This window comes from Amphibalanus amphitrite, unplaced genomic scaffold (genome assembly GCF_019059575.1).
Source record: "Amphibalanus amphitrite isolate SeventyFive unplaced genomic scaffold, NRLGWU_Aamphi_draft 000657F_arrow, whole genome shotgun sequence".
Classification (NCBI taxonomy): Eukaryota; Metazoa; Arthropoda; class Thecostraca; order Balanomorpha; family Balanidae; genus Amphibalanus; species Amphibalanus amphitrite.
In genome coordinates, this window is record NW_024882151.1 from 15,618 (window position 1) to 79,948 (window position 64,331).

Genomic DNA, 64,331 nt, shown 5'->3' on the forward strand with positions numbered 1-64,331 from the left:
ATGCATTTAGGCTAGCTCGGGTCAGTTCAGGTCAGGTCAACCAGTAGGCGTCCTGCTGGCTATCCATAGTAGGTGTCAATAATCTGACGGCGTCGTAACATGTTACGAAGGCACTTAAACTACTAAGTAAATGATCAAACGGATGCTAGGAACATGTAAAACTAAAAAAAGTGAATCAAGGTCCTCAAATGTCAATGACCTTGACCTGACCCTTACGTGACCTTGGCACCCACCGTAGTGCATGGGACGAACATCATTTGACATGCTTGGACGTTTACAACACAAAAAAGACTGAAAACGCGCGGACAATATGATCTGACATACGCTGAATCGCGATTTCGGTCAAACATGGTCTCGAGAAAAAGGTCAGGGGTCAAAGGTCATTGGGGTCAAGGTCATGAAAGAAAAAGAGTTATGCGTAAAATCTATCAACTCTGGGGTACTGAAAGTTTCGTCGCGATCGTCCGCTTTTTGAGCGAAACTATTCGCGAAAAACCGAGGGGGCGGGTCCATCCAACTACCCCTACACATGCGTGACATGCGAGGGTTAACCCTCGCATGTGTGCGGCGTTTGCCAGCTTCTAATGTGTAGGGGGGGGGGTCGGTTGGACCCCCCCCTTGCCGTTTGGCCCCTGATCGAGCTAGAGCTTCGCGGAAAAAACGAGCGTGTTGCCCGTGACGAGAGGAAGCCGATGATACCCAATTTTAAGGTCCTAGGTCATTGGTTGACCTTCCAGGTCAGGTCAATGACCCAAAGTCGGGAAAATCGGGACCTGTTAGAAAGTCGTAAAATGTGGCTGCTAAGGGGTTTTTCGGGGTGCTGATCACGAATATCGTGTTAGTTTTGATCACAGATGATGTCTTGAAGCATTTTGACCAGGTCGGGTCAGGTCAGGTCAGGTCAACCAGTAGGCGTCGTGACGGGTATTCGTAATACGTGTCAACCGCCTCTGACAGCTTCGTAACATGTTACGAAGTCACCAAAACTACTTCGTAAATGTTCAAATGGTTGCTAAATTCGAATTCAGCTCCAAAAACTAGCCTAGAAACATGTAAAACTCGAAAAAGTGACCCGAGGTCACCCGAGGTCACCAAAGGTCAATGACCTGACCTGACCTTCAGGTGACCTTGACACACACGGGAGTAACATCAAATCACATGTTTGAACGTTTGAAACCACGAAAAGCTTGCAAACACGCGGCTAGTGCGAGCCGACATACGCGAAATCGCGATTCCGGCCAAACATGGTCTCGGAAAAGAGGTCACAGGTCAAAGGTCATTTGGGTCAGGGTCATGAAATTTTCAGGGTAGGTGTCAAATTGATCAATGCGAGGGTACTGAAAGTTTCGTCGCGATCGGCCGCTTTTTACGCGAGTTATTCGCGAAAAACCATGGGGGGGGGTCCATCCGACCCCCCCCCCCTACACATGCGAGGGTTAAAACACTAAAACAAAGTCATGATATGAAGTATGAACACATTTGCTGTAAAAGAGATTTTTGTAGACTTAGTCCATATATTATATAAGTCCACTCGCCAGAAAGCCCGTCGTGAAAACGGCTATTTTTCGGCAGACTGGCTTCCGCTTCGGGTAGGTACTAGGTATGACTTTGAGCCATTCAGTTAGCGATGTCGATTCTACTCCGGAGTAGGAGTTGGTAAGATTTTGGTGACTCTGGGTCCAACTCCGATTCTACTGTCCTGGCTCAGACCTATTCTAATCTTGCTCCACCCCATCATTCAGATCGCAAATTCTAAGATCGATGGAGATCCTTTATCGATAAAAACACGCATCGATCTAATGCGAAAAGGCTCCAGACCGGTCACACGTGGAAGAAATTATACCATGGAGCAGTATGTTTTCCCTTACGGCGTTTCAAGCTATCAGTCCGGTTACCTGTGTTCGCGCAAGTACCTATATCTAGGGGACGGATTGTTGACGACACGTGCGAAACGTCAGAAATTAGTGAAAAGCCTGTGTGAATACCACCGTTACTTATTTCCCTTCTCAGTAGCAGTAACCTTGGCAGTAACAGCGGGAGGTCTTGGAGAGGGTCAAAGCGTCCAACCCTTCCGACGCCCGTGTCTTCGCTATCGCTTCCAGGAACACGCGCGCGGCCGCTATTGTGCGCCCGTCAAACCCAGCCCGCCCTTTGACAGCGGGCGGGTCATCAGCGGTCCGCCCGCGTCCCTTCCTGTGACGTCACTACGGTCCTGGAATGCAAGCGAAGCGTAGCCCAGCGGTGCATTGTTGTCATTGTTGTGGGTACATAAGCATTAAAAACAATCAGTTCTGCTAGCATCATGTCTCTCTCGTCCAATGGTGTAGAATGGTGTGTAATTTGACCTCCAAAGATGAACATTTTTTAAGGTCGAGCTCATGACCTGACCGGTAAAACTCATGTTGCATCTCAATCGATTGCCTATTGTAAAACTGGACGCATTGCAGCTGTTTTTACTGCTCTTCCATGTCTCAATAATATGTCAATTGTCCAAAAGTGCTTTTTTCGACTGCTTCCCTCGCCAGCACAAGGGGGGGGGGTTGATGCAACCCCCCTAAGGTTTTTCGCGAATAACTCCCTTGCATTGATCAATTTTACACCTACCCTAAAAAAATTTATGACCCTGACCCAAATGACCTTTGACCTGTGACCTCTTTTCCGAGACCATGTTTGGCCGGAATCGAGATTCGGCGTATGTCGGCTCGCATTAGCCGCGCGTTTGCAAGCTTTTCGCATGGTTTCAAACGTTCAAACATGTGATTTGATGCTGCTCCCATACATTAGGGTGGGTGTCAAGGTCACCTGAAGGTCAGGACAGGTCATTGCTCTTCCTCTCTCACATGGAGTCCCTCAGGGCTCAGAGTTTTACATGTTTCTAGGCTAGTTTTTGGAGCTGAATTCGAATTTAGCAACCATTTGAACATTAACGAAGTAGTTTTGGTGCCTTCGTAACATGTTACGAAGCTGTCAGAGGCGGTTGACACGTATTACGAATACCCGTCACAACCCCTACCGGTTGACCTGACCTGACCTGACCCGACCTGGTCTAAATGCTTAAAGACATCATCTCTGATCAAAACTAACACGATCTTCGTGATCAGCACCCCAGAAAACCACATAGCAGCCACACTTAACGACTTTCTAACAGGTCCCGATTTTCCCGGTTTTAAAAAGTTACAGGCTGGACCGGGCCGTTATATGTAAATGCTGATATCTTTCCGTTATCTTAAAAATATTTCGCTTGGCTTGCGCGGTCCGTTCGCTCGTAATAATATTTTTCCTTCGTTTTAACCCTTGCCCGCATTCGTGTTTGCCAGCGTCTAACGTATAGGGAAGGGGGGGGGGGTCCGCTGGACCCTCCTTAGGTACCGTTTGGCCTCTGATGGAGCTAGAGCTTCGCAGAGAAAAAAAAAACGAGCGTGTTGCCCGCGACGAGAGTAAGCCGATGATACCCATTTTTATGACCTTCCAGGTCAGGTCAATGACCCGAAAATCGGGAAAATCGGGACTTGGTGAAAGTTCGTAAAGTTAGGTTGAAAAAGGAATTTTGCAGGGTGCTGAACACGTAGTTCATGTTAGTTTTGATCACATACCTATGATGTCTTAATGTATTTAGGCCAGGTCGGGTCAGGTCAGGTCAACCAGTAAGTGACCTGCCAGCCATCCATAGCAGGTGTTGACCACCATTGACAGCTGACAGCATGTTACGAGGGCACCAAAACTATAGTCTGTTCCATATCAAGCTTGCAGTTGGAGTTTCTTCGGCAGATCGCTCCTCCGCTTAAGGATTTGCGCTTAAAATGTAAGAGCTGTATATACAGAAATCACGCACTGCTTTCAGCAGGGCACTTCGGCTGCAAACTTGAAACGGAACAGAGTATAGGTACTTCATAAATCTCCCAATGGGAATTCGAAATCAGCTCCAGAAACTACCCTAGAAATATGTAAAACTCGAAAAAGTGAAGCAAGGTCATCAAAGGTCAATGACCTTGACCTGACCTTCACGTGACCTTGAAACCCACACCACAAAAAGGTTGGAAATTGCGCGGATAATGTCAGCCGACACACACCAATTCGCGATTCCGGTCGAACACGGTCTCGAGAATCAGACCACAGGTCAAAGGTCATTGGGGTCAGGGTCATCAAATTTTAAGAGTATGTGTATAATTGATTAACTCGAGGGTACTAAAAGCTTTGTCGCGATCGGCCGCTTTTTGCGCGAACTATTTGCGAAAAACCGGGAGGGCGTCCGTTCGACCCCGCTGTATGTGCGAATGTGAAGTCACTAAAAATCTGTCTTTAAAGTAAAAAAGGTTATTCCTCGGCCTGAGAGGGCAAAGTTGTACAGTTGGAGTACTTTAACACATCATGTAGGTATGTACGTACATGCATACATTCTCGAATTAACCATCAATAATACCTACTATAGGTAGGCATATTGCTCTTTGGAACGTCGCATTCGGTATGGGGATATTATGGGCCTGAGCCAGCTGACACGGGTGACACCCCCTCAGTGGGGTGTCAGTGGGGACTTCTGGCATGGTCTGCGTTGGATCATCCACCACCACAATGGGCGGTTCCTCAAAACCAGCGTAATTGACCGGTGTGAGGCGGCGACGTGAGGCACGCGAGTGCGGGACCGTCCCCACGCCGTGGCGGTCCGGGTCAGGGGAGCAGCCCCCTCCCCGCGCGGCGGGCGGTCGCCCATTCATCCGCGACCTCAGCCCCATGACTGAGGGGTTGACAGAGGGCAAACATCACGTATTTAAACTGGGCAAACAGACGGTGTTCTACGCTAGGGACATCTCGCGGCTGTGATTCACGATACTGCTTCGCCAAACTGCCTTTAGATGGTGGGTCAGTCGGTGTCCGTCTGCTGCTGTGCGCCGAGAATTAGCCCTATAAATTACGATGAATTACACCTTCTAGTGTGACGATACCGTCACATTATCATATAGGTCGCGTTTAGATGCAAATGAAGAAACGACTGCGTTGAAAAAATATGTCATTTCATCGAACGCTGAAATGCTCGAAGTGCTCGCTAAAAAATAAACTCGCTAACTGAGCCCTAAAGGTCGGCTGCCGTGTTGCATTGCATTTAAGCCAAAAACGCGGGCTGGGTGTAAGTTGTCGAGAAACAATTTTTGGCCTGAAGTGTTCTCTAAAGTATTATCTACATAGATCCAGGGAACATATTTGCTATCTATGATGGTTTAGGAGATATTGAATCTTAAGTCCTCCGGTGTACCCTGTTTTGCGGCGGCCCACGTGTTAAAAGCTGCTGAACATTTTTACTTTGACCAAAAAACGCGGGCACAGTTTTGTCTGTGCGAAAATGACTCTTGTCCTATCGCATTCCACGTGGGCTGAAAATTCAGAAACCAGGGAACATATTTGCTACGACCAATACTTTTCACGATTCAGACCGAAACGTGAAAAAATAGTCCCAAAACCCTATGGCGGGCACCTCTCCGCGGCGCCCGGCCGCGGGTCGCTAGTTCCCGAAACGACACACCATGCTATTAAACTACTATTTCAGTTTAAAAGCTGATTTCAAAGGTGGACTATTTCCTTTAATGTTTACAGCCCCTGAGCAATAACCATTGCAAAGGTCACCGGGGTCCATTGAAACGGCCTGTGGCCCTGTTTCAACTGACCCTCAGAGAAGCGTTTCAATTGACCCCATCCGCTCCCGCCATCTTGCACGCGCCGTAAAGCACATGTCAAACAAGCTGGAGGGACGGCATCATGCTGAATGAAAGGCCAAATAAGGTGTTATTCAGGAGCCAGGAGCTCTTCTTTCAGCAAACAAAGGTATATGAGATAATACAAAATATTCATAAAAACGATTTCTCCCAAACGCCCCTCAAAAACACAAAAACAAGTGTCAAATCAAAATTACCGTCCGTTTGCCGCCCAAACGCCGTTGACAAAGGAAGTGGTCGAGCGCGGATGCGCAGTGGTGTCGGCAACGCCATATGTTGCATACTGTTGAAAATAAAGCCATGTTTCATCTGACCCCGTGTTTCAACTGGCCCCGCTCTCCCCTACCCTTCGCTCGTGTCAACACAGTGGGAAACAGCCCATTCTATCGTATACCGGAACTGTGCAACACCTTCTTGGATAGCAACCGCGAGGTAGACGTGTGGACGAATGTCTCTAAGATTCGTGTGATCACTTACGTATACGTAAGTAGTCTCTGAAGTCTGAGAGGTCTTTGGTCTGCGTATTTATGTACCTATGTATGTGTCCTACCATGTATGTATTTTTCACTATGCGACTTCGACTGTAATTGGGCTGCCCCTGCCCGTTGATGATGTACTCAATAAACTAAACTAAACTAAACTAGACGGCAGGAGCGAAAACACTTTTTCAGCAATTATTTTCATCCAGAATTGACTGTTACGCTTCATATTGCTCTAAAATTTTCGATTGAACTTGTAACATTTTTACGCTCAAGGATAGCACAATTGATTGATATTATTTAGGGGTGATTTAGGGCTAAGTTAATTTAAGTGAAGTGACATCACAAAGGCGTACAGGCACATGCCTACTACAAGCTTCTCAGCAACTTGTTGCCCATGACTTCACCGCGCATAAGATTAGCTATATTGATTTAACCCGCGCCGTGCTGGGGGGGGGCGTTTTTACGCCCCCCCCCCTCAGGTTTTTCACGAATATCTCAAAAACGGCGGCGCTGCGCGCCGCCGTTTTTGGTACACGTGTTCCTACATCATTTCCGCACATGTTGTGAAAATTTCAGACCTAGGCCGTTCAAGGTCAGGTCACCAGGTCACGTCAAGTGACCTTACCTCAGAAAAAGTTCAAAGGCTCGCTATAGCTACACCGACTGAACGATCACTTTGAAACTTTCAGCGATTGATATGAGTAACAGTATGTATAAAATGTATATCTCGGATTTTTGATATCTGTGACCTAAGGTCAGGTCAATTTTGCGACCTCTCCATTATAAGTCAATGGGAGAAAATTGAAATGCGCCTCTTTTGGACGAATATCGTTCAAAACGCTCTCAAACATCGGTTCATAGGTAAACATGACACACTGAATAGGAAAAATGCACCAGTGACCCCTCTGTGTGCCCCTGAGGTCATCTCAGGTCATGATTAGTCGCCAGCAGTTTTTTGGCTATAACTTTTGATAGAGACGTGCTAGAGCGGTGAAAACACGTCAGATGTGTTCAGCTCGACGATACGGATCGACTGATATGCAACACGACCCTTTTCGGTCAGGTCATGACCTTGACCTGAGGTCAAATTTTCAAAATGACCTTTCAAGGTCAACGAATAATTCATTCGACGCGTCTCGACGAGAGGAACACGATGCTGGCAAAAGTAATGTCATGGCGCTTATGAGTCAAAAGTTATTGACGAAAAAACGTTTTTCGTAAAACGGCTATTTTTTGAGTTTTTGCCCTCTGGAGGCTAAACCGTTGACCTGAGGTCAAATCTGAGAACATTACTCAGAAAGGTCTGTAAAAGGGCTATCGAATGCGCTTTTCCGCGGCGCTGTAGCTCTATCGGTTCCCGAGATAGCCGTTGGCAGTTTCCAAAATGTTGAAATAGTCAACATTTTACCTTTGGTGACCTCTGGTGACCTGACCTTTGACCTGACCCAAAAAATGACCGAAGTGTTTTCGTCCTTATTTTTGACGCTCTTTCGATTGCCGCTTACCGCGTGTCGCTACGTGGCCCAGGAGCCGAGTTAGACGGGGGGCGTGAAAACGCCCCCCCAGCACTCTGCGGAAAGTTCAGGCCACCAGCACGGCGCGGGTTAATGTCGATAACTGCAACAGATAAGAGGCAATACAATATCGGAAGAGACAGATTCTTCCTTCCCCGGGAACGGTATGGTACACCACATGTGATACCATTAAACATGTTTGCACGGAGTTCGAAATTTGCCGGGCAAGTGAGTAAATAATAGAACTACGAGTATTCGTCAAAATGATCACAATAAAATGCAAAAACAGTAATCAGGCATGACCTGGACCCGCAAGCAGTCATCTGAGTTAGTAGGGCAACCCTCAGCTGAGTCAGTGCCGCGAGCACCTCTGATCTGTTTCGAATTCCCACGCCTATCCGGGCGCACAATGCACGCACCGCTCGGCCGGGCGCGGCGGCGGGCCGTGGCTCGGGACCAAAAGCGGCTCCGGCGGGTCGGCGGACATCAGTCGAGCCGCGGGTTCCGGTGTGGTAGCAGCTCCCGTCCCCTGAGCTCCTCCCGTCCCTCGCCGTCCGTCCGCCGCCGCCGCGGGTTCCCCCTGCTGACGTCACAGCTGTGAGGGGAGAGGACCAAGTGTTGGTAGTTCGGTTCACTCGCCATGGAGAGAGCACCGATGGAGTTCGACTGTCATCGCGCCGATTCGTCGTCAGAGTCCAAGGCAGACATGAAAAAGGTGAGCACCTGATATGGGATGCGTTGTACTGTTGACACGGCTGCCCGGCGCCTGCTGTCTCCCGAGACATTGCCATCGACGGCAAGGCGGGAAGCACACGGTCCCTTAGGGATATCTAACGGTCGATAATTTTGGGGAATGGGATGATTGGTCACCCTGGATTGATCGTTTTCGACATGCCTGTTTTATATAACAGGTCATTCAGCTCTGTTCACTTTATTTTATTTTGTTTTATTTTATTTCATTTTATTTTATGTATTTTGTTTTATTTTATTTCATTTTATTTTATGTATTTTGTTTTATTTCATTTTATTTTTATTTTAATTTATCTTATTTAGTTCACTTTTGAATAGGTTGATGCAAGTTACTTGAGCGAAAAAAAGACACTATGCTTCATATGTAGTGTTAGTGTGCATGTGATTTGTGATTTCTTACTCAGCTGATTGCTGTCTGGAAAGCACCGTTCTCTGAAAATAATGCGTTAAGTTCTCATAAGGTAGGTATCATGCGTAAAGGTATCATGACCGTAGCCTTGATACCGTTCTGTGTAGAATCATATGTGAGACAGGTAACTGACATTGTATCTGACGATACGTTGTGTCCATTCCAGAACAACAAGCCCGTGATGGAGAAAAAGCGCAGAGCCAAGATCAACGGCTGTTTGGGCGAGCTGAAGTCCCTCATACTGGACGCCCTACAGAAAGATGTAAGTACAGAATAAGTGGAACATTTCTTATTGTTAAGAACGGGTTTAATGATAAATGGATTTCAACATTTAACATAACTGTCATTTACCTAAATTATACGTTTTAACATAATGTTAACATAGTGCTAGAGCTATAATAACATTTAGCATAATACATTATTTAGCATCGTTGATCTATGTACTGATGCACTTAACCACCGTATTCATTTAATTCGTCGCTGGCCCTAGCATTCAGTATGAATGCTTATACTACTTATGAAAACTGCCATAAGTGTTTTAATTATTAGGTATTATGCAATAGGTATCACAATATGTCTTTTTTCCTCGCAAAGAAGCGGCGCGACCGAAGCATCGATAAATTGAGAACGTTCACACTTCACTTGGTATGGGTATCCGAGCACGAACCCCACTTGCACACCTTTCCAGATGGAGTGCCGTGTATGCACGCTATAAGAGATACGTGAGTCTTATACGAGCCTGAAGGAAGCCTGTTCACAGTAATCTTTTCTGCTGGAGAGAACCGTTTCTGCTATCTCTACAGATATAGCAGTACCCAGTTATGATTACATATGTATTTCTAGGCACCCGTTTTCAGTCCCGTAATCGGCATGTTTTAATTATTCTTGCGTATCGTCATTGAATATCAAAGGTGGAAGCTGTATCATTTATAAAATAGGGTTGGCTGAAAATGATGAGGCATGGAAAGGTTCATTTTGCAATACCACAAATATGAATATCAGATGCACGATAAGACGAGATGCTGATCAGAAGACGAGAAGGAATTCACCGAAATTGGTGTCGGTCAACGCTGGAGAGCTAGGAAATGAATGACGTTACACACAAGGGCGCAGAGTGGAGCAATTTCCCAAATTGGCGTCCCCATAGGTATGCGGCGGCGCTGTTTACAAAAGCTAATGATGCTCTCTCCGGCCCGGTGGGCGCTGGGAGAGCACATTCCTGTGGTACCGCTCGGCACCTGTCCGGGCGCGGCCGCCGGCTGCGTTCCCACAGTGCGCTCCCCAGCTCATCACCGGAGGCACCTGCCGCCGCTCCGGTCTATTGTAGGACGGCGGGGGATCAGAGGGAGGGTGACTGCCCCGGTCCCTCTCCCTCCGGTCGGAACGCTGCCCCACTGCGGCCCTGACTTCCGAGTCGCGTAGGGTATATGACTGGCAGGATGTGGCCTCTGTTTGGGATGGATGCGGTGGCGGATAATATCAAGGATAAATTGATCATGGAGCATGTAATGAAACGTTTGGATAGAAGGAATGGCGTGCAGTGCTATGTAGCGCGTTGGTGAATTTCTAGCCAACACTGGTTCGTTTTGCTGGGAGCGTTTGTATAATAATGATTGCTTGAGGACTTAATTTAATTACATTTTGCTGTTTGTAAAAGCTTCCTTACCATATAAGAACGTCGTAAGAGCGATTATAGGCGTGAAGTCAAATAATTTGTCGGTACACGGCAGCCAGGAAATGCGCACCCAAACAAAACATCACGGACGTGCGCCGGGTCGGGGCGACTCTCTCACCCCGGCGGCGGCTCCCAGCCCGTCACCGGCTCGCCGAGGGGTCGACAGGCGCTCCCACGCCGGTGACCCGGCGCGCTCTCTGACCGTAATGGGGTCGGGTCGACCGGCGCGCGCCGCCGTGAGAGAGCCGGCCGCTCCCACGCCGCCGCTTCCGGTGGCCGGGAGCGGCGGCGGCGGCTGGCCGGCGGCGGCTGGCCGGCGGCGGCGGCGGCGGCTGGCGGCGGCTGGCCGGCGGCGGTGGGCGGTGGACGGCGTGTGCCAGCCACCGGCCGGTCGCCGCTCGGGTCACAAGGGTCAGCTGTATGGTGGGACCGGCGCGGGCTAGGTCGACGGGCAGCCGCCGGCCGTTAGGGCAGCTTCCCAGGCGCCGCGAGGGATCATTATGTGGGTGGGACCGGTGTCCGGAGAATCCTCAGGACAGGTGAAGGTGGAAGGTGACAAAAAGTCATAGACTTGTTCAAGGGGATATCCGTATGCTCTGGTTCATTAAAGCTGGCCTAATTTATTGCCTGACAATTAAAGCACGCAATAAAATGAATTAATGAATGGGTGAATGAATGAACGTTCTTAAGTATGAGCTCAATGAAAATTTAAGCGACATCCGTGCATGCATGTGCTTGGAGATAAGATGGATTGCTTGATAGTTTTACTGGTAGGTTAGGTACTGAACCTTTCTCTATCCTGAACATTTCTAAACATCATTTTGTCAATGGCCTGGCCATCAATATGAATGTATGATTGGCAGATGAATGAAGGATAGATGGGATAGATAGACAAGATGCATGAATGTGTGCATGAATGAAAGAACGGATGACTGAACACCGAAATGGCTGAATCATCGCGTGAATGAATGAAATATTTCTAGCATTTACAAATATACTAATAGGTTATCTCTCAATACACCCGCCGCGTCACTGCTCTCATCCATGACCCTCCGAACGACGCACACTGGCGCTTCTTCTCACGACTCCGCTCCAGCGCTGCCGACCGAGCCGGGACACTCGTCCCCACGCTCGGCGGCGCTGCGGCCCGATCAGTGCCGCCTGACCGGCGCGTCGCCTGGTCCCGCCGGGGGTCCTTCGTCCGTCCGCGGTCCACCGATCACGCTCCCGTCACGGACAGCCACCCACGGCGGCGCCGTTCGTGCCGGGACCTATCACTTCCGGGCTGTTTAAACACGGCCAGACGGGACTGATTGGCTGACCCAGTGCCGTAATAGAATGCTGGTGGTCCGTAATGAGTGGTTTGATCGGAAATGACGCGTTTAGAGGAGCCGTTTGGGCCGGGCTGGTCGAATTTTCCGTAGGAAGTCGGAAATGTTAGTGCGGAAAGGAAGTGCTAGTTGAATTATATCGATGGGAGAACGGAAGACGCCAGCGCCAGTTTTTATGCCTTAAAATTGTCAGCATAAGTGATTTGCTTTCCCCCACACCCTTCCGGGAATGAATTCGACATTGTTCAGCGTGAGCTATGACCACCTACATCGGAATTCAACCAGGAGTTGCTATAACAGTTGAATCTTTGACATCGACAAACACTGTTTGTTTTATAGGTCTTACTTTCACAATAATTTAAATTTAGTAAATAGTTTAGTGAATGTACCACAAAATGTGTATGATCGAGGTAAAATGGAACACTTTGTTTGACTGTTTTCCTGGAACCTCCCCGAAAGAAAAGCTCGTAATCCAACATAAAAAATAATATACTTTCATTAAAAAATAATAAGCTGCTAAATGCAAATCTGCTCGCTCATCTGACCACGATCTCTCTCCGTCTATTACAGCCGGCGCGCCACAGTAAGCTGGAAAAGGCGGACATTCTGGAGATGACGGTGCGCCACCTGCAGAACGTGCAGCGTCAGCAGCTGGCCATGGCCGTCGCCTTCGACCCGTCCGTCCTCACCAAGGTCAAGAACGGCTTCACAGAGTGCGGGCAGGAGGTGGCCAGGTCAGTGCAGAGTCGTGAAAAATGACTGTCACGTGTAGACCGGACTTTCATGCAATACAAATAGGTAAAATTGAAACGTGCTTGGATAAAACGTAGGTGCTCTGCCAAACCAGCTTAACATTAAACTATTTCAATCCATCTCAGTCTTTGGCTTGCACACCTGACAAATAGCTACTACCGTTGACTTGATAAAACTGTCGCTCTTGACCGTGACGTCCGGATGAATCGTCCTTGACCCTGACCTCTATCACCGGCAGGTATGTGGGCCGTATCGAAGGCGTCGACAACGGCGTCAGGAAGCGTCTTCTAGCGCACGTGGAGCGCTGCGTCTCAAATCTTCAGCAGATGACGCCGTTGTCCTTCTCCGCCATGGCTTCCCCGAGCGTCATGAGTGTTCCGGTTCTGCCGCCGCCAGCGCCGCCTAGCGGTGACCTCAACAACAACGGAGCGCATGCGCGTCTTCTGGCCGGTCTGCAGACCTTGATGGCCAATCGTCTACTGAATGGAGAACTGGGACCCCCACAGGCCACCCGTCCACCGGCCACGGCCACCAGCACGCCTCAGAGAAGCTTCGCGCCGCCAGCGCCATCTCTTGGCGGCCGCGGGACTGGAGCTTTGACGCCGTCGGCGTTTGAGCGCGTGCGACCGTCAGCGGCGGGCGCTCAGTTGGTTCGCCCCATTCCGATCCCGCTCGATCTGAAGAAGCGAGCGTTCGAGGCCGAGGCTGAGAGTGAGGGAGAGAGGCCGGTCAAGCGGCAGCGGGTGCCGTACAGTGAGAGCAGCGAGGAGTCAGAGGTCAGTGACCTCGGCGTGGACCGGAAACAGGCCGATGACATGTGGAGACCGTGGTGAAGAGAGCGGAAGTCCGTGCCCTATCACTGTGATATCATGTGAGCTGTTGTGATCAAGTACAACGACATAGAAATGTTGATCAAGTACAAAACAACGATAAAAATGCTAGTTTTTAGTCGCTTGCTTTGTATTTTAAGTATGAGTTACGTGCATGTTTTTGCTGTGCGCTGTAAGAATGGGGCGCTCTTGAAACGTTCCTGCTATGAAGTCGTCATCCTTTTGTAAATATTTGACGTTTTATGGTCATGTCTTACAGCGCAAGTGCAGTTGCGTCCTCCAGCAGCCAACATTTACCTTTGCATGTAAGCTGTCGACATGTGTGTGTGACATGTGTATAAGAACCCATGTTGCATACGTTTGATGGTTCTTCGCCGTGCATCCACTTCCATTGTTACCGTGCGCGTGACTATGTTCTGTGAACCGTTGGTATGAGCTCGTGTGCGTCACTTTTGTGGCAGTTGGCTGGTTGAAAAACCAATAAAAGAAATGTTTGAGACCGTATGTGACGTTGAAAGAGCTCAAAGATCACACACACATACACACACTGCTGGGTTCTTTTGTGGTTCGTTCGGTCCACCGTATTGCGTACGTAACACATGCACACATTTTTTAAAACGCACACAATTGCGTACCTACGCAATACACGCGAATATTTTGAAGCGTTTCCTAGCCGACAACACACGCGCACCAAAAATGGCTAAATTTCACGTGCATACCCCTATTACCTACGCACCCCAAAGCATGACTTGCATTTCAAATTTGTTTTATTTATAGGTAGGCAGGCAGTAGGCATACATTTAATAAAATCCACGCGTGTCCAAATAAAAACCATGGTTTTCCTACTTACAAAAATACTAGCCTTTTTATAAAGCTAAGTTTAACTCAATGCTATCGCTTTGTGCAAATGATATATTTCCTACCTCCTCTTACTTGGCTGCCGTTCGCAATGCCGGACAGCCATGCGTCAATCCATCTGCACATAGGTATAAGTAGAATATCCAAGACAGTTAGGATAAATGATAACAATAACACGTCAAATGTATATTTAAACACACACAAAGCTTTCGGTATGAAAATACCTTGATCACTGTGTTAACAGAAATGAGGACAGAAATTGTCCTCATTTCTGTCCTCAACTCAAGTCAAATCTGTCCTCATTTCTGTTAACACAGTGATCAAGGTATTTTCATACCGAAAGCTTTGTGTGTGTTTAAATATACATTTGACGTGTTATTGTTATCATTTATCCATAGGTATAAGTCATAATGATCTTGCACTGCTAATTACAGTCTCACTATCGAGTATCGACCAGTGGCCGAGTAAGCAAGGATTGAGCTGTTGACTTAGTACCTACTCGCGAGAGTTCCCCTCCGTGATTGTCGTTCCTATACAGCTTATCGATAGTTAGCGATCACCCGACCAACGAAAGATAAACAACGTGAATGCACTATGCACTTCATAAGTGCAAATATAAACATAGGAAATGCCTTCCTCCGAAGTCCAGCATGCAGCAAATATAGCGCATTCATATATATCATTAATTGTAAGACCGCTTATAAGGTTACATGAACCTAAATTCTAAAAACTGAAAATATCAGCGCCTGATTCAGCAAACACGAAGTAGTCCGTATCAGCGGCGCACACGAATCGATAGGCGTCCCGCGGAAGCAGTGATCAGAGATACGCGGTATGCAGCAGGTAGCTAATATTGCTAATGGAGTGCGCCTCTTGGCATCCAGCTTGCGTATCACTCTGTGCTGTGCCGGCGGGCAAGATTGCTCCAACGCTCAGGTGCGCTGTCGATCGGCGGAGGCGGCTGCGGCGGGCGGGAGCGCGGGCGGGGGCGGGGGCGGCCGGCCGAGCAGCCCGGTCGCGCACATTGATCGGCACCCGGTCCGGTCGGTTCGTCGGAAGTCGTCGGTGCCGACGACGGGCCCGACGGCGGCGACGCGGCCGAGTGGGGACCTGAACGGCGTCCCGGCTGTCGTTCAGTTCCCGGGATGGCCGGCTCGTCAGGTGTTGGTCAGTTGCAGTCGCCTGGTGACACAGAGGCAGATCGATAGGGAGGCTGAACGCGGGGAGACCGTCGACACCGGGTTCCGGTGAGGCGTCGGTGCGGAGGAGAAGCGGTGCGCGCGGCGGACTGACGACACAAGCAACAAGTGGACAATCGTGGGAGCTGCACCGGGGGCTGCTGACGCTGTCAGCTCGTCCAGGTGCTGTCTGTGCCAGCGGAGCTGAAGAGCGTGACGAGGCTGGACAACGTGAGCAGCGGTTTCTGCCTCGCTGTGATAGATAGCTGTGATCGAGGTAAGTGCGAATGGGTGCCGAAGGGTTGGCTGCGCGTAAGAGTGAGGGTGAGTAGTTGTCTCGTGACTGTTTCTCTCTCTCTCTCTCTCTCTCTCTCTCTCTCTCTCTCTCTCTCTCTCTCTCTCTCTCTCTCTCTCTCTCTCTCTCTCTCTCTCTCTCTCTCTCTCTCTCTCTCTCTCTCTCTCTCTCTCTCTCTCTCTCTCTCTCTCTCTCTCTCTCTCTCTCTCTCTCTCTCTCTCTCGGCAAAATAGATAACAACGGTTATCTGAGACCCATTGACTTTATGCGAGCACAAGAGTTTGAGTTCATTCGGGAAAAAGTATACCATTCCTACAGTGGATTTGTGACATACATTTAGGTATATGCACAGAGCATACATTTAACAGTGTGCAAGGCCGTTGTCCAGCCAATCCTTTGTTCTGAACATTGTTGTGGTGTACCGTGACAACAATAACTGTGGACCATTAACAGCCCTGACCTGACCCGACCCGTCCTGGGGTCGACAGTCGGTCAATGATCGACGCTCGCCCCACCATGGCCGAGGCCTTGGCTGAAGAGCCCGACTACAACATCTTCGAGAACAAGACGGGCCTAGCCGAGGACCTCAAGTTTCTGGCGAGCATGCCGGAGCTGTGTGATGTGACGTTTCTGGTCGGCGACACACGGGAGCCCGTCTGCGCCGTCCGCGCCGTCCTGGCCTCCCGCAGCAGGTCAGTACCTATATTTGGTGCAAAAGGCCAGGGGCAGGGGTCCAGGTCACTTCTGGCTCTTCCATTCTGTTCGTGCAGTTCTGACATCCTCCAGTTCGTCAATGCCTTTTGGCTAAAGGACTGGCTGATTTTGAATTTTGCTATAAAGGCGTCCCAAGACTAAAATCTCAGTAATGTCGCAGGTACCTAGCTCATTCAGCCAAATATATGATCGAAATTAAGCGGTTTTTTTAATTTACGATAACATGAAAGGTGAAGAGTGCTATGCATTTTCTCTTATGTTTCAGAGTATTTCACAAGATGTTTTACTCGTCGTCATCACCTCAGAGGAAGAAAGATCAGCCTCAGAAGGAGAATAAGCTCAGGTTATTTCTGAAAAGAAGCAGCGAGCCACTCCTCAACATTCAAAATCCGACAGAAAAGGTACGACCACCACGGGCAGTTGCGCTATGAGTAGGTATTTTTGTCCATCATTTTGTTATGACTGTTCTTCAATTCAGCATAAGGCAATACTGACTGGTATTTGTATATTGTATGCCTACACACATAACACGTCTTCTTTGAACTTAATATTCTTCTTTAAAGAGAATAGCTTATCTTGAGTAAATGACGATTGAGGCGACACAGATTTACTAAGCAGTTAATGAGAGCTGCTTTAATAATTCTTATGAAATATGAATGTCCTCTTTCGTGCTAGAATCGTGTTTCGTTTTTCATAATCCAACAAAAAAGAAAATTGGTTATTTCATTCTTACTAAATTTGGAAAACGGCCAAAAAACATTTACATAATTCAACGAATTTCGATTACGATTTATATGCACTTTTACTAAAGCCAAGCTATTCTCTATTTGTTATACCTATATCACGATGATCTCGCTATTTGTGGTTACGATTATGGCTATTAATTGTGTTTAAGCTACACGTCCGACGTCCGCTAGTCTCAGTCAATGGATATGTGTCAGCTTTTATGTGTATTCAAATGTTTTTGGTCTGCTTATGAACAAGCTACCTTATTTCGAACAACTGGTTCATAAAGTGTTAAATCACATAAAATAAAGAGTAAACGTTTACTAGTGCCCGTAAAATCATATGATTTTTATATTATTCATCAAATCATCAATCAGACTGAATTCCTTCATATATTCATTCTTCTCGCTCTGTCACCTTTGTCGGCATGGTTCATATTTGTGTGTTAAGTGTCATTGGCCGTTTGTCCATGGGTTTGTTTGTCCATATTCGATGTTATTTTGCTGTTGTCGCGGGAAGTTATCGATGTGCCGTAAAACTACAGGTGTTATCAAATGTTCTGACTTTTTGCAGCGTCATGGCTTCTCACAACAGCTGGCTACTATCCCCGAGGTAAAACGTTGCTCTTTTTACCTTGACCTTCACCTGACTGCACCCCCACCCCACCCCTACTCAAACACCTTAGTTATTGCGACATAGATACCGATCCCCCTCCCGACCGAGTATGTCACGTTCCCCAGCACATTACCGGCCAACATTTATTTAACATAAAAGGATTATACGAACTGTCTGGCTTTCTAAATGACCGGCCATGACACCAGGCACGGCCATCCAGCCTCTCGCCAATATAGAAAGAAACGCGAACTCAGTTGAGTTAATTAACATCTGTCGAGTTACCGGTAACATTATGCTTGCAAGACAGTATATTGCTTGGGCGAATTCCCGGATGCTGGTTACCTCAATCCATGCCCCATCGACACTGAGCAGACAAAGCGCATGCGTGATGCCAGTCAACTGCATGAATGGTCTTAATGCATGAATTTAGTTACGGGGAAATGGGTATAAATGTTTCCTCAATGGCTTGTCCAAGCGTCACGTACTCGTACGTCTTTACTACGACTAGTAGGTACCCGTAGTGTAAGAAAAAAAACTGATTTACAAATTAATTTTTCTTATATGTAAAGCAATCGTTTATCAAAATCCTGGCAGCTTGAAAAAGGCTCGAATTTAAGCAAACATGACCAGCTATGAAGAGCTTCCGAAATATTAGAAGTAGAATCGTGCTTTATTTCAAACCAAGAGGTTCAAACGCGAAACACATACAATTAATAACCGAAGGTTTGTAGTTAAAACACTATTCGTTAGAATTGTGTTTTTCTATTGAAAAACAAATCTGAGTTCCCTACAATTTGGCAAAAGCTGCCTGAGTATTTATCGGTTTACTACATATCTATGTCCATGAAGCGACAGGAATGCCATAGAAGCCGAACTCCTCAAATGCCCACCCAGCAGCTATATGTGTATAATATATAACGTCCCTGTCTATTGTTTGCAGCCGAACCAGAGTCAGCATCAGACGCTCATCATTGAGGAGTTTGAGCCAGACGTGTTCCGTCAGCTCATCGAGTACGTTCACACAGGCTGCGTGACGCTGCAGCCGCGCACTCTGCTCGGTGAGTGTGACAGAGACACAGCACTCTATTGGTGAGTGTAACGACACTCTGCTCGGTGAGTGTGACAGAGACACAGCACTCTATCGGTGAGTGTCACAACACTCTACTCGGTGAGTGTGACAAAGTCACAGCACTCTATCGGTGAGTGCCACGACACTCTGCTCGGTGAGTGACACGGCACTCTGCTCGGTGAGTGTGACAGAGTCACAGCACTCTATTGGTGAGTGTCACGACACTCTGCTTGGTGAGTCATACGGCACTCTGCTCACTGCTCAGCGAGTGTCACGACACTCCGGACGGCGAGTGACACTGCAGCCGCGCACTCTACTCGATGAGTGACAAGGCACTCTGCCTGGTGAGTGTCGAGAGTCGAGACACTCTGCCTGGTGAGTGTCGAGACTCGAGAGTCGAGGCACTCTGCCCAGGCTGCAAACACTATACTATATGTAGTTCATCCTGTCCTCTGCAAATCTGACGCACAACCATCTCTCTCTCTCTCTCTCTCTCTCTCTCTCTCTCTCTCTCTCTCTCTCTCTCTCTCTCTCTCTCTCTCTCTCTCTCTCTCTCTCTCTCTCTCTCTCTCACTCACTCACTCACTCACTCACTCTCTCTCTCTCTCTCTCTCTCTCTCTCTCTCTCTCTCTCTCTCTCTCTCTCTCTCTCTCTCTCTCTCTATCTCTCTCTGCTCTAGGTCTAATGAACGCCGCCGACTATTACGGACTGGACGAGCTGCGCCGTGCCTGCGCCGGCTTCGTCCAGTGTTGCATCAATGTGGACACCGTGTGCGCCCTGCTGGCCTCCGCAGAGCGATACATACAGTACAAATGCACCAAGTCCATGGTTCAGAAGGTGAGATCGGGGGGAACGGTCCATAAAGACGGCTAGTACGAGCCGAATTGTAATGACACGAAACGTGGGTTCCTACCATACTACGTCGTAGCTAAACGAGGCTCATGTCTAGGACACGCCTGCAACTCTAATAACAGTGTGTGCCGCACCGTCTGCCACCCAGTGCAGTGCACAACAATCGATCGGTTCTGGTTCCAGTGGGATGCTGCGCCTTTTGAACCACTCGGTGGGTAGCGGTCCCCTCGGGCTGGTGTCAGTTCTCAGGCTTTTTAACAGCTAATTCCGGTTTAGCCAAATATAAACGGTGAATCGTGCGAGATTTAGCGTCTCCGTCAAATACTTCCATACTCCCGGCTCTCCGTAGTAAAAGATGTACAAGATTTAGAAGACGTTATTATTCAAAACAACATAGGGCCAAAACAACAAACAGACTGCAATAGTTAAAGATAGACGCGCAACTAAGATTTGGACAAGAATTACCCATTGTGGGGGAATGCTTCCCCCAAGCCAAATAACAGTAGCAGTCACCTACCTCGGACGCTGCCAGCCACGAAGCGCACCGATAGACGACGAGCACTACGTTTTAAAAGGCCCGGGGTAGCGGCCGGCCCCGTCCCATGACGGCGGCTGCACCTGAGTCCTACCCAGGCGCCACTGACATTACAGAATAAATGATGTTTGGCAGTTAAACTATACAAGAATTATGTCCGTCAGACACGTAATTCGTAAGCATATTAATATATTGCATCCGTTCATACTAATGTATTTCTATTTCTCAATATTTTAAAACATGCTTGTCATTTATATACCACCTTTTCCGCACCTATGACCGAACATTACATACATCCACCATAAATCTTCTTTCCTTTACCCAGGAAGATGAATGTGTATACAAATAGTAAAAAAAGGACTGGAGCTGTCCCGAGCCCCTCAATCATTTTGTCCTGCCCGCTGCAGGTGCTGGAGTTTGTCGACATGCACGGTAACGAGGTGCTCAGTTTGGGCTCGTTCACACTGCTGCCCCAGCACGTGGTCAGACTGATCCTCGTGCGAGAGCTGAACGCAGACGAGCTCACCAAGTTCCAGGTGAGATACGATTTAAATAGGCCGGCCGAGATTTAGAACGTTTTAGAATAAAATAAACGCTTCTAGAATAGATTAGTGAGCGTAAATAACGTAACATTCAACAACAACAACAACAACAACAACAACAACAGCAACACTAGGGCTCCTGATTTTCAGGGTTATTTTCTCGTAAAAGGTCAACATTAAAGCATAGGAGCTTTATCAGTGACAGTTATAAAGACACATTTGCATTTTATAGACATTTTTACCAGAAAAAAAAAACTTTAAAATGCGATCTAGATAACTATATCATTTATTAGACAATTCTTTATAAAAGCTTTATTTTCCAGGCGGCTCTGATGTGGTCCAAGAAGTATTGCGACAACTCGAACCTGGACCTGGGTGAGGTCATCTCCACCTTCCTCGAGTACATCCAGTTCCACAAGGTGCCGGCCACGATCCTGATGAAGGACATCCGCCCGCTGGGCATCGTGCCCGACCACATCATCATGAACGCGTTGGCCTACCAGGCCGACCCGAGCAGCGTCGAGCCGTGCAGTTCGCGGCTCTCGCCCAAACGGGCGCGGCGCCTGCCCGTGCAGAGCTCACTGGACCCGTACGGCAGCAGCACCACCCTCTCGTCCAGCACGTCCAGCGACATCAATAGCGACCGGCACAGCTCGGACGGCAAGCACAGCTCCGAGGGCGGCTACACGGGCTCGCCGCTCGGCAGGATATCCTGAACGAAGCTGTCCCGAGGCGACAAGTATCAGTAGAAAGCTGGTGTACTCTGACGACCGAGACTCGAGTGGCTATACTGCAGATCATATCAGTCTGTGGCTGCATCCAAGTAATGTTGGTGGGGAGTTTGGGTGGACTCAAATGAAAAGAAGTTGAAAACCGTTAACCGAGAGATACCCTTTTCAAGTTTCTCAGTGCTTGAGCGAGGAACATATTAAAGCATATTTGAATAATGACCTTATCCTCGTATTCAAAAAGGTTAAATCAAAACACCTTTTTATTAAAAATTTCGAGCACAGCTCCTCATCAGAATATCAAGTCGAAAATGCCGCGATAAAAATCCAACCTTTGACTGCATAACTCATTGCAAAATTAATACCCGCCAAACATTTCCGCGCGCAAATTCTCGAGGAATTTGTACTAATTTCTTAACCTTTTTAAATACGAGGAGAGATACCTTTTCACGCAATTAAAAGGCAGGGTGTAAATAAACGTTACGTTTTTGAAAGGGGTTGGGCGGGTTACTCATGGGATGGAGACAGACCTTGCATTGGACGCGCAGCTCCGTCAGTAAGGGTGGAAACGTCTCAGCTCGTGTTGGAACAGTCGGATGATCGCGTAGGTAGGTGATCATTCTGATCATTCTGCCGGACGTTCTGCAATCTTGCAAGTTGCAACTCCTAAAATGTGTATTTCGTTGCCTCCTGAACCCTGACTGCGGTCCAAATCTCCCGAAGGTGTGTCACCAACCGTCACTTGATTGCCACCCGATGTTGTCGACTGTCGTCACAAGTGTTGCACTTTCATGATGAAAAAATGACACGTTTTTAGAGTGAAAGTGCGGAGTCTGTAGGAATGTTATGTACCTATTACCGTATATTTGGGGTCAAATTAGCCCTGGATGCAATTTTCTCCAGTTTGTATCCGACTGCGCTCAGATTGTGTGACTTTGTTTTGAATTGAACCGGAATGAGTAACACTTGTCTGAGTACCTATACCTATGGTCTATGTAGCTTGTCTATGAAACATTACCTTACCATGCATATATCTTTGATCTTTTACACTCTGCAATGGATGTTTTGTATCCATCAGCACTGGGAAGGGAAACTCGTCATTTAACGATATTCACCGCCTGTCAAAAATAAACTTCTTAAAAGTAAACATTCTTCAAAGTTTTGAATGCATCAGTATTGGGAAACGAGCAGACACCGGTGACCGGGTGAGCCCAGCCAGTGGCCGAATATCCATTGGTCGTTTAGGTATTGCTACACCTGGCTATCCACGACGGGCATTTGGGGGTTTTGCTTGACAATCACCGACATGAATGTGACAAATGATATTTCACACGTTCGCATTTTTTATGACTGAAAGTCTGGGAATGCACGGATAATATGCGCCGATATGCGTCAAATCGCCATTCTGGTCTGGCATGGTTTCGAGACAGTGCATGCAGTCGCAGGCCGTACAAGGTCATTTGGATCAGTGTCAGTAGCGGCGGGACACCTTCAATTTGGGGGGGAGGGGCAATGCCGACTTTTAGTCCCATTCTTTCCATGCAACGCCCATAGGGCTAATGTTGAAATACCAAAATCAAAGGGGGGCACGGTGCCCCGGTGCCCTCCCCGTTCCGCCGCCTATGATCAGTGTCATGATTTTTTATTATTTTTTTTGCATACCTACCTATAGCTGGTGTTAAATTATTGAAACGAGAGAACTGAGTTTCGTCACGATCTGCCCCTTTTTACAAGAGTTATTATGCGTGAGTAGAACTGAGAAGCCAAAAGAAGTGAATGTCCATCCAACATCCTCTTTGCGTGTGAGGGTTAGAACAGGCAGAATAGGTAGGAATCTGATATACCACTTTTCTGGATTCACCAATGCACTACAAGACGACGGTACTTGTGGTGCTGTGGGGCAGTTCACCACATATCAGTGACTGGATTTTACGTTAATCAGAAATGGAAAATATCAACCTGGTGCGTGTTCCAAAAATTCAATCAGTTCGATCCAAACGGCCCCAAGTAAAAGAATTAATTTAAGGAGCGGGTTGTTATATTTAAATTACCAAAACGAAGTCAAAAAACCAAAACAGCGAATCAGACAATGGAGCGACGAAGAGACGAGAATGAAATCCAAGTTTGCCAAATATGCCCTGCCTAATCTAAGTTATAAATCCCGGACAGAACGGGCCAAATCGCGGAGCCAGACGTGACGCGTCTGCTCGGGCCAAGAGCTCGGCCAGAAGTCCCTGGGAGCGCGCGGCCCGACGCAGCGGGCCGGGCCCAGACATGCGCAGAAGCACTCGGACACCACGTGGCTGCGGATCGGAGCGCGGATTGGTCACTAGCCGACGCACTGCGGCAGCGCAGGCCGCAGGCACGCGGTCGCATCGTGATGGGACAAAGTTCACGAACAGACACGTCCTGGGCCGCCCCCCAGCGCCGGGGCGGGGTAGCGACGTCACAAGTCGGCGCGCGAATCGGTCTGCGCCGGGAACTCCCGTGCCGGCCGGCGACACACGTGGTTACCACAGTACTCACCGCCTCAGCGCGGAGCGCATACACGATAAGCCAAAACAATCACTTTTCACATCACTCGGTGCGCGACGCGATCGACACTTCACTGCGCGACGCAATAATCACTACACGGTACGGCGCAACGCAATTGTCACTGCACGGTCCTGCGCGACGCAAGAATCACTACACCGCGCGACGCAGTTATCACTTCACTGTCGGCGCCACGCGATCAGGATCGTCCTCGAACGCACGTACGCGGGCGCACTTAAAAGTATCGGAAGTCCGGTTGCGGCCGGAACTGCACGCGGCGGCCGCTGCGGGTGTGCACCGGCGCAGCCGCGGACGGCTTGTCGTCCTTGGCCGGCGATGCGGAAGACGTCACTCCAGGTTTTGAAGTCCTCTTGCTGGACGGTCTTGTAGTCGTCGGCGTCGGTGTCGGCTCGTCGGGCGCCCCAGTAGCGAGGGGCCCGAGCGAGGTCGACGGTGACGGCTGCTGCTCCGGAGCCGTAGGCTCGGTACTGCTCGGACCAAGCGTGTCCTCAGGTGGCGGCATGTGTGCCGGTTTGAGTCTGTCGACGCTTACAGTGTCGTGGGCGCCAGTCGGCAGCTCCAACGTGAACACTTTAGGGCTGCGTCTGATGACTCGCATGGGGCCGCGGTACGGGGACTCCAGAGAGTGCCGCACGCGGTCAACGCGTACCCACACGTGTGTGCATGTCATGAGATCGGGTGGCACGTGCGTCGGTGGTGTGCGGGCGTGGTTCGAGCCCTGTGAGAGTGTGACGAAATCGATTTCTGACATACGCTTTGCCAGTTCTTGGACGTACTTTGTCCCGACGGGGACCTTCTCGACGGCGCAGCGGGGAAACAGCACCTGTGCGCCTGTGACGGCAGTGAATGCCGAAAAACCTGACTCTGCTGGCATAGCTCTCAAACCTAGCAAAACGACGGGTAGCGCGCGCAGCCACTCTTGCCTGCGCGCCCGGATGGCGGCTTTGAGCGTTCGGTGGACTCTTTCCACCATCCCATTACATGTCGGATGATAAGCAGTGGTTCGGAGGCGATGGAAACCTATCATTGAAGACAAGTGTGAAAACAGTTCTGATTCGAATTGGGAACCGCGGTCCGTGACTAGACTACATGCAGTGGCACTCCGAACCGGGACACCCAAGTGTCGAGGAAAGCAGAGGCTACACTTTCCGCGGTGATCGAGACCAACGGCACGGCCTCGACCCACCGCGTGGCGCGATCGATGCATGTCAACAAATAACGAAATGGCGCGGTGAAGGGGTGCCCGTGGGGTACTGACGGGGGCAGCGGCCCGACTATGTCTATATGTACAGTTTCGAACCGCTGTGAGGGCACGTCAAACCGACCAGGCGGAGAACGAGTGTGCCTGTGCACCTTGGCTTCCTGGCATGCTTCACACTCCTTCACCCATCGCGCAATGTCACGGCGCATATCATGCCAGAAATAGCGAGAGCTGATGAGACGGGTGGTGCCTTTCCTACCCGGGTGTGACAGGCCGTGGAAACGATCAAACACGGCGCGCCTGCATGCCTCTGGTACGTACAGTGTGTCTAAAAAGAATGTACCGTCGCCACTACGTGGCGCTGGTGTCGCGAGCCGGTAGTTGGCTGAATCCGCACCAGACCACACATTCCCAGGCGCTAGGTGACAGCTGCGCAGCGGCCGGTAGTAGCGTAAGCCCGAACCTTCGTGACACGACCCCCGGGGGGGGGGGGGAGGGAGGGGAGCGGGCGGGGCAGCGCGTGTAGGGAGGGGTGCTCCAGCAAGCTGGCAGTTGTCGCGGCCAAAGGTCAAGGGGTCACACACCAAGCGAACGGACGCTGATGTGGGTTCGTGGGGATCATGAACTTGTGTGCGGTAGGTGCGTCTTGCGATGCACGGGTGATACGCCAGGTCTAAGCCAAAGGATTCAGGGGAGAGCTGAATAAAACACCTGGTCAACTACGGCGAATAATAGTGCTGAAAAATGGAAAGTATGGGTCAATGCAAGCCTTCATGACTATAAACAACTTTCTGAGGACGCAAAGGCCAGCATTGAATAACGATATCCTGATCGAAATTAGCAATGATTTATAATTAAATGCCGAACTAATAGCGCTGCAAACCCCTCCTAGTAAATTGTCAAGTCGGATTATACCCACTTGAATTAAACTATCCTAAATAAAATTGTTAATTAACTTTCTAACACTGACGTTCTTTATCATACGATAAGTATGGGGTTAACCAAGATTCAGCATCTTCCGCGTTCAAACAATCACCTATAAGGCTAGAACATTAATGGCCAGGTAAAAACATGGTCGGGATTTGATTAAACGGATTATAAGTCGATTTTTTTTTTAGTCGGGATTTGATAAGTCAGATTCTTTTACGCCAACCGCATTTTTAAGTCAAGTCAGGTCACTGATCTATGACGTCATAAATGAGCAGTCCTAAAATGAACTGTGAAACTGTCCTAAACTGTCCTCAACATTTTAGGACTGTGTGCACACTCCTAAAATGTTTAACTTCGCTACATCCTCAGTGCAGAGCTTTCATAGGGAGATTAAACTTACAGGATCTTATAGTATGATCGAGAGTCTCACAACTTGTATAAATGTATATCTCGGATTTTCTGAAGGGTCGCCTGAGATCAGGTTAGTCTCTCACCATTAAAAGTCAGGGGAATATGGAAATTGCTAGTTTGGTCCGGAAATGATATACAACTATCTCAAATTCTCAAGCACACGGAATCGTGATTTCATGCGCTTCTTGCAAGGTCTGATGCTTTAATTTTGCTTTATTGATCTTGCGTGACGTCATTTATCACGTAACCAAGGGTATCAGTTTTTCGTCAATAATTCCCGATCAACTAAAGCTACCGAGTCGATAAAGCCACTAAATGAAAAGACCTGCCGAATCGATTGATATGCAATATGATCTCCTTTGACCAGCTTCGTGACCTGACGGGCTGTGACCTGACCTTGACCCGAGGTTAACACCTTAACTCTCGCCCATATTGGTGTTTTTCCAGCCGCAAACGTATCAGGGGGGGGGGGGCCCGTTGGACCCTCCCTTGCCGTTTCGCCCCTGATCGAGCTAGAGCTTCGCGGAAAAAACGAGCGTGTTGGCCGTGACGAGAGCAAGTCGATGATACCCAATTTTAAGGTCCTAGGTCATCGGCTGACTTTCCAGGTCAGGTCAATGACCCAAAAAGTCGGGAAAATCGGGCCTGTTAGAAAGTCGTAAAGCGTGGCTGCTATGGGGTTTTCGGGGTGCTGATCACGAATATCATGTTAGTTTTGATCACAGATGATGTCTTCATGCATTTAGGCCAGGTCGGGTCAGGTCAGGTCAGGTCAACCAGTAAGGGTATTCGTAGTAGGTGGCAACCGCCTCTGACAGCTTCGCAACATGTTACGAGGGCACCAAAACTACTTCGTAAATGTTCATATGGCTGATAAATTCGAATTCAGCTCCTAAAACTGGCCTAGAAACATGTAAAACTCGAAAAAGTGAACCGAGGTCATCAAAGGTCAATGACCTGACCTGACTTTCCGGTGACCTTAACACCCACCCTAATGCATGGAAGCAACATGATATCCCATGTTTGAACGCTTAAAACCACGAAAAGGCTGCAAACGCGCCGCTAATGCGAGCCGACATACGCCGAATCGCGATTCCGGCCAAACATGGTCTCGAAAAGTAGGTCGCAAGTCAAAGGTCATTAAGGTCAGGGTCATGACAATTTCAGGGTGGGTGTAAAATTGATTAACGCGAGGGTAACGAAAGTTTCGTCGCGATCGGCCGCTTTTTACGCGAGTTATTCGCAAAAAAAAAACGAGGGAGGGGGTCCGTTCGACCCCCCCCCCCTATACGGGCGAGGGTTAAGTTGATCTCACCCGAAGAAAAAGTATACCATTCGACACGCCTGAGCTAGACAAACACGATGCTGCTAAAATCGCGGATCTACGATCATTTTTAGCGAAGTTATTTACCAAAAACCGAACCTGTGCCTTGGGCCACTTGACCTGACCTCCGAAGTCATCGGCTGACCCTGGTCCTTAAATCGGAGACCAATCGCTGCATTTCGTAACGACGCACACGATCGTTTCTTTCGTGAGGCTCTAGCTCAATTAGAGGCGAATCGGCGAAGGGGGTTGTTACCTCACTTCCAACCCCCAACGTCCCTCGGTATTCAGAAAACCTGAAGGTCCGGTGAGGGTTAGGTAAAACGTTTCTCCTGAACGAGGAAGAAATGTAAAAGTCAAAGCTCTATAGACGTCCTGTAAAAGTGGCCATAATAATAAATTCGTTAGAAATAAGATGCTTATTAAACGACTTCCTCATATAAAATCGGGTGCTGGGACCAATCTTATGAACGCTTTAGAATGGACAGGGTGTCACTGGCTAAAGTTTGGGTGCAGAAAACGGCTATTACCTAAATGCAAAATGGTTTTCATGCATTTCAGTCAATTGTATATTGTCGGTCCCAGTGGCCGAGCTAAAAAAAATCGGTAGTGTTTTGCATCTCTTACGCCCTAAGAAACTACACCATCTATCGAAGTGGGCGGGCTTATTTGAATGGGAGGGCGCATTATGCACGAATCGAGTGCTTTCGTTTATTTTGGACTGTATTTTACCACATCCACTGCTGGTATCACTATTATTATTATCTAATGCCGTGAATACGACAGCATTCCATTTATAAGATTGGGCCAATGGAGTCGCGCCCCGCGAGCTCGGTTTTCCGCTGGGCCGCTACAGGCCAGGAAGTCGGTCTTCGCCTGAGGGCAGGACAAAGGTCAGCGAGGGAGCGCGGGGTCAGCCAGGTATCGCCAAGTGCCGAGCGGATGCCGCTCCCTCCCCTCTCTTCCCCTCTTCTCCCCTCCCCACCTCGGTATAGATGGGGAGGGACCGAACTGCCAATGACATGCGAGCGGTCAAGGCCGCTCGCGCGGCAGCGACCCTGGCGGCCGGATGCCGCAACTGGGATTCAGCCAAGTTACCGATTCGCCTCCTGTGGGAGAGCCAAACCAGGGGACATACTTTTTAGATATACTGTACGGGCGTGGATGTGGTCCAGAGTTTTCACACAGGACTGTGATGTCGCCAGACAGTGTTACTGGCTCCAATCGGGAGGTGTCCTGCGGCTTTGAGCGCGATTCTGAACCTGACTCGGCATGCTGGTGCTCTGAATCGGCACTGTCGGCGTCTCTCTCTTTTTCCTGCTTCTGAGCCGCCGCGATAAAATGGAGGTCACATGCATCGAGGGACACTGCATTTACCGGGCGACTGAGGCAGTCCGCCACCACGTTGTCACTGCCACGAATGTACGAGACCTCCGTGATGTATTCCGTGACGACACACCAGTGGCGCTGTTGGCGGTCAGACTTAGCCGTGTGTGGGCTGTGAAAAGCGCGCACGAGTGGCTTGTGATCTGTTCGCAGGATAACGTGGCGGCCTTCGATCATGTCACGAAAATGGAGTGTTGCCAGATAAGCCGCGAGTAGCTCTCTGTCATACGCGGCGTACTTCTGTTGGGCCTGACTGAGCTTCCGTGAAAAGAAGCCAATGGGAACGGGTACTCCGTCCACAATCTGATGGAGCGCGGCACCCACCGCGACTTGTGATGCGTCAGTAACGAGCTCGTACTGCTCGCAGTGTGGCACTGGGTGTGGCAGAGTGCAGGCGCCAGCCAGCGCTGCTTTACTGTCACTGAACGCCTGAGTCTGTTCCTCTGTCCACGTCAGTTCTCTGCTTTTTGGGTTGAGTCGAATCAGTTCGGTCAGGTGGAACGTGACATCGGCGAATCGCGGAATCATACGCCGGTAGAAGCCGATGAGTCCCAGATAGCGACGCAGTGACTCTGAGTCATGCGGTAGAGGGAGGTCCAGAATCTCCTTCACTCTGGCCTTGGGAGGTGTGACACCTGTGCTGGTGACGTCATGACCGAGGAAAATGAGTGACTTCTTCATGAACTCGCATTTCTCCAGTGAGATGCGAAGCTTGTGCTCAGCCAGCTTGCTGAACACGAGGCGCAGATCTTTCTCATGCTGCTCCTGGTTCTCGGAAAATACCAGGATATCGTCAAGATAGACGAATACGCACGGCACGTCTCGGAAGATGCCGTCCATGACCCTCTGGAATGTGGCACCTGCGTTGCGAAGCCCCATTGGAATGAAGGCGTATTAGTACAAGCCGAAGGGCGTGGTGACGGCCGTCTTCTCTGAGTCAGTGGGGTTCATAGGCACCTGGTGATATGCACGGAGCAGATCGATTTTGCTGAACCACTGAGCGTTGTGGAGCTTGGTTGAGAGGCTCTGAATGTGCGGCAGTGGGTAGCGGTCAGGTTTGGTTACGGCGTTGAGCGCGCGGTAATCACCGGTGACACGCCACTCACCAGGGGTACTCTTCGGAACCATGTGAATGGGTGAGGCCCACGGGGACCTAGACGGACGAATCACTCCTGTTTTGAGCAGCACATCGAGTGCTTGCTTTGCTGCGGTTAGCGATAGGCGTTATCACAAGTGTATTCGCGGCCATTGGGGCGACGTAAGAAAAGAAGAAAACAACTGGCCCCAAGAACTTTAAATTATCAAATAGCATGCACCTTTTCCTTGATATGTAGAGAATTTACCATTAATTGTTAGAGAAAATTGCATTTAAAATCTTCCATTTATGCTTTTTTCATCACTTGCACAGTATGTTCTTTTACTAAGCTAGAAACACTAATTAGAAATAGTTCCCGCATCATCAAGAACAATATGGAAGGCTTGAAGTGAATACAATAATCTAAACGGTTTTGTAATCCATGTGAAGACACTTCTAAAATTGCCTGTAGAAATATTAAAGGCAAAAGTTCAACTTTTTCACAAGACGGATAGCTATAAACCTATTCAACGTGTGACAACTCAGCCGGTATATCGTCGCCTACAGCCCAGCTTTCCCTAGTGACCGATAGAGGCGCTGCTATCGATGTCCGCCCGTGCCGCCTAACGGTTTGTCGGGCGGCAGCTTGCGTGGGCTGGCGAACGTGGGTGGAGCGCTGCCGGTGTCGATGAAGTGAGTGGTTTTGATTGGCGAGTCTGTGTAATCCGGCTGGTTAGGGCTGAGAACAGCGGGGTGATCCTCTAGGATGGGCCGCACTGCCTCAGGCACCTGAGTGAGATCATTTATCACCAAATGAACAGACTCCCCGGTCGTCGGTACACCGGGAGCAGAGAGCAGAGTGGTGGAGTCGCGGAGAACTTGGGAACCACAATCGACAACCAACGAGTTGTGAGCGAGAAAATCGTTACCGAGTAGTGGCTCTGTCACTTCAGCCACTACAAATGTCCATGTGTAACTGCGTCTGAGTGTGGGGAGGACAATGTCGAGAGTGGCCTCGCCATGCACGCGCAGTGGCTGCCCGCTGGCAGTCGTGATCGAAACAGCGGATGGGTGAATTAGAGTTCCATTCACATAGGAGGGTGGAACCAGGGATACACCAGCGCCAGTATCCACGATGAATTTCAGGGGCTGATCATTCACCTTGGCTGTGACCCTAAGGAGCGGCAGGCCGAGGGCTGCGTTTACGGCCTGCTCCTCTCGTTTCCCGACTCTGAGGCTGCACGGGAGGGAGATGCAGCTCGTGAGGACGGCTGCATGGTCAGATCAGCAACTTTGTCGGGCCAGTGACACCATGGCTTGCAAGTGCGTGCTCTGCTGCCGAAAAACAGGTGAGCACGGCATACTTTCGGCTTCTGGTCAGGGTGGAACGGCGTGAGACCGAGAGACGCTCTTGAATCACGAGCATCACGAGCAGGGGAGTGTGTGGCGGCTCGGCTCTGCGGCTGAGTGGCCCTGTGGTACCTTGGGTGCTGCTGAGCCACAAGGAACGCCTGTGAGTCAGACTGTGGGTCCTGATCCTGACAGTGAACCATGTTAGCAGCTGAGTTTTGCACAAGAGGCATCAGTTCATCCGCGAGTTTGCCCAACTGCGACAGTGAGAGCTCGCGCTGAGAAGCCAGGGCCGTAGCAATGCCTGCGGGTAGCGACTGGATAAATTTGTGCCGAACGAGATCGTCTCCGACACCAACCTTGTCGGCCACCTCTCTGAGTTCGCTTAGAAAGAGTGAGGGTCGGCCCGTCAGACGCGTTTTGCTGATCAGTTTCTCAAACATCTCTGGCTTTGTCTTTTCGTACATGCCAGTGACGGCTGTCTGTAGCTCAGAGAAATTTTTGTTGCTCAAGACAGCACGCGGAACGTGCGAGATGGTTTCCGGAGGCAGGACAGAGAGAACGTGGTAGAATTTGGTCTGCGAGTTGGTGATTTTGGCAATGTTAAATTGGGCGTCCATAATAGCAAACCAGCCGTCAACTGCGGTGTCCATAAAACCGGCGGCTTGATCGACACATGATGGACCGGCTCAGCATGAGCGGGTTCCATCGTGCCCTCGTTCGTCATGATCGTTAAAGTATAGCCGGTGTTTGCAATGCACTGAACAATTAAAGATTAAAACACCGGGTGCAAAATCCGAAAGAGCCAATGGAACGCCGAAATAAAATCACCGAGAAGATAAATGCCTAACTAATCACACGGCGGAGAGATGGCACAGAAACCATCATGGAAAAGTGGCGCAGAAGCCACTGTGGAGCGACGGAATAGCAATCATGTGGGGGAATAATATAAAATAATTGATTCGGGAATGAGCGGAGGCGACAACCCGGAAGTATGGAAAAATCGAACAGGAATCACGTCGGGCTCACCAATATGTGGTGCTGTGGGGCTGTTCACCACATATCAGTGACTGGATTTTACGTTAATCAGAAATGGAAAATATCAACCTGGTGCGTGTTCCAAAAATTCAATCAGTTCGATCCAAACGGCCCCAAGTAAAAGAATTAATTTAAGAGCGGGTTGTTATATTTAAATTACCAAAACGAAGTCAAAAAACCAAAACAGCGAATCAGACAATGGAGCGACGAAGAGACGAGAATGAAATCCAAGTTTGCCAAATATGCCCTGCCTAATCTAAGTTATAAATCCCGGACAGAACGGGCCAAATCGCGGAGCCAGACGTGACGCGTCTGCTCGGGCCAAGAGCTCGGCCAGAAGTCCCTGGGAGCGCGCGGCCCGACGCAGCGGGCCGGGCCCAGACATGCGCAGAAGCACTCGGACACCACGTGGCTGCGGATCGGAGCGCGGATTGGTCACTGGCCGACGCACTGCGGCAGCGCAGGCCGCAGGCACGCGGTCGCATCGTGATGGGACAAAGTTCACGAACAGACACGTCCTGGGCCGCCCCCCAGCGCCGGGGCGGGGTAGCGACGTCACAAGTCGGCGCGCGAATCGGTCTGCGCCGGGAACTCCCGTGCCGGCCGGCGACACACGTGGTTACCACAGTACTCAATGAGGGCCGGGCCCAGACATGCGCAGAAGCACTCGGACACCACGTGGCTGCGGATCGGAGCGCGGATTGGTCACTGGCCGACGCACTGCGGCAGCGCAGGCCGCAGGCACGCGGTCGCATCGTGATGGGACAAAGTTCACGAACAGACACGTCCTGGGCCGTCCCCCAGCGCCGGGGCGGGGTAGCGACGTCACAAGTCGGCGCGCGAATCGGTCTGCGCCGGGAACTCCCGTGCCGGCCGGCGACACACGTGGTTACCACATACTCACTCACGCTCTACCACCCTCTGCCGCCTACGCCCTACGCTACGGTCGCCGGCCGGCCTGCTCAGTGCCCAGTCTCACACTCGGCCATCGCGGCTCGCCTCTTGAAGTTTGGAGATATTATGAAACGGCAAAAGGTCCTTATTTGACGACCATCAATATTGAACCTTGAAATCACACATTATGATTTTGATTACGTCATGTTATTATAATTGTTTCAACACTTAACTTTTAAAGTGAAAAATGTTAAAGCTATTGTCAAATGAATTTAGATGAATTTGCATGATTTGTTAAAAAAAGATAAATATTTATGTTCAGGTAAATCTCTATGGCCTGGGTTCATTTTACACATGACGTCATTTCTAAAATGAAAGTTTTTGAGCTCACAAATAGGTAAACCTTGTCAATTACTTGTGGGTTGGCTCGTGGTCTCGGAGGTATAAAATAATCCAAGTATAATGCTATTTCGAGCTACGGCGAGGCACATCAATTTCGTTATCAATCACAAGACAGCGTTTCATTCGCAATATTTGACGTGCAAAGCTACTGTAGGAAGGTGGGTGAGATTTGTACTGTCGGAGGCATTAATGGCGGTCGTGTTTCATTTGGTGTGCATGCCTTTCCACGTGTAAAGATCATACTTAAAACGAAGCATGGTGAAAATTAAGATTTTACCCACAGTGTATATAAATACAGTGGCGGCAAATGCGCTTGGTCACGTGACCAAATCTGCACGTGCGGTTGTGGCGAGGGCACTTCCCGAAACTCTGGTGCCAACGGCCTCGCGGCGCCCATAGAGAATACATGGGACCTTTTCTTTTCAGACCTATCGTGTCTAAACCAAGCCATTTAGTGCAAGGATACGACTGGTTTGAGATTCAGTAGTCTTTTGGCTATAAATCGGCATAAGAAACGTATTTTTATCGGCAAAATTCGCAAAGTACCAGGTGGTTTTCCGATACCCTGCACGCCTCCTAACCCCCGGCGGCCGACCGGAGGAGTCGGTAGCGCTCCACTCAAGACTTTTGGCGATAGCTCAGAACACCTTACAGCTAGAGGGCTGCTATTTGGCACACCTTATCCTTGCTTCCATATGCATCTTTGGAAACCAATTGCATTTCCGCCTCAGGTCAGATCACTGACTTATGACGTCACACGTGAACCTCTGCAATAGTCCCAAAATACCGAAACTTCGCAATGCCCTCGGTGCCAGAGGAGCTGTCACAGCGAGATGATATATACAGGACCTAGTATCCTCTAGAAGTCTCAAAACTTGTATATCTCGGATTTCTCCTAGAGGTCACATGAGGTCAGGCCGATCGCGTGACGTCACCATTACAAGTCAATGGGGAAAATATAGAAACTGTAATTTTGACGCCGAGAATGATCTAAACCTAGCTCAAGCACATGGAATCGCAATTTCATGCAATTCTTGCAATGTCTAATGCTTCACTTTCGCATCTTTATCCTAGCGTGACGTCATTTATGACGTCACAAAGGTCACAAGTTTTTTCGTCAATAACTCCTGATAAAATTGAATTGGCAAGTCGGAAAAGTCGCCAATATACTCGGGAAGACTTACCGAATCGAATGATATAAGATATTAACCTCCTCCGACCAACTTCGTGACCTGAGTGCCTCTGACCTGGCTTTGACCCGATGTGAACACCTTATGTTGACCCCACCCAAACAAAAGTGTACCATTTTGACGCACCGGAGCATGACAAACATGATGGTACTAAAATCGCGACTCTGCGCCGTTTTTGGCAAAGTTATTTCTCAAAACCCGAAATCGTATTTTGGCCCTCGGGGCACTTGACCTGACCCTCAGAGGCCACCAGTTGACCTGAGACTTTTGAACCGTGCATCAATCGCTGCGTCCCCGGTCCCGTAACGGCACACATGCTTGTTTTTCCCGCGAGGCTAGCTCAATTAGGGCGAGGGAGTCGTACCCGCTCGCTCTCGCGGCCGGGGCGTAGTAAAAAAACTAAGAAGTCTGGTGATGATTGATGCAAGATTCTTACAGATAATAGTAGATGAAGGTAGGGCATAAGTTATTAAAGATAAATGAAACAAATTTGCGCCCTCAGTAGCCTTGATTTACCATATGCGGCGGAACGGGGAGGGCACCGGGGCACCGTGTCCCCTTTAATTTTGACATTTTAACATTAGCCCTATGGGCGTTGCATGGAAAGAATCGGACCGAAAGTCGGCAGTGCCCCCCCCCCCTAATTGAAGGTGTTCCGCCGCTACTGTATAGAACAACTGTAAGCTGCAGGCTCAGCTCTTCAGTTTCTACCTATGCCTGCAAGCACAATAAAATCAATGGAAGAGTAATAATAGATTAATTGTATTTTATTGATGATATTCAAGTTTCAGTGGTAACTATGTCACCGATGATTCAATATTATTTGCACGGTATCATTTACCACCACACGGCTAAATATTTAGTATCCAAAATAATGCAGTAAAATAAGCTGCGCCACGTCTGTCGACAAAATCTGGTGCCAACTCAAGGTCAAACGGAAAATGTGGTCACGTGACCAATGTCCGGCAGCTGATTTTACCTATCAGAAGAGCAATTTTTGCAGTCTGAATATTATCCTCCACGCTGTATTGTGGGGGAACAGTGACAAAAAGGCTGAAACAAATGACTTTTGACTACACAATTGAATAATACAGGACCTAGTGATAAAGCAGGCGTCACACTTCTTTATTTTTGCAACCAAGGAGAGGCGCAATACCCAGAGGCCAGAGAACCAATGTGCAGCCTGCATCGGTATTGCAAGATGTAGCAACATATAATAGCAATGTAAAATACCTGACTAGGAAAGTAGAAACTTAGAAAGCAATGTGCCGTGCACATTTAGTGATGTGAGAGTAATGATGTGTTAGGTATCCTTTTTCATTCATCATCATTCTAGCATGCAACTTACTAATCAACAGCCTTTTGTCACAATTCTGCAGCATTGGACTTTTCGGTTTTGTTAGAGCTCTGCTTATTTGTACACATCCTGTTTGCATTTCCTGCAAATTATTTCACATGGAGCATCTGTAAACCAATATAGGCAAACAGTGTGGGCTCAATGGTTAAATTTATCAGATCCTACAGTGTATTGATGCACATTTGAATAAAGTATGTGATGAAGAAGTGGACTTTCCTCTTAAAAAGATCCATTTGGAGTAGTTGCACACTCACTGTGCACTCGGATGTTAACTATTCCCTTTCAGTCTTTCAGTCAGCCTGTAGCCTGAGGAAACCCAAATGGTCAAGGAATTGATGAACATGAATTATTGCATTGATATTTAGCTGCATAATTTCATGTTCATCAGGACAGAGGAAGAAACAGCAGATTCACACCAGTAATGTACATCACTATTTGGGATCTGTTGAATCAATGGACGTATGGATTCTATCTTTTAATTTGAATCTTGCTGATGCTAATGCTGTTTGCTAGTACACAAAATGAGGTGTTGAAACAGAAGAGTGGCTACAAGCCAGATACCTACAGAATCTCATCAGCAATGCCCAGCACATGACTTTCATCCCTGCTCTGGTCAGTGGTCAACTGCAGTTACAGATCAAGGAATGGTGGTGGAGCATATCCAGCCTGTTACTATGAACCTACCTAGCTCTTGCAAGAGCCTTCTTCTAAATGCTTTCAAATACAATCCACCATTTACCATGAAGCTACTATTACAACCCACAACAAATTGAGGAATGCCCATGCTTTTGATAAACATGGCTCACTGGTTATCCATCTGAAGGATGATTGTTCATTAAGTTTTGTTGGGTTTCAGATATCCAAGATGTCAAGACGCGCTAGTGGCTTTGTCATATTTCGTAAAATCAAAGACCAAGTAGAATATCTGTTGCTCCAAGCCTCCAATGGGGCTCGTCACTGGACACCTCCCAAAGGACACGTGGATCCGGGGGAGGATGACCTGACGACTGCTCTGCGGGAGACGCAAGAGGAAGCCGGGTTCACACCATCGCAGCTGAAAGTTGTTGATGGGTTTGTGAAAGAAATATCGTACATAGCATGGGGCAACAACAAAGTATCAGCGTACTATTTGGCGGAGCTAATTGAGAAAGATGCGGCTGTGACCCTATCCCATGAACACACTGACTGGAGGTGGGCACCAATAGAAGACGCGTGCAGGCTAGCAAGCTATCCAGAGATGCAAGACGTCCTTCAGCAAGCCCACAGTTTCCTGCGTGAACAAAAATCCGCTCCATAGGTTACGAGGGCCCTGGGCCCTATAATAGCTTACATTTCATGCCTATTGGAAAAATCGAACATTTTGAATGTGAAGGACTGGACCAATGATAGAGCTTGCGGTCATGCTGTAACTTATTTACTGTATGACGACTGTGTTGTACCTATGTCCCATGAAAGTGAGGGGTAGTTGTGATTTATTTGCTGATCACTTACATTATTGTTACGATTGCCCTCCAGTTGAGAACGAATAAATGTCTCCGAAACAACTTATATTCACAAATATATGCGAGCGTTGGGATCACTCACCACAGAGGCTGGAGCACACCGACTGACCCGAGCCTTTGTTTGTTTGTTTTGCTGGGTTAGGCTCTTCGGTCAAGTTTAACCATTGCAGAGCCGGGAGGATGATAGGAATTAGGGAGAGACTTTGGTCTGAACGGGCACCCTAGTTAGTTACCGGGGCTGAGCCCGTCCAAATGGATAGGCGTTCCGACCCCCTAGCACTCACTGCACTGCACCCGGCTACAGGACGTGTGCTCCAATGGGAGCTGCCCGCATGGGATAAAGTTGCCCGTCCAGCCCGGAACAGGGATTTTAGGCGTGAAAGAGAAGGATTTGACTGTCCCGAGAATGGAAATGACGGAACGGTGACCCGAGCCGGGGTCGACTGCCTTATATATCCGGTCCGCTAACCGGTCACCGCGCATGCGCAGCCTGCCCTGAGGCGAGGTTCTGTGGATCGCAGTGGACCCCAGCGAGCCGCGCGATGTCACCAACAGCCGATCGTACAGCCGAACGGATATCAAACACGTGCAACTTAACATGCGTTACAATGCTCCCTCGAAAGAAAAGGCTTTCGTGCCGAAAGATACACACGCATGCGCACACACATGCAAATAAATGTTTTACACAATAGTTGTTAACCCTATTAGTGGCAGGCTCCTGGCTACCCCCTATTAGTGGCAGGGGGGGGGGGGCTGTTTACGACCCCCCTTGATATCTCGAGATCTAACGGGCCGATTTTCAAAATTCAAACGGCATTCGATTTCGCTCAACGAGATCTACATTTCTAAAAAAAAATAAAATTAAAAAATGTCAATAGGGGGGTAGAGGGGGTAAAACGGGCAAATTGCAGATACATTTTAGACTGTTTATCACGGCCAGGTTTCTGAACCAATCTTAACGCAACTTTTGCCGATCGATAGAGAATGAACCAGGAATTTACATGGATCCTAAAAATACGCATTTTCAAAAATCATAGGCGGATACAGATCATTGAGATTGGGGGTACACAAAAAGTATAGTAAATAAGGTTTTTGTTGGCACTGTTTCTAAGAAGGGTGGCAATGGTCTTGTTATGTTACAATTTCTTATGAGAGAACGACTAAAATTGTATTGGTCATGCATAGGCGGAGTCAGGGCACCTATGTTGGGAGGTAAAAAATAACCCCCCTTTTTGGACGCCTGGATCCGCCTATTATAGCAAAAACGTGTCAAAAGAGGATGCACAATAACTTTGTATATGTTATCACATGATACCTTTCATTCACTGTTCGTAAAACTGGTGCAGCATCGTGATCTTCGCCCAAATGACTCGCTTCACGAATAGGACCCCCCAATTCCCAGTGCTCTGGAGCCGCCCCTGGTAAAGTTATGAACTTGAAATTTTCAGGGAATGTGCCCAATTTAGTTTTAGGAAAAGTCAGAAAATTTCAGCATCGTAGCTTCAGCGGTTTCGGAGATATTCCCGAAAAACCTGAGGGGTGGATAAAAACACCCCCCCCTGCCACTAATAGGGTTAATCGCGAAAGTCAACAAACAAAACGTAAATAACTCAACCCGCTACGTTCCCACCCCGGGATTAGGCATCGCTGCTCAGGACACTCAGCCACCGGGGGAAATAGGTGGCGTCCGCCACCTTAGCGTAACCCGCACGGGAAAGGTGGATGCCGTCCGCCGCGAACCACTCGTGGCACTTGTCGACGACCACATGTTGCCGGTGGAACTTCTTCGTCAGGGCCTTGCCTAGCGAGTGGAAGTCCACTTCAGCCGCCACCCCTTTAACCTTCCGTTCCAGTTTGTTGGCGGCAGTTTTCTCCCAGCGGAGCAATCGGTCCACTTGAAAACGTGGCAGCGGTCCCAGGATGAGTGGCCGCCCCTGGTCTTGCACAGCGGTATTGATCACATGTGCGATGGCCGAATCCAGGGGCCCACGCTCGTTGAGGCAGTCATATCCAGTTTTCTGGTCATACACCTCGTTTCCGGAGAACCAGAATATGACCCGGCCGCGCCCGAGACCGGCAGCCGCTGCTGCAGACTCCCAGACCTCGAGGTCGTGCTGGATGGTTTCCGCGGCCCTCTCCCAGGTGTTTCCCTCGCGCGCCCTGTTGAGGATCAGGTCGGCTCCGGCCTTGAGTCCTGCGTCACGGGCGATGGAGCAACCCAGAAGAAGGTGCATCTGATCTCCGGTGGTGGACTGCGATGGAGCGTGCGACGACTCCGCCACGCCAAGGTCAGGATCCCCGGGCGAAGCTGGTCGCGCTTTTTTTCACCGCAGTGGCAGATTCCGCCGCCTGGCTCCGAAGCCAGTCAGAGGCCTCCGCGTCGATTACATCCAGGAAGTCTCCCATGTTTTCTGGTGGGTAGAGGACGCACATGTTAACATGAAGAAGATGTACGAGTGCTCTGCAGCTACGACACGACACTCATGCAACATGCAAAACGAGTATTTACAGTGCAGCAAAACAAACATATGCACGCTCAGTGGTTCAATCAGTATTGGGAATATGAATATGCCCTCCTGATGTTAGTTGCAATCATCTTGTAAACATCGTGGGCGTCTAGGGAACCGACGAGGACGACACCGATCGAAGGGCTCAGGAGCTTGGTCGGCCATGACTGGGGCGTCGGGAGGGACGCCGATTCCCCTAGGAACGCCTCCCAGCATTCCCGGAGAAGGGTCACTCTCAGGATGAGATTGGATGACCGCCTTGAGAACAGGGAGGAATGATCCCCTCCTGATCGTCAACGACTGCCCCTGGACTCTCGGAGCCACCCAGCGTCGAACCACTGGTCCAGCTGAGTTGTGACTTGTGGTGGGCCTTTTGTCTTCCACAGCTTGTTGAAGTGCACAACCTTGCACCTAGAATGCTTCCTCCACTGAATGCCATAGGTGACAGCAGACCACCTCTGCACTATCCGATATGTACCGTGCCAACTGCCACGGAGACGTTAGTTTTGGACTCTGTCCCTTCTTTCTTTGGCTCCTGAAGAGCCAAATCTCATCGCCGTCTTCAAAACAGTTCCTGACTGCCCTCGACATTCTTAGGCTGCTTCATAGCGGCTACTGAGGCTCCTAAGTTGCCGTCTGCCTGCCTCCGTAAACATATGGATGCGCTTGAACTGTACCCGCTATAGGTAATTTGCAATCAAATTATTTTGTTACGAGCGAGCGAGCGCAGCGAGCGAAGTGAGTCTTTTCAATGTAACGGAAAAATCTCAGTATGAGCGGCCCGGCCCGGCCCGGCCCGGCCCGGCCTGTAACGCTTTTGAGAGGCTTATATCTCAGCAACCGCTGGACCGATTGGCCTGCGGTCTTTTTTGTTGAGTAGCCCCATCCCTTCTACCCCGTAATTGACTACTTTTGATACATCTCAGTGACCGTCGTGGCACGTGCCACGTGAAAAGTCAAGGGTGTTCAAGCTGTTTTGCAAAAGTAGTGATTTTGAGAGGCTCATATCTCAGCAGCCGCTTGGGCGATTGACTTGCGGTAATTTTTATAGGGTAGCAGCATCCCTTCTGCCCAAAATAGGATACTCTCGATGCATGTGGGTCACCCCCAGTGCACGTGCAAAATACAATAAGAGGTGCCAAATTTGTTCCCATTTCAGTAACTCGGTAATTACTGGGGGCGATTTCGCTGAAACTTGGCATACAGGTAGGCACCCACCAGGCAATGCATTCCCATGTGTTGCGGTTAGGGTGCTACTGCACGTGCGCACGTGCAGGGGGCGTTTCCAGATCTCGAGAACGGCTGGGCCGATTGCGCTCAAATTTGGTACACGGTTGGGGACCGGTTAGTAGGGTGCCGTGCAAAAGTCATTTTGGACCCCGTTTGCACGTGCGCACGTGCAGAATGCCGCTTCCAGATCTCAGGAACGGCTGGGCCGATTGCGTTCAAATTTGGCACACCGCTAGCGACCGGTTAGAAGGGTGCTTTGCACAAGCCCGTTGGAAGTACCCTCGCGCCCTTCCGCACGTGCAGGGCTCACTATCTCGCTCGCTCGTTCTTCGCCCAAAAGGCGTTTTACTGGTTTTATGATCTACGAATTTCCAATGCATTGTGGACCATGTGCTCGCAGTCGCGCTAAGCGGTACAGAACATGAATCGCGTAAATAAATTGATTTAAAACATACTTTCTGCTTGCTGTTCGTTTTAATACCGGATTTTAGCCTATGAGGAAAATGAGATGTCAATGATACTGTGATAAGTGAGACTTAAGATGTCATACGAAATACCCTTTGAATACCCCTACCATCCAGAGCCATTGGGACGCACACTACCGACGTCCTATGCTCTACTCTGCCAGCGTCGCCACTGGGCTTAGATGATTGCTAAGTCTAGTTTTTTTCATCAGACCATCGACCAACGACTAAAGGACAAATAAAGTCGGGTGAGTAAAACAGCACGGGAACATAACCTAACACTTCCCATCTCTTTCTTACTTCCTTCCCCAATGTGGATCGAAACCTGTGCCGATGATGTGTTACAGAGTGACCCATACACCATCGGCTGGACCAGCCTACGTACCAACAAGTGCTGCCAGATCGGGTGTTGCCATCCCCAGACACATGGCCACCGACAAACGACCCCAGTTCGGAAACCGGACGCTGGACAACCCTGATGACGTCTTCAAGCACAATGCGTGGTAAGCGGTGCGCGGGTTAGTGAAATGTTCATAGTTCAGATGGACCATCATCGTAAGGGACTTGAGATGACGTTCAACACTGCTCAGTTGTGCTCATAGGTGACAACAATGTCATGTCGGCAATTCCATTGCACTGTCTCGCTGATAAACATAGGATCTCCGTTCAGTCATCTGAGGCCTATTTTGTAATGCTAACTACACCGCAGTGTCCAGCCGTCACTACTGTCTATGCCTCCGTGCAGGGATAACGTGGAGTGGGGACCGGAACAGGAGAGCGAGGCCCGGCAGAAGGTTGAACAGAACGCCAGCGTGAAAGCGGACCGGGAGAAGGCGGAGCAGCTGGTCGGCGCGCCCAACACCTACTGGGACGCCTTCTACGACCAGCACGATAACAAGTGAGGCGCGGAGTCACTGGCGGCGTACTCACATACGGTCCAGGGATCTAGATGTCAGCTCACAAACAAATTGATCCAGTCACCCATCATTTACCGAAGCGAAGGCGAGGCAAGGAGTTTAGAGATAAATGGTCAGTCGTTCTGATTGTCTGGAAGCGTACACAATACCGAACGCTAATGGTATCTAATCTACTCCTGTTTCACAGATTCTTCAAAGACAGGAACTGGCTGTTCACGGAGTTTCCCGAACTAGGAGAGCCGAGCGATACATCACAGCCACTCCCAGAGGTAAGTCAAGCGTCGTGTTGAGGGACTTATCACAGCACCTGATGTAGGACTGCAGTATGTCTATGTAGTAAGGAACACTGCATAACGCTGCCATGGAGTGCGATTATACCAATCCGCAGTAACACATAAAAAGGAGCAACATATGCCCTAGATGATGCAGTCATAAGATGAACGCCTACGCTATAATTAACTGCATACCTATATTATTAAGTGACGACTGAAGAAGCGACGGACGTTGTTCCTCAGAGCTGCATGGTGACTGCCTCCTCTTCCCGCCCGCAGACCCCCAGCGAGCCGTACCCGGGCTGTCAGGCGCGCCGCCGAGTCTGGGAGGTGGGCTGCGGCGTCGGCAACACCGTCTTCCCGCTGCTAGAGACCAACAGCGACCCGCACCTGTTCGTCTACGGCAGCGACTTCTCAGAGTCGGCCGTCAAGATCGTCCGGCAGGCACCGCAGTACGACCCGCAGAGGTATGTACAGGGTGTCCCATAAGTTCGTTCTCACATTATGTTTGCATGTGAAACAGAGTACATTGCGTTTTAATATATTTATGACCCCTCAATATGCTCCTCATTTAATAGGCAAACACATGAATACATGCTGCAGCATGCCAACCGGCATGTTTGGCTGCATAGTAGGCTTAAAGTTAACCCAGACTGACTTGACATGCGCCGTGAGCTCCTCGAGGCTGGAACAGCGCTACGCTTCGACGAGCCTCAATTTCAGCATAACCAACAAATTTTTATGAAATTTTGATCCAATGAGGTGCCTGGCATGTGATCTTGCCACAAATGCCTGTCACAGTCTCCTTGCACCGCTTTTAAGCTTTGCTTGACCTGTGCACTGATGCACTGTCTTGCCTGAAGATGGGCCTACGACCTCCCGGATGCCATTTTCTCCTCTATAAATATGTCCATACTCGCGGTTCGAGTTCAGCTTGAGGGCTGAAACTCCTCCTAGATGTTATTGGAAAAGCATTCTGCTTCCCAAAACTGTTTCTGGGTTGCCACTTGCAACTTGGTCAACTCCAGAACGCCTATAATCCCACAACACAGTGACCCTGACCTTTTGCATAGGAACATAACGGGACGAAACGGAGGCCTCCTCCTTCGCCCTTATGGGGTTGTTTTCGGGTTTGGACGGGTGTTTCCTTTCGAACGTGGACTAGTTAGTCCTGATGACCTGGTTGATGTCATCAGCCCTCTGTTTTGTTTAGCCTCAGGCATAACGAAACTCATGTTTGGCCATTTTAAGACGTTTTTGACTGTTTTGAGCCCTCCGGTAAGCAAAGCTTAAGTCACCTTGAGTTATGTACCCCGAAAGAACACTCTTAGACAGCTGGTAATCCATCCTGAAAAGTCTGCTTACCAACTTTGTAACCCTTTGACCTTTTTGATGGCCACTTTGGCGCCACACAGTTTTGGCCACTTGGCTCACTCCTGAGGGCTGACTGGAAAGAGGATAAACTTGCAGTGACTGACTCCCGACAAATCATCGGTGTCACTTGCTGACTGTGCGTCCAGTTAGCGATGGACATTGGCTACAGACTGGTAGGCCTCAATCACCCTCAATCGTCGCGAATGGTCACGTGCTGACTAAATACTGAGACGTACCCGTATCGGAGACCTCTATGTTGCGGCGTTAGCCGTCTCTGTAGGAAGCGGACTCTATAGCAAAAACTATTTTGTCTACAGAAATTAGCTACTGTGGAGCATATTTCTACCAGCCATGGCAACCACGTAAGCTCAGTTACGAACCAATTTCAGCGTGCTTTTAAGCAAGAGAGGCTAAAAACGTAAAATTTAGGTGAGAACGAACTTATGGGACACCCTGTAGACGACACCAAGAGATCAGAGTACGGTTGTGGATGTCAGGCCACGACCCGCACAGGCAAATGGACGATCTGCTGAGGGAAATTGACGACACCGAACTCGGATACCTATCAGTGGTGCGGCTAGCGCAGTACATATAATGAAAAGAGATGGTGCGAGCTCTTCAACTATTCAGATCGTCTCTCGTTATGAGTGAGGACACCGCCTGGACCTCTGACGTCACAGAGTATTCTCTGAGACTCCGTTTTCCCGCTGTCAGGTGTCACGCGTTTGTGATGGACGTGTCGGACGAGCAGGCCGAAGTGCCGTTCCCAGAGTCCAGTCTGGATCTGATCGTGCTCATATTCGTCTTGTCGGCATTGCACCCCTCACGGTAAGTGATGCTGAATGGATGATCCTGGAGTGATGCAAGCAGTTTTCACTAAGGGAAGAGGAAGATAGTTCATAGAAGCGCTGGTAGTGGCTGTATCGACGAAGCCGAGATAAAGGGGCGGCGAATATTGTTTGCGATTATATGAATACACTTTGACTATTGTCTTGCTAAACGTCATGAGCTTTTACGATTTTGTTAGGTCAGAGACCGGCCTGACATGGAATGATTACAGTCGTGTCAAAAGTTCGCGATCACCCCACGCAGCCGGCCCTCTCTCTGCTGTCCGATATCCGCCTGCTGACCTCGGCCTTCTACTGCCCCTCTCTCCAGTCACGAGCCCACGGTGCGGCGACTAGCACGGTTCCTCCGGCCCGGAGGTATGATTCTGTTCCGCGACTACGGCCGCTATGACATGGCTCAGCTGCGCTTCAAGCCGGGACGATGCCTCGAGGACAACCTGTACTCCCGGGGTGACGGCACGCTCGTCTACTTCTTCACTCAAGGTGAGTCGGTGGAGTGGTGAGACGCTTACAGGATACCGCGACTGGTGCGAGTGTTTGATTGGGAAGTTTAGGTCACACAAGCCAGCTCTTATTCGGAATGAGAGCGTCATATCTGTATCATAGCTGCCAGCTCGTCTCAGGCATGTCTCGGAACGTTTTAGGAATTATGCACAGTTACTGTGCTTTATCACATCTGGGCTCTGCTTCCAATCCTTTCATCGTGCACCCGTGAACAAATCATGCTCAGTATCCCAAATGCATAGGTCCTCGTTTGACGCACCAGTGCCTTTTCCTCCGTTTTCCAGAGGAGTTGCGCCGCATATTCACGGGCGCCGGTCTGGAGGAGGTTCAAAACCTGGTCGATCGTCGACTTCAGGTGAACCGGGGCCGGCAGCTGAAGATGTACCGCGTTTGGAACCAGTGCAAGTACCGAAAGCCGCTGGAGTCGCCACTGGCGGAGGAGGGCAGATAACGCTGGAGGGGTGGAGGGGTCTTATGCCGAGGCGGGGCTGGGTCGGGGTGGGGTGGGGTAGGGTGTGTGCATTTGCAAAATACACATCCAAGTGGAATAATGGATGTTTTGGTGCATGGATGAGTTTACAAGGAGGAATGACCAAGCTGTCACGTAGAATACTGTGCTACCGTAGACTCTGGGAACCTCAGAAAGAATCGCCATGGGCCGAGAAATCACACCTGACAACGCCTCTCTGACAAATTACCTGTCACGACACACAGGCAACATGTTGCCGAACAGACGTACCACAGAAAACAGTCCCACTGACGGCTCAAACCGAGCGGGAAGTCACTGACACGCAAGGGCTGCGATATCAGTCTGTATAATGGCATAAGGTTAAAGACGCATCGGCGACAAAGGCCATTTGGGCGATATTCTGAAAGGCGGTACTAGCTATTTTCCTTTTCAGAACGTGCTTTACCGGAAATTGTTACACGGGTAGCGCGGAACGAATCGATGGCTATTTTGCAACTGTGGCTACTTGTCTGTTATGTATTAATTTTTAAACCAAATCAAAGCCAGAACTTCGGGGTACTCTACTTTTATTAGCACACTGAGACGAAATGGATGGTGTTTAAATCGACATCGTAAATTTATAACGTCAAGTTGACTGTTGGAATGAGATGTCTATTGACAGGTGACCGGATTGAGTTCAGGTTCGAAATATAGCGCAAGATGGGACCAGCGGTAAACTAGCATGAATGATGGTCACACTTACGTTGCACAATGCATTGCACAATCATACAAAAACAGTCGGGGGAGGTTTGGTCAATCGTTGTCATTTTTAGCACGTGCTATTTTTGTCACACGTGCTAAAAATGACAACGATTCTGCTATTTTTGACAACGATGAGGCCGATTTCACTCCTCAGCGAGGAAATCAAGATTTTGGAAAGATAAGCACTGATTTTGGAAAAGAAGTGCTGCCACCTGGTGCAAGACGAAGAAGCCAGCTATAATATGCCCGTTATTTGTATGGTAGTTTGTTTTGTGGCCTGAAGTTGGAACTTAAAATTGAAGCATCCGAAAATGATCGATATTGATCGAAAACATGATGTTGATGAAAAAAATAATATTTTAAGTTGAGAGAGGAGGCCATTTTATCCAGATGCAGTAGTTTACTTCTTGAAATTATTTTTGCTAATGACGGCTGCTAATTATCCCTCATTACATGGCAGTCGTCGTAAGCAAAAATAATTTCAAGAAGTAAACCACCGCATCTGGATAAAATGGCCTCCTCTCTCAACTTAATATATTATTTTTTTCATCAACATCATGATTTCGATCAATATCGATCATTTTCGGATGCTTCAATTTAAAGTTCCAACTTAAGGCCACAAAAAAGGGTATACTTCAACGTTGGACTACCATACAAACAACGGCCATATTAAAGCTGGTTTCTTCTTCTTGCACCAGGTGGCAGCACTTCTTTTCCAAAATCAGTGCTTGTATTTCCAAAATCGTGATTTCCTCGCTGAGGAGTGAAATCGGCTTCATCGTTGCTAAAAATAGCTGATAGCGTTGTCATTTTTAGCACATGGTTGCCAAAAATGGCATGTGCTGAAAATGACAACGATTGACCAAACCTCCCCCGACTGAAAATGTGAAAAATGATGTAAAATCCATCTCAAACGGCACCTGGTGTTCACAGCACAGCCTATCGTCAAACAACGACTAAGACCAGCATCCGACCCCACGGATGTTAACCTGCGCTAATCTCAATGTATCAACAGTCAACACATCACCCCCGCCGCCCAGGCTCCGCCCCGCCTCCGTGACCTGCACAGTGCACACTGCACAGGGGTCACGACACCGGAGCTCCGCCCCTTTGCTGACGTCACGACGCACCTCCGCCGCAGGCTATCAGATCGCCATAGTAGGCGGTGATGGTCTTGATTTTTCCGTTGAGCAGGTTTTGCTCGATTTCTACCTGACCGCCAGGCCCGGCCAGCTCCGTTAGCTGGCGGGAGGGAGGAAGGGGGGGGGGGGGCAGAAAGAGGGTCAGAGGTGCTGATGGTCACCGAGGCGGGCAGTTGTCTGTGTAACTAACGAAATGCTACAATAATTCAACTCGCAGTCTTGGCATCTATGTGGTGACGATTTCCACCGACCGGTCGTGTGCGAGAGCAAACACTATACCTACGCCTTTCAGCATTGACCTACCACCCGACCCAGCCAGGTCAAAACGTAGCAGAGCGTGGTTTCGATCCACGGACCTCTGGGTTATGGGCCCAGCACGCTTCCACTGCGCCACTCTGCTCCACGACTCCCGCCGCCCCTAATCCACATGACTTCCACCGACGCCCGAGGTCCGCCCCGAGCTATTACGTCATGGCAGCGGAGTGACGCAATCACGCGGTCGATAGCAGACCTGCGACGCACTACGCTCCGGCAGAGCAGTGAGCACGGAACTAATGAATGGATGAATCGATGAATGGATAAAAGAGGAACTCACACAGCCAGCTGAGCTAATGATAAGCCGACCAAAAGAGCGTCGGGGACAGGACAGAAGGCATTAATCCCGACTCCCGCAAAGGAGGCCCATTGAGTCATACTGAATCTGAGTCATACAGTCATACAGCCCAGCGCAACATTACAAGCCTCAGTCCTCGTTTTCCCTCTTCCCATGACTCTCCCACTGTCCCACCATAGAGGCTGAAACAGACTCTTTCCGCAGTCAGGAAATCGCATGCGAGAAGAGTATTCAAATCCATCATCTCACACTCGCATCAATCGCACGCACCTCCCGCATGCGATGATGCGGGAAGGATTATAATGTATTTGAATAGGCACTCGCATGCGATTTCCTGGCTGGGGAAAGAGTCGGTTTCAGCTTTAAGACCAATGGCCGGATCCGGCCTCTCACCTGATGTACGTTAGCGTTGCGCGGGGCCAGCACGGCGATGTTTTCTGAGATGGCGCGGGCGGCACGCATCATCTGCCGTCCGTCCACGGTGCCGTCCAGACGGAACATATCGTACACGGGCGCGTCACAGTACAGCGGACCTGGCGGGTAGGGAGGAGGTCACACAACGGAACATATCGTACACGGGCGCGGCGCGTCACAGTACAGCGGACCTGGCAGGTGGGGGAGGGGGGAGGTCACACTCGGAACATATCGTACACGGGCGCGTCACAGTACAGCGGACCTGTGGGGGGGGAGGTCACACACGGAACATATCGTACACGGGCGCGTCACAGTACAGCGGGCCTGGCGGGTAGGGGGGGGGTCACACTCGGAACATATCGTACACGGGCGCGTCACAGTACAGCCGCGGACCTGGCAGGTGTGTGTGGGGGGGGGGGGGGAGGTCACACACGGGTAATGTCGTAGGGCATGCCACAGAACAGCGGGCCTGGCGGACGATGAGACGTGAGGTTACACACACGGTAGTGAGGATAGCAATAGAGGGTTATACATGACACAAGTTTTGGTTTAGTACAAGCGCTGACTAGCAAGTAGGAAGTTCAGCCGCGTAGCAACACTAAAAAAAATAACGCGACTGATCGTCCGCTTCTGGCCTAAGCTCGGCAAAGTCAACCCCCTGAACGACGAGTTACCAACTTACCACTTCCCCTACATTTCCAACCCCTACTTCCCCGACCTCTCTCGCCCGCAGTTGTCCCTCTCTCGGGGTTCCTAGCCCCACCCCCCGGTATGTCACCTACCTCCCCAGGGCGGCGACAGGAACACCGCGTCGGCCCGGAGTCGCGGCGCCAGCTGGAAAAAGTCGCCCAGTACAAACTCGATTCTGTCCTGAACTCCATAGACGCCGGCGTTATGCCGGGCCAGCGCCAGCTGTTCTGGATCTATGTCCACGGCGATTACTGTCGAAAGAGACAACGCAACAGAGTCACAGGAGGTCAACAGAGAGAGACTGTACAGAGGTCAAAGGGGCATGCTGGGTCACGGAGGATCAGGGAGGTTACGTGGCCCAACTGAACAACAATGGATGAGTGAGACAGCCTGGCCCAGTTGGTAGAGCTTTGGAATCCCCGTGGTCCGGGTTCGAGTCGCTCCGGCGCTAGATATTGTGTGATTTGAGCCAGTTGATAGACAGGCCGTGTTCAGCTTTGATGGGCACGCTTAAATTTGACATATAGGAATTGCCCGATCGTAGGAGGGGTCGGGACCCACACAAGCTATGCTTAGGGAGCGGTGGCGCCACCGTCGTCCCGGTCGGTCGGGTGTGCGAATCCTGGCTGCCAGTAGCACTCGACAGTCACAGCCGCCCCTGCCTCAGGCGTCCACTAACCTCTCTCGCACGTGTTGGCGAACTGGATGGCGTTGCCGCCGGCGCCGCAGAACGCGTCGACGATGACGTCCGCGCGACACCGGTCGGCCAGGTGCCGAGCGATCTGTTCGGGGGTCACCGAGAACCAGCTGGCACCGCTCAGACGAATACCCTCGTCAAATCTGGCGGATGGAGGGAAGAGGGTCAGAAGAACACTCGCATCAACTTTGACGACAGGAGTGGGCCAAATTTGAACTACGAAATGACACCTGTTTCCAGTAGATAGGCCGGTGCGCGACTGCCTATGAGCCGTGAACTGACTTGACGAAACATCAATGCAAGTAATGGAAAGTATGTGCGAACTAAGCAGGGGTACACTAACCTCCGCCAATCACCAGCATCTGAATACTTATGCTTCTCTTATCTCAACCCAAACGCGGCGACTGCAGCACTCGATACAATAGAACATCAGCGATATTCACCTGGAGAAGAGCCGGTAGCGCTGATACCAGTACTTCTGCAGTTCGGTCGACGTTCTCATCTCTTCTGGCATCGGCTGGGCCGGGCGAGAGCGTTTGGAGCCCGCTCTCCTCCCGCCCCTACCCCGGCCTCTGTCCCGGGAGGGGGCCGATCGTCGACTATCACTGGCAGAGGCGGGGGCAGGGGTGGGGGTGGTTGTGTCTCCGGCTGTCTCCGGAGTCGGGGAGACAGCGGAGACCGCAGCAGGTGACTCTGAGACATCAGTGGATGGACCGGAGGTGTTCGAATCCGTGTTCGATGTCCCATTTGGAAGGCCGGACGGTTGGTCGGCAGTGGGTGACTCTGAGGTCGGTTCGGCAGCCGGCGCGGCGTCATCTTGAAACCTCTTCAACAGGTTCTGTGTCTGAAACGAGCATGTGGTATTGATATAAGCGACAATAAACAAGAAAGGAAGAAGTTAACACTCGACCAGAGAAAGAACGATGTTTTTCTTTTTTATAATACCGCTTATAGTGTAATGCGCTAACGTCTCACATACATTCAAATATGCGAGATGTGATTGCGAAACAGACACAAAAATTTACTTCAATGGAACCAACCCGCTTCAAGAGATCATCATGTTTGAAGGCCGTTTTGGTCATATTCAGCGAGCGGGTCTTCTGCTTCAGTCGCTTCTGTCGGTAGATGACGTGTGCGGCCTTTGGTCTTGTGTCGTCATCAGCGGGCGGAGCGTGACAGAATCCCAGCATGGTCAGGGCACCTTCGGCGTGTGACAGCGTTCCTGGTCCACTGCGAATGGCGGACGCAGGGGTTTATGCGTGAGGAACAGTAAATCAAAATATCATTCAAGTCAATCACATAGTTTACCAAAAACAATCTAGTAGGATACACGAAACACCACACGTCAACAATTAAGCACAAATATGGAAACAGGTAGCCGATAAAATGCTACAAAACCAAGCTGTATTGGTAACACAGTAAATACGATAAACATACGAGAGCGTCGGTTCCTCCTCCTCTTCCTCTTGGTCCTCTCTTGCTCTGCCGTCCTCCTTTTCTTTTTCCGGTCGCGCCGCGGCATCATCCCCCGGTTGGACCGTAGTGCCATTTACTTCTTTCCCAATGACGTCAGAATCTGCCGTGACGGTCGGATCCTGCTGCTGTTGGGGCTCAGGTTCAGATGCCAGCTGCTGCAGCAGGGCGCCCACACTGTTCAGCTTCATCTCCCTGAGAAATATAATGGAAGAAGAGGCTGGCGTCAGCAGGCGCGTGCGGCATGACGGATGTATAAACTGAAACAGAACCTTATATGCCCATGTCGCCGACACCTTCAAATAGTCGATCTCCACGATAAAATAGCCATAAAAATCACTGAACTGTATCAAATAGCGAAGCAAACATCTTTTATGTGTTAAAGGCGAACTTAATATAAAATGACTAAAAGAAAACCTGCAATATTTTGCAGTTGTCTTATCATGTCAAGTACTACGTTAATCACATGCATATTTCATTTTCATATCACATGCATATGTAATATTACTTGGCCTTTCTAGAAGACATGTTCTTTTTCTTCTTCAGCTCCTTTTCCTGCTGTCCGGTATTTTCCACTGCCGCATCGTTCGTCGTTCCATCCTGCGGCATCTTTTGCACACTCACTCCGTCCTTCACGTCATCCACTCCGTTCTTTGGGTCTGTGCCCGACCCAGCATCCGCCTCGTTCCCCGCCGTCTCTACCCCCGTCGTCTCCGTCTCTTTGCCCCAGCGATCGGTGAAAGACGCCATCATCTGGTTGTAAACCTCCTGATAGTGCTGTTGCCACAACTCATCCCAGTTAAACTGCTGTGGTCCACTCTTTACGGCGTCAGGACCAGACTCATTCTCGACGTCTGCCTGATCGCCCTCCTGACAGTCTTCAGCTGTAGACAGACTGGGACCAGAAGTGGGTTTGGTTCCGTCCTGTCCATCGCCCAAGCCTGACGTTGAATGCGGTTCATCAGAGGTCGAGGCTGGCACACCGACCTGATCCTCGGACACGGCACCCGAGGTTCGCTCGGTGCTGGACAGTCGATCCTCGATCACACCCGAGCTGACGTCCCGGCCTGTTGTGGGATCCGCTGTGTCAGTAGAACTGGCGGCAGCGGAGTCGGCAACGGCAGCGGAGTCGTGACCGGCAGTGTCCTGAGTGCCCTCCAGGTAGGCAGGGTCGATATAGTCGCGGTACTTTTCCGTCCACGTGCGGAGTACCTCGGCCTCGCCACAGGCGGCCCAGTGCTGCTCCCAGTCGCGCTGGAGATCGGCAGAGCCGGGCCGCGGCTCACACACCTGTGGTCACAGGATCGTGTAAGAATATTACAGAATGATGAGCAGACTCACAAATTGTCCGAACGACACTAGCTACCAGCTTTACCAGAAGGGGTCTACTGCTGCAAGAGTTGCCAAAATATGAAGCATTGCTAATCGAAATGCATGCAACATAAATTCGCGACACATCCGGTGACCGATAGTCCAGAATAGAGAAACCTATTTGCGCCACAACTCATCAACACGGCAGCAAACCCTTTTTCTTTCGCCCCCATCCCCGATCGTTTCCCCCATCACGCCTCGTTTTCCCAACCATCCCAGTGCCATACCTGCCACTCTAGACTAGGCTCGCCCCGACCACCGCCGTAGTCGCACCGCAGCCACTCCAGGCCGCCCGGCGATGGGACGCTCTCCTCCGTCTGATCCGTCACCTCCGAGGAGCCCGACACCGCCGAGCGGGGTGACGTCACACACGCGTCCATCTCCAGTGATGTCACAGATACATGGTGTGATGTCACAGCAGCAGGTGCTGGAGGCGGGGCCTCACTGGCAGTGGCCACCCATTCCTCCTAGTAGGAAGTGGAATAGAAAGGTGATACCCTATGGATTTGCAGCATTATATAAATCATTGGCTCAATTTATGTGGGAATGTAAGGTTTCAGGCCCATCACAAATAAATTGAATAACTACAAAATAGGTACATACTACATAACTTTATGCTGGGGATTAGTGTTTAATCAGTTAGGTCAACATATAAAAAAAGAGTAAAATTTAAAGTTTCAATAGAATATCTCTAATAGCCATTAGAGCTCCTGATAATATCAATAGTGTAAACATACATCATAGACAGATTAAGCACAATTAAAGGTCATAAAATGTTACTTGTCTCTCACACAACCAAATGAGTTCCAGTCAGCCACCCACCTCATCAATATCAATTGCTTGGCGGTTGGTGAATGAAAGGGGCAGGCCCATGGCCCTCATTGCCTCAATATCCTGGACAAATTCTTCACTATACTCCTGTAGGGGTGCCTGGTAAAGCTCCATCGGCCTGCCTTTGATGCCTGTAGCACTTCCAGTATGATCATCAGCATCAGCAGCATCATCCTTCCCAGGTGAGCAGTCATTTGGATCACAGGGCACCATGCTGTCTGCCTCCTCACCCATCCTCAGGTATCGCCAGTCACTGCTCAGAAAAGAAGAGGAAATAGTGAGTAATTTAATGTGATTTATTTCCACGTCTATAACTAAAAGCCAATATATTACAATGTAAAATAACAAGGATTTTATCACATCAGTAGGCGGAACTATGGTCAAGCGTACCCATTTTCGGGAACGCATTTTCGTTCCCATGTTTGGGAACGATAAACCCAAATATGGGAACGCCATGTAGGCATTATTTAAAACAAGAAAAAGAACCGTTAAATGACGTCCAAAAAATATAAAACGATCGTGAACCACCTGATATTTGTCTCAATATTGTTGGGAAAGAGTTTGATATTGTAAGGCCCATCGTAGTTTCAAATCGTTCCCCTATTTCTAACGCAGTCCATCATCCGGGCCGCGAGCCCAAATTTGGGAACGCTCTCGTACACTGGCGCTGCAAGCGTTCCTTATTATGGGAACGGCGTACCCAAAATTGGGAACGATTTCACCGACGCCTTTCAGGGGCTCTTTTCATTAACAAGCATCACGTCCAACGCCGCAAATTATTGTTAACGCAACACTCATCAGATGACCTTTCCGGCAAGACCGTCGCATGTTTCGCCCGGTCTTCTGCGCTTTTATTCCCGTCGATCTCGCAGCGGGCACGCCCCCCTCTGCAGGATTACGTAATTCACAACGCTCAGCGATGTTCAACAAGGTCTTCCATACCTATATCCACCGTCCGCGCCGAGGGTGGAGACATGTCAAGCACTTGTCTGTTTATCACCGATAGTTGACGAGCACAAGGAAGTATCCAAAAATGGGAACGCTGAATATGTTATACCCTCAAAACACCTAGTCCCAATGAAAATCTAGTTTTTTCCTTTATTGATGAGTGTAAGTGGCAAAAGGCCTGGTAGGATGGGCACGAGGAATGATCGAAATCAGCATAAAAATTATAAATAAGCCACACAGAGCGACCTATATAAGAGAAATTCCCCCAAAACGATCACGCTTAGAAACACGGAAGACAAAAACCACGCTCATGACGCTCCTTATAAAACAACTCTAAACAGCTAGCATCCAAATAAAATATGTCTATCTGGGATGATATAATACAGCTGAATAATTCTAAACCACTGAAACTGAGTTTACAACAGTAGTTCGGTAAAATCACTGACGTTCCATGCGGTCGTGCGTCCCGACACCAAATGTCACCAATATTACCCCCGGACTGTCCGCGTGTTCGCTTGCATATGTCAGCATCTAGTTTCGCTAGTATGAAACTTCATAACCAGGCGAAAATTATTATACTTGACCTCAAAATGTAAAAAACGCTTCATTTTCCTTAAAATTGCAAGTTAAATGTAGTATAACCCATGTTTTTCACTATTCCGTCATTTCAAAAAATCATTAAAAATATCATTCGACGGTCAATTTCCTTGTGCAACGGTCAGATTAAAGATAATTTTATAGAGACTTAGTAGATACTTAAATTAGCGTGCACTTTTTTGAGACGTGATGCACTAATGAGTTTTAGTGGGCGAACGGCCGAAAAATTACCTTCCGTTCCCATAAATGGGAACGCCCGACGCCCGTTCCCATATTTGGGAACTTCGTTCCTAAAAATGGGAACGTTCCTATATTTGGGTACTCATGACCATAGTTCCGCCTACTGACATGTGCATGATACAAATGCAAAAATGATAAATAGGCCTAACTTGACAGAAGTTTTTGCATTTATTTGATCATATTTAGACATAACCATGATCTTTTCTATTGTAGGCCTGTTAAAGGCTAAATAAGTGATTGCATAGTTGCCCCATGGGTGAAACCTGTCAAAAAGTTCTGAGCTTCTATTCTAGACCTTTCTGACCTATGTCCTACCTTAAAAACTGGCGAGATAGAAAACAGATATTCTTTGTCTCAGACTTCTTCTCTCCCACATAAAATATTCCCGCCAGTTCTTCCCAGTGTCCTGGCATGTCTGACAATTAGACATTCAAATGAGCTGAGAAAAAATAACAGATGAGGGTCAAGAAGAGCACAAAGGACGGTTAGGTGCTCAAACAAACACCGAATACATTTACAAGTAGGCACCAGCAAGGCTATATAAACCGGCACCAGTGCAATGCATGCGTGACACGCCTCGTAGGCAATTATGTGCAATTGCAGAAATTGAAGCTTATGAATCTTTATCAATATGGATTCTGACTTCTGAGCCTCTTTTTGCACATCATATCATTGTAATGAGAACAGACAAGCCTTATCCTCATCAACACACACACACATACACGTGATATAAAGAGGGCCTTGCACACGTGTTTGTTTCGGGACAAACATTCAGCATAAAACGTTCGCTTCAATTGCATAAAATATGGTAGCAATGTATGAAGACATTAACTGCGCAGTAGTTTCGATAAGGGAAGGCTAACGTTTCAGAAATTATATAAATGACATCATGAGTTACACCACAAAGAAAGAAATATTCGGAACAATATGAAAGACTTGATAACTTTTAGTGCTTTTAGCACAATCTTCTCATAATTTTTATTAATTTAATGGCTTTTGTTGCCTTTTTTGACATACTTTTGTGAGAATTTCGATCTTATCTATCAAAAGGGATACCTTTTCGATGACGTCATTTGTCAAGAAGAAACGCAATTTATAATGGTGACTGAAGTAACTTCCAAGGAAGTCTACGGGGATTTCCCCCCCCCATATTGTTCGAAGCCGTGTCGTCAGTGTGGCTTTCACTTTGGACGCTTTGGAGCTTTCGAGCCAGGGCCCTGTTTCACCGGTGATAGCAGCAAGCTGCTATCACGTTTCGCGAGCTGACGTCATGTCGTGACGCCATACTGTTGACGTAATGGGTAGTTCCGGCGCACGATTGCCGCGACCTTGGCGGCGGCATTAAGTGACGTATGAGCCTAAAAGTAAAAGTTTACGCAGTCACGATAGTATATATATATTTTTGATATATATTTTTTCAATATAATGTATTTAAAAGAAGTTGGGTTTAGGAAAAATTTGGACATTAACTTCGAACATTTAGCTGATGACGTAAAACAATATTGCGGCAATCGTGCGCCAGAATTGCCCCTTACGTCAGCAGTATGACGTCATCACATTACGTCAGCTCGCGCAATTTGATAGCAGCGTGCTGCTATCACCGGTGAAACAGGGCCCTGGGCCCTGTTTCACCGGGTGAGTATTGAAGCATCCAAGAGCGCAGCATCCAAGGGACGCAACATCCAAAACCTTAGCATCCAGCGATCAAAACGTCCAAATAACATCCAAAACCGACCCCTTAGGGATGATTCAGAGCATCCAAGAGCGAAACATCCAAAACTGCAACATCCAGGACCACAGCATCCAAAATCGTATCATCCAAATTGGCAGCAACCAAGGACGAGGAATTGCTGCATCCAAGAGTGAAACACCCAAGGGTGCAGCATCCAAAACCGTATCATCCAAAAAACATTTTTGGCACCGCAGCATCCAAGACCGTATCATCCAAAATAGTGACATCTGTTGTACAAGCTGTAAACTATTAGTTCAATGGCTGTCCGATAGGTGGTGGCACGTACGGTTCATAAGTGACGGAATTGTATGACATCACTGAGTCTCTATACAGTGGCATCCCTATAATGACCTTACATCCTCAAGACGGAGGTGCGTAGCTGCTGGTAGCGACATCGCTGCGATACCACTACAAACCTGACAGATGACATGAAGACGCATTGCAGCGTATCCAAGCGCGGCACGTATGTAGGTAGGCTGAGCCGCTGAAGTGTCGATAATGGAGACCGATACCGAAAGTGGGTTTATTAATTGCCCTTTGTTTTCCCAGGTGAAAAAATCTTACAAGATCTTACAAGAATCTTCTCGATCTTGCAAGATCTTATATGATTCTGAGGACAGTCTTGCAAGACCTAGGGAATCTTGTACAAGACTGCCCCAATCTTGCAAGAGTCTTGTAAGAATGCGGTGGTTTCCTTGCAAGAATCTTTCTTGCAAGATTCTGGCAAGTCTGTTGGTTACTTGTAAGATTTTTTTTTAACAGCTCGCTGATCGGTCATGACCATTGATAAGCCTCATACATAAGCATGAGGAGTACCTTGGGAGAAATGCCTCGCCCCGGTGCGTTGATAAGTTGGACTGGACATTTCTTCTCAATCTGCAACCTACCGGGACTTATTCACCTCTGTCCTCAGGACGTCACATCTCATTATTAGAACTGGCGGGACATCAACATTCGAATGTTGTTGTCAACATTGTCCCGATATATAGGGAATTACGAATTGTGAATTGATCCCTATAAAAGAATCGATTTACTTCATAACTCCCAAATCCCTTCATAACATTCTCAGCTTACTTTGACGCATTACTGTACTGTATTATTCGGGGACAAGCGTGCATTTGTGCGCAGTGGTGATCTTTTAGACTGTACCGACTGGAATTTAGCGACCACTGACCGTTTTAGAGACCGTACGGTCGGCGGCGGGCGTCCCCTCCCAGTCCCGATCCTCGCCTGAGGCGAAGGCCGGAGACGCCGCAGAGGGGAGCGCGCGTCGCGCGCACCCCCCTCCGCCGCATTCCATCCGTCCCATTCACTGCCCGCTCGCGATGTGCGGACGGCTGACGGGGGTGTCGAGTGTGTGCCGTGCGGTGTTGGTGTCGTCTGCCGTCTCCTCTTCCGACCTGAAGGTAAGGTTCTGCCATGCTGTATTGCTGTGTAACAATATTCTCAATATTTGCAGCATTACAGAAAAAAGTCTCGAAACGTTCACTCAAAAATAGCTGATCGCCTGTCATTCTTTTGCATGCGACAAAGGGAATAGTGCTGACGGTAACGTCATACGGTGAAACTGGCCCCAGGGATGGTAGATACGTAAGGATTATTTATTCTTATTTATTTAAATTACTTATTTAATTACTTATTTAATTGAAAATGAGCCCCATCAATTCTAGTTTTTGACTGATAGGTACTGGCTCACCTTTTCACATCTGGCTTTGGATATTACCTGATTATATAAATGACATTTCATTTCAGCATTCGAGAATCTCGGCTCACCAATAATATGCGATGCAAGGCTCGACGGACGACATCCTCGCTCAAGATGTGTACGAGTATAGCTGGATGCAGACGGAAAGGCGGCCTCGACAATGGTGACATGACGTGACATCAACGGTGTGATGGTGTGATGTGACTGTGACGTGTGGATGACTCGAAAAGTAAAGGGCTGTTGATATGTGTTCTCAGCTATACATTTTTTATGAATACATATTGATTTTGACGTTTACACTGGCATATTATCCATTTCACTTTGCGGATTTCGTACACATGGGTCTTGACATATATACAATCGAAACAATATCTTAGGGCAACGATGTGTCTGGAAGTCTTGCACAAGGCTTGCAAGTCTTCGATAAGACTTCCAAGTCTTGCTGAAGATTTGTCAGAGTCTTAGCAAGCCTTGTAGAAGGTTTGCCAGAGTCTGGTACAAAACTTGTTGAAGTCTTGTACAATATACTCTTGCAACAGTCTGGTAAGACTCTAGCAAAAGCTTTGTACAAGACATGCAAGAGTCTTGTACAAGACTCTTGCAAGATTCTTATACAGTACACGTAAGAGTCTTACAAGACTCTTGCAAGAGCCTTGTGCAAGACATGCAAGAATCTTGTACCAGACCAGCAAGATTCTTTATAAGAATCTTGTATAAGATGTGCAAGATTCTTCTAAAAGATTTGCAAGAATCTTGCACCAGACTTGCAAGATTCTTGCACAAGATTTATAAGAATCTTGTATAAGATGTGCAAGATTCTTGTAAAAGATTTACAAGAATCTTGCACCAGACTTGCAAGATTCTTGCACAAGATTTATAAGAATCTTGTATAAGATGTGCAAGATTCTTGTAAAAGATTTACAAGAATCTTGTACCAGACTTGCAAGATTCTTGCACAAGATTTATAAGAATCTTGTATAAGATGTGCAAGATTCTTGTAAAAGATTTACAAGAATCTTGTACAAGACATGCAAGATTCATACACAATGTCTTACAAGAAAGTGGGCCAATTTCTTGCAAGATTGTCTTGCATAATAATGCCTGACAATCTTGTAAGATTTTTTCACCTGGGTTCACACCAGAAGTGCATAATAAGTCGTGAAGTGTCCACTATCCCCGTAACCAAGCCTCCTCAAGGATCTTCATCTCACCGTCAGATCGCGCTTATCATCGTCAGCTCCTCCCGTTCCTTCACAGTTAACCTTTTTCCTGTCCTATGTGATATATTCCATGTTCCAGAGGGCAAAAACTATAAAATAGCCGTTTATACCAGGAGTGCGGAGCCGGAGCCGGAGCAGCCAGAGCCGGCATATTTTGCCCAGAGCCGGAGCCGGAGCCGTAAAACAATACAGCCCGGAGCCGGAACCGGAGCCGGAGCCGTCAAAAAAGGGGGTGACTCCGGCTCTTTTTTTAAGAAGAAAAAATTATTGACCTAGTTCGGCTTGACAGTACAAGGCCATGTGGTATTTAGGTACTATATTCAAATTAGCCTTGTTATGCAAATACAGAGGCAACGTGTACCAATCCAATTTCAATCGCCCTTTCTCTTCCACCCGTAGGTATTTAATTAATCGCATAGGGGATGTACCTACTGAGAAGGAGCCGGAGCCGCCGGAGCCGGACCATTTTACTCGGAGCCGGAGCCGGAGCCGGACCGTCTGAAATTTCCACGGCTCCGCATCCCTGGTTTATACGAAAAAAGTTTTAGGTAACAGATTTTGACTGAAGGGAGCCACGACATTACTTTTACCAGCAACGTGTTCCCCTCGTCGAGTCGCGTCGAATGAAATTCGGACTTCTAAGGTCATTTGGAAAATTTGACCTCGGGTCAGGGCATGGCCTGACCGGAAAGGGTCATGCTGCATATCAGTTGATCCGTATCGCCGAGTTGAACACATCTGACATGTTTTTACCGCTCTAGCACGTCTGTCGTCTCTTATATGTATCAATTAAAAAGAAATAGTTTAAAAAACTGCTGGTGACCCTTCATGATCTGAGATAACCTCAGGGTCACACAAAGGGGTAACGGGTGCAATATTCGGGTGTGTCATGTTTTCCAATAAACCGATGTTTGAGAGTGTTTATAGATAGCATGGGCGTCGAAAGCAGGGGAAACGGGGGACGCCCCCCCCCCCCCGGCAGTCGATGAATCCGGGGGGGACGTCCCCTCAAAAAATCGGCCATAAAGGATTTCAAAAGTGACTATTTGCAACGGTCATTCAATATGGAGTCATGTAAACAGAAATAAACCATTTTTAAAAGAATACCTACTGATGCTGGTCAGTTCGACGGTACAACTGAGAACTCAGACACTTCAGCGGCTCAGGTACAGCCCACCGCTAAAGTAATGTAGGGTTTTACCAATCTCAACGGTTGGCTTTGACTGGCGATTGTTTAATGCGGAGTGATCGAAAAGAAGATGTCAATAGCTAAAGTTGCAGCTGCAAGGGTGACGATACATAATCATATACCTAAGCTATATTCAAAGTTTCATTGTAGTCTGGCTAATCGTTCCTAAGCTTCATAAGCAGAACATACTCATGACTGAAACCCCACATTACTTCTGCTGTGGACTGTACATACACCCACCAAAGGCTGAAGTTCGGTCCTCTGGGTGGGGTGACAGCTGCATAAGCCACACATTCGAATATTCACAATACTCAAGCACTTCTAAACGGCCATCCTCCCGTGCTAGGCAAAACGACAGCCGAAGGGGCTCACCAGTTCACCATGACCTTAGAGTACCTGATGCTGGTGTGAGAGGTCAGAGGACCTCGCCACGGTCTGGGATTTTTTTTTTTTATTGGGTTAGGACTTTTCGGTCTGACGAGACCATTTCAGAGCCAGAAGGAGATGGGAATTAGGGGGAGGGCGAGGGGGGACATTTGGTCTGGGCGAGCACCCTGATGAGTCGACGAGGCTGAGCCCGTCCAGAGGGGCAGGCCGACCAGCACCCCAAGCACACACCAGTCACCGCACCCGGTTACGGTCGTGCTCTTATCGGGGGTTCCCGCATGGGATAAAGTTGCCCGTCCAGCCCGGAACAAGGAGTTGAGGCGTGGAGGAGAGGGATTTGACTGTCCTGAGGATAGAAATGACGGAACGGTGTGTGGTATGAGAGGGTCCAGGAGGTTTGAATACTCAGTGTGGGCCTATATTGGTCTGACCTCTTTACTGATACAACCACCGTCCACCAGTCACAACGGTCAACAGAACCTACAGCTCTTATCCCACCTGCCCACGATCGGCTAAAACGGCTTCATAAATTTCGACTAACCAGTTAAGAGCAATGAGCATGACTTCAAGCCAGAGAATGTCGACTCTGACTTCGGAGTCGAAGTACAAACGACTTCGGTGACTCCAGCTCCGACTCTGGCCAGAGCTGTCAAGTCAAGCTGACGAGCTGTCAAGCTCCGGCTCCGATCCCGCAGTCCTGCACACACAGAAAAATATTAACACCGTTAGCGGTGTAATTGCACAGTACATATCTGAGCACTTGAGGAAAGTTAATTTAGTCCCTTCCCCGCTTAAATTACTCGCGCTTCCAAATGAACACCAGGAAGAAGGTAATAGAACACTGTTAGGAGGGTTGGGTGTTTTGCTACATGTAGTAAAACACCCAACCCTCCTAACAGTGTTCTATTACCTTCTTCCTGGTGTTCATTTGGAAGCGCGAGTAATTTAAGCGGGGAAGGGACTAAATTAACTTTCCTCAAGTGCTCATATATGTACTGTGCAATTACACCGCTAACGGTGTCAATATTTTTCTGTGTGCACTTGCACTACACAAAATTACAAACTTCTAGGAAATAAGTTATACGGTTAAAGGACCACATTTTTTTAGAGGGCTATTTGACTTTGTGACCAGACCTTAGTTAAGTGTTAAGGAGCGGACCTTAGTTAAGGAGCGGGTTGGATGCCATGCCACATTTCGAGTCGGGAGACGTCACTGCAGACTTCGAGACTCCAAAATGACTTTATTAAGCGGATTGATAAACTATGGATATCTATGGAGAAAATCCGGGAACAGCTCAAGCCAGTAGCGGCGGAACACCTTCAATTAAGGGGGGGGGGTGGGTGGGCACTGCCGACTTTAGGTCCCATTCTTTCCATGCGTCGCCTATAGGGCTCATGTTAAAATGCCAAAATCAAGAGGGGACACGGTGCCCCGGTGCCCTCCCCGTTCCGCCGCCTATGGCTCAAGCGGCCACAATAAGCGGCTGGATTTATTATTCGAGGATTTATTCAGCAGATTCCACTGTACAGCATTAAAAAATAAGTCCACTGCAGGCCTGCGTTGCTAATGGGTAGGTACAT

At 48.9% G+C, this 64,331-nt stretch overlaps 4 protein-coding genes, 2 long non-coding RNA genes and 1 other non-coding gene across 13 annotated transcripts; 5 read left to right on the forward strand and 2 right to left on the reverse strand.

Moving 5' to 3' along the window:
• The first annotated feature begins 8,204 nt into the window (after nt 1–8,204).
• Nucleotides 8,205–13,911, forward strand: LOC122364127 (transcription factor HES-4-like). The gene is made up of 4 exons (XM_043334235.1): nt 8,205–8,416; nt 9,027–9,122; nt 12,437–12,600; nt 12,858–13,911. Exons 1-4 carry the CDS (start codon nt 8,342–8,344, stop codon nt 13,450–13,452), a joined length of 930 nt encoding a protein of 309 aa, XP_043190170.1. The 5' UTR covers nt 8,205–8,341; the 3' UTR covers nt 13,453–13,911.
• Nucleotides 13,912–15,358: 1,447 nt separating this feature from the next.
• Nucleotides 15,359–22,709, forward strand: LOC122364122 (serine-enriched protein-like). 2 transcript variants are annotated; one of them, XM_043334223.1, is made up of 8 exons: nt 15,359–15,762; nt 16,269–16,472; nt 16,760–16,895; nt 17,794–17,832; nt 18,776–18,893; nt 19,585–19,742; nt 20,700–20,828; nt 21,158–22,709. In XM_043334223.1, the coding sequence occupies exons 2-8, from the start codon at nt 16,276–16,278 to the stop codon at nt 21,548–21,550; spliced, it is 1,170 nt and encodes a 389-aa protein (XP_043190158.1). In that variant the 5' UTR covers nt 15,359–15,762; nt 16,269–16,275; the 3' UTR covers nt 21,551–22,709. The 2 variants fall into 2 exon arrangements, with proteins under 2 accessions (XP_043190158.1, XP_043190159.1); XM_043334224.1 differs by lacking the exon at nt 17,794–17,832 and having other exon boundaries at nt 15,398–15,762; nt 21,158–22,557.
• Nucleotides 22,710–34,129: 11,420 nt separating this feature from the next.
• LOC122364120 (tRNA N(3)-methylcytidine methyltransferase METTL2-like) lies at nt 34,130–46,842 on the forward strand. Of its 5 annotated transcripts, none has more exons than XM_043334222.1 (8): nt 34,130–34,165; nt 42,724–42,879; nt 43,122–43,274; nt 43,481–43,562; nt 43,845–44,032; nt 45,654–45,767; nt 46,098–46,270; nt 46,576–46,842. In XM_043334222.1, the coding sequence occupies exons 2-8, from the start codon at nt 42,803–42,805 to the stop codon at nt 46,740–46,742; spliced, it is 954 nt and encodes a 317-aa protein (XP_043190157.1). In that variant the 5' UTR covers nt 34,130–34,165; nt 42,724–42,802; the 3' UTR covers nt 46,743–46,842. The 5 variants fall into 5 exon arrangements, with proteins under 5 accessions (XP_043190157.1, XP_043190153.1, XP_043190156.1 ...); XM_043334218.1 differs by having other exon boundaries at nt 34,134–34,284; XM_043334221.1 differs by lacking the exon at nt 34,130–34,165 and adding an exon at nt 36,306–36,318 and having other exon boundaries at nt 46,576–46,774.
• LOC122364121 lies at nt 36,372–38,217 on the forward strand. The gene is made up of 3 exons (XR_006253491.1): nt 36,372–36,416; nt 36,960–37,285; nt 37,530–38,217. It is a non-coding gene; the product is annotated as an uncharacterized LOC122364121 (long non-coding RNA).
• LOC122364118 (trimethylguanosine synthase-like) lies at nt 40,465–57,290 on the reverse strand. 2 transcript variants are annotated; one of them, XM_043334217.1, is made up of 13 exons: nt 57,240–57,290; nt 56,833–56,956; nt 54,724–54,985; nt 54,129–54,368; nt 53,039–53,820; nt 52,495–52,725; nt 52,098–52,287; nt 51,501–51,901; nt 51,040–51,200; nt 50,453–50,611; nt 49,650–49,789; nt 48,632–48,743; nt 40,465–40,586 (listed from the first exon to the last, which is right to left on the reverse strand). In XM_043334217.1, exons 2-13 carry the CDS (start codon nt 56,928–56,930, stop codon nt 40,465–40,467), a joined length of 2,898 nt encoding a protein of 965 aa, XP_043190152.1. In that variant the 5' UTR covers nt 56,931–56,956; nt 57,240–57,290. The 2 variants fall into 2 exon arrangements, with proteins under 2 accessions (XP_043190152.1, XP_043190151.1); XM_043334216.1 differs by having other exon boundaries at nt 57,207–57,242.
• On the reverse strand, nt 48,972–49,043 carry Trnam-cau. The gene has a single exon. It is a non-coding gene; the product is annotated as a tRNA-Met (tRNA).
• A 2,046-nt stretch (nt 57,291–59,336) lies between the features above and the next one.
• LOC122364128 lies at nt 59,337–60,251 on the forward strand. The gene is made up of 2 exons (XR_006253492.1): nt 59,337–59,655; nt 60,002–60,251. It is a non-coding gene; the product is annotated as an uncharacterized LOC122364128 (long non-coding RNA).
• Nucleotides 60,252–64,331: the final 4,080 nt, after the last annotated feature.

Bases quoted from the DNA above. Each gene is read 5' to 3' on its own strand.
- LOC122364127 (XM_043334235.1), top strand. From the start codon at position 8,342: ATGGAGAGAGCACCGATGGAGTTCGACTGTCATCGCGCCGATTCGTCG. The intron at 8,417-9,026 runs GTGAGCACCTGA...TGTCCATTCCAG, and splicing joins CCAAGGCAGACATGAAAAAG to AACAACAAGCCCGTGATGGA. The intron at 9,123-12,436 runs GTAAGTACAGAA...CGTCTATTACAG, and splicing joins TGGACGCCCTACAGAAAGAT to CCGGCGCGCCACAGTAAGCT.
- LOC122364122 (XM_043334223.1), top strand. From the start codon at position 16,276: ATGATCGACGCTCGCCCCACCATGGCCGAGGCCTTGGCTGAAGAGCCC. The intron at 16,896-17,793 runs GTACGACCACCA...GACTTTTTGCAG, and splicing joins TTCAAAATCCGACAGAAAAG to CGTCATGGCTTCTCACAACA. The intron at 17,833-18,775 runs GTAAAACGTTGC...TATTGTTTGCAG, and splicing joins AGCTGGCTACTATCCCCGAG to CCGAACCAGAGTCAGCATCA.
- LOC122364120 (XM_043334218.1), top strand. From the start codon at position 34,187: ATGCTATTTCGAGCTACGGCGAGGCACATCAATTTCGTTATCAATCAC. The intron at 43,563-43,844 runs GTAAGTCAAGCG...TCCCGCCCGCAG, and splicing joins CATCACAGCCACTCCCAGAG to ACCCCCAGCGAGCCGTACCC. The intron at 45,768-46,097 runs GTAAGTGATGCT...CCCTCTCTCCAG, and splicing joins TCGGCATTGCACCCCTCACG to TCACGAGCCCACGGTGCGGC.
- LOC122364118 (XM_043334217.1), bottom strand. From the start codon at position 56,930: ATGCCAGGACACTGGGAAGAACTGGCGGGAATATTTTATGTGGGAGAG. The intron at 51,902-52,097 runs GTTGGTTCCATT...TGCTCGTTTCAG, and splicing joins ATGATGATCTCTTGAAGCGG to ACACAGAACCTGTTGAAGAG. The intron at 50,612-51,039 runs GTTAGTGGACGC...CTCTTTCGACAG, and splicing joins CGCCAACACGTGCGAGAGAG to TAATCGCCGTGGACATAGAT.